The sequence below is a fragment of the Arachis hypogaea genome, chromosome 16 (assembly GCF_003086295.3).
Source record: "Arachis hypogaea cultivar Tifrunner chromosome 16, arahy.Tifrunner.gnm2.J5K5, whole genome shotgun sequence".
Lineage (NCBI taxonomy): Eukaryota > Viridiplantae > Streptophyta > Magnoliopsida > Fabales > Fabaceae > Arachis > Arachis hypogaea.
The window spans coordinates 92,385,156-92,457,244 of NC_092051.1; the positions used below are offsets into that span (position 1 = coordinate 92,385,156).

Genomic DNA, 72,089 nt, shown 5'->3' on the forward strand with positions numbered 1-72,089 from the left:
ACGCCCAAGTCAATAAAATAAAAGATTAAATAAAAGAGGTGGATGAGAGTAAGAGTGATCTTAGTGAGTATGCTAGACTTTTTTTCTCCTTTTCATATGTGTTGCTTAATTCCTCGGCCTGGCTTTATAACGTAGTCTGTTCACTAAGTGGTCCGTTAGCCTCCGTGATTCTTGTTTGTTATAGTCCGAGATTAAGTGGGACGTTTTAATCCGAGATCCGCTGGACGTGATTCGTTTGAATTGAGCTGTCGAGCTGAGGTATCTGTTCGGTTTTATCCGATTTTGTGGAGGTTCAGTACACTTTGAATTTCAAAAATCCTATCTTATCTTATTTTAAATTCAAATTTCAAATTTCAAAATCAAATATTTTCAAAACTTCAGATTTCAAAATTCGAAAATCTTTTCAAATCTTTATCCTATCTTTTTCCTTAAATCTTTCCTATCTTATCTTCCTTTCAAACTTAAAACTTTTAAATTTCAAATCTTTACATTCTTTTAAATTTAAATTTCAAAATCTTTGTTTGACTTTTTCTTTCTTTTATTTTCGAAAATCACTTCACAAATCACATTTAATTTTCAAATCTTTTTAGTTAATTAGTTGTTTTAACTTTTAATTTCTTTGTTATTTTCAAAAATCAATTAAATAAATAAAATAAAACAAAAATAATTTTAATTTTAATTTTCTTTTTCTTCTAAAAATTTGAATTCTCCTACTCCCCTCACATTCGAATTTCATTTCTTCCTCTACCTCCATTCTTCTTATCTTCACCTCATTGGAAGTTCTCTATACTCTGACATAGAGACACCTACCTTCCCATTTCCTTGTTTCTTGACTGTGTAAAGGAACGGGAAGAAATGGGAATGAACAGTTTAGAAGAACTTTGGGGTCTTATGCGGCCCCACTCCTGACTTCTATGGAAGAAGTATCAGTATACCCCCTATTAGAGCAAGAAATTTTGAGCTAAACCCTCAACTAATTACTCTGGTGTAGCAAAACTGTTATTATCACAGATTTCCATAGGAAGAACCCACAAAGTTCATTGCGAATTTCTTGCAAATAGCTGACACAGTACGCACTAAGGGAGTGGACCAGGATGTCTACAGATTGCTACTCTTTCTCTTTGCTATAAACGATCAAGCAAAGAGGTGGTTGGATAACCAACCCAAATCTAGCTTGAAAACATGGAGTCAGCTAGTCTAAAAAAGTTTTTGAATCAATACTTTCCTCCAAAGAAGCTCATCCAACTAAGACAGGACATCCAAGGCTTCCAGACAAGAGGATAATGAATCTCTTCATGATGCTTGGGGAAGGTACTAGAAGGATGCTACGAAAATGTCCCACCGAAATGTTTACAGAATGGGTGCAACTAGACGTCTTTTATTACGGGCTCATAGACGTGGCTCGAATATCTCTAGACCACTCTGCTGGTGATTCTATACACATGAGGAAGATGATTGAGGAAGCTCATGAACTCATTGAGACAGTTACCAGTAACCAGCATCTATACTCATCTGATGAGACTTCAATAAAAGGAGAGGTTAAAGCAGTAGCTACTGAATCTAACCCTCCAAAATCAAATGGCACATTAACTCAGCAGCTACGCTCCCTTGCACAACAGTTGCTGGAATTGCAAGAGGCTTTGCAAGAAACTCGAGCTTCCAATAGGAATATAGAGACACAGCTAAGTCAAGCTAGATAGAAATTATCTACACAAATAAAAGAAGAGTGTCAAGCTATCCAACTTAGGAGTGGAAAGACCCTGAACACTCAGCCCCAGAACAACAAGAGATAAGGGGAAGAGAAGCTGACAGAAGATGAACAGACTGTAGTCCAAGGCACTCTTAAGGGCGTTGAATGCCCAGGGAGGAGTGCCATTGGCGTTCAACGCCCGAAAGGGGGTAATTCTGGTTTTGAACGCCAGGAAGAGGGCAGCAAGGGTGTTGAACGTCCAAGCAGGGGTGATCAGACATGTAAAAGTGCTGAGAAAATCCCTCCTAAGCAAACCAGTAACCCCTCTCTTCAAGCACTGTAAGTACTCAGCATACATTAACTAAAGCTGATGAGTACAAGACCAAGATGCCATTTCCCCAGAAGTTTCGACAAGCAGAAAAGGATAAATAGCTTGCCCGTTTTACAGACTATCTTAAGACACTAGAGATCAAGATCTCCTTTTGCAGAGGCTCTTGAACAGATACCTTTCTATGCTAAGTTTATGAAGGACATATTAAGTCATAAGAAGGATTGGAAAGAGGTAGAAACAGTCTTCCTCACTGAAGAATGCAGTGTAGTAATCCTGAAAAGCTTACTAGAAAAGCTTCAGGATCCTGGGAGCTTTATGATACTGATTCACCGGAAAACTGTCTCTCAATAATTTCTTACCGGCAAGTGCACCGGTTTGTCGTCAAGTATAAACTCACTGTAGAGTAAGGTTGAATCCCACAGGGATTGGTAGATTGATCAATGTTAATTGGAGAATTGTTCTAGTTGAGCAAAATCAAATTTGGTTGAGAATTGCAGAAAGTAAATTTGGCGGAAAACTTAAATTACAAGAAATTAAATGACAGAAAATAAATTGCAGGAAATTAAATGACAGAAGCTTAAATTGCTAGAAATTAAATGGGAATGCGGATTAAGCATGAAATTAAAGAGCAGAAAGTAAATAGAATGGGTAGATCAGAGATGGGGATTCATTGGGTTTCAGGAGATATTGAATTTTCCAGATCAAATCATTTTCATCCCTTCCTCAATCAATGCATTCATTGACATTGCTTGGCAATCTTAGATGATTGGATCCCAATGTCTTGGCTCACCAATCTCTCTAAGCATGAACAATTGCCCAATTTCTTGATTTAATTGCTCATGGGAAGAGTTGAAGTTTGATCACTGACTATACCACACAAATTCATAGATCAAAATATTGGTAGGATTACATGTCACTATATCCATCCAACCCCCAATCTAATCCAATGTGAGAAAGCAATTCTAGCATGAATTTTTAATTCCTCTCTCAAGGATTCGAAGAATTCCAATTATGGATAGCTTCTCTATCAAGACAACTATCCACTTGAATTAAGATCGATAGCTTTCAAACAACAATCAAGAGAAAAGAAAGAAGAAGATGATGAAAACTACTATTGATCCATTGAATTACAATAGAGCTCCCTAACCCAATGAAACGGATTTAGTTGATCATAGCTCTCAAAATGGAAATTGGAATTAAAAGATACATTCTGGAAACAGAAAATGAAAATTGCAATAGAAAGTAAAGTTCCAAAAAAAGGTTCTTCTAACTTAAATTCTAAGCTATTTATACACTCTCTTCCATTAATCTTTAATCTCTGAATTTGGCTTTTGGCCTTGATGGAATTGGGTTAAAATGGCTCCAATTGGTTTCCCTTGCTGTTGAGAAGATATCTATTTGAATTGCAGAGTTCTGGTGCTCAAGTTGGAGTCAACGTTTAATGGCCAACGTTGACTCAAACGCCCTTCCTAAAAACTAGAAGGATTTGCTGTCATTGGCGTTTGACTCAACGTTGGAGGGCCAACGTTCCATAGTCTCACGCGTACGCGTGCCTTGTGCGTTTGCGCTCATGGGGTAAAAATGCTCATCCACACGTGCACATGCTGCACGTGTGTGCGTAGATGCAAAAATCTTCTTTTCCAGTTTTAAAACATGTAGCAGAGCATTGGACTCAGCATTGGACCGGAAACGTTCCCTCCAACGTTGGCATATCTACGCGTGCGCGTACACCACGCTTACACGTGCAATGCCATTTTCCCTATCCACGCGTACGAGTCACTGTCGCGTGCGCGTCGATGCAGTTTTTTCATTTACAAATTCTGGGCTTCTCATCGCAGACGTTGGAGGCAAATGTTTGAGGCAACGTTGCACCTCGAACGTTTGTTACGCGTGACCCACGCGTACGCGTGGATGGTCAATTTTGCTATTCCACGCGTGCGCGTGGCTCACGCTTGCGCGTGGATATAGAAATTTTCCTCTTTCATGCATACGCATCGCTCAAAAATCATTCAACTCTAGAATTGATCATTTTTATCACAACGTTGGGGGTAACATTGGCTTGCCAATGTCCCTTCAAGCCTGAGCACCAGCAAATCATGTAGAGGCTTGCTCTGCCTCCCTTCCAACGTTTGAGGCAACGTTGGTCCAACTTGGCCACCAACGTTGCTTCTTCTTCATCTTTTCATGCTCCTTCTTCAACTTTCTTCCATGCCTTCCTTTACCTGTTATCAACAAATACATGCATCAAAGCGTTGCTAAATTCATGAGAATTCTCATCATTCTTAGCACACAAGTAATTAAATCATAATTCTCATGAAATTGCATCAAATTAACCATGGTTAGATGAATCTAGGTATGCATGAATTTCCACCCAACTTGCTTACTTATAGCTCAAGAAAGTGCATAAAACCTATTAAAAACAAAGAAAAAGGCTAGTGAAACTAGCCTAGGATGCCCTGGCATCACAATACTAAACTTAAATCTTGCTTGTCCCTAAGCAAGTAATGAATTATTTAGAAGAAAGGATGAAACAGAAGGTGATGTTCATATCAGTAAGTAATTATTGTTGATTCATGGGGTTTTATGCAGAAGATGCAGTAACTCACTTCTTATTGATCCTTAGGAATAGAATGTCTTCTTTAAGCATCAACTAACATACTGCTATGACCTCTTATTATTCATTCATCCTTGGTGATTGCTTTTCTTTGTTTTTTTTCCTGTGAGCTAATTTCTCACTTGTAGCTTAGTGTCATGTGTTGTAGCAACTTCTTATCTTATTTTCACTCAATAGATATTCACTACAGACACTTGGCTCACAATTCTTCTTAAGACATTGGTGCCTAGCACCTTTTTGGGTTACTAAATGCCTTGTAACTAAGTTGCTCTTGATAATGGATTTTCAGTTGATATTCCCGGGTTAGTTAACCCAAGTTACCAAGTGTTAAAGCACTCCATAGAACCTAATCATCCAAGCAGATCCTAGTACAAAGACACCACAGGCATATGTCCTAAGGGCCAAGCTATTGGTGTCTAGCCTTATTCTTTGTTTTCTTGTGTTTTTGTTGCCACTTTTGGATTTTCTTTGTCTTTCTTTTTGTTTGTTTCTCTTTCATCCAAGGACTTTTATTAGCTAAGATTCATAGACAGCATGCTAGTTTACACTAAAAGGGAGATAATCTATCCTTTTATTCATTATAAGTGAGCTACTACACAATCAAACATCTATACCACCACTTACTGTTATTTCACTTCTTGCTAAAAAAGAACTATTCCACTTCTTGTTCAACCATTTCTTTTATTCAAATTGAAAGGACTCAGGGGACAAATACAAGCATTTAACTAGTGAAAGTGAAAACACACACATCTAGGCTAGCATGCTTATTGCAAAATTAAACACAACGGAATGCAACATGACTTAAACTACAAATTAACTATTAACATGGGCACATTTAGACTTTCAATTTAGAGCATTTCAGAGCAGATGGAATTAAGTAACAATACAACTTCTTGGTGGTGCCTTTTAGTTGCTTCCTCTCTGCTATCACCATCTGTGGCTGTTATGTCCTTCTTTTTGCTCTCAGCTAATGGTGTGTATTCCTTCCAATAGATTGATTGAATTTCTGTAAGTTATTGAAAGTTTCTTGTTCCCTAAGCACTTGAGAGATTGTCAGTATGCATGTATATTCGTAGGCTTTTGAACTTAGATTGGTGTGTGAAGACCAAACTTAGTTTCTTGCCTTATGCAGAAAATTGAGTCTTATGCAGAAAACATCAAGTACTTTTATTTAAGAAAGTAAACTATGAACCATAAAACAACTATGAACTAGATAACAGACTAAAAACCAGAAAAACAAACAACTTTTGAGTAATTTCTCTGATTGTTTGGAGCTAATAACTAGTTATGCTGAGGGTGCAATGTGTTCTTAATGAAATCCATGGTGGAACACCAAACTTAGATTTACACATTCATTCTTAAATTTCTTTCGTGTACAACACCAAACTTAGCTCCTAGAAAATGCAGAGAAATCTCCTTACTCTCTTATTGATAGGCGATGCACGGAAACTTATCTCTTAACAAATCTCCCTCGGCAAGTATACCGAATTGTCGTCAAGTAAAAACTCACAATAGAGTGAGGTCGAATCCCACAGGGATTGATTGGTCAAGCAACTTTAATTGAAGGAATGTTCTAGTTGAGCTAAGCAGAATTTGGTTTGAGAGTTGCAGGAAATTAAATGGCGGAAAAGTAAATAGCAGAAAATGTAAATGCTGGAAATAAAGAGCTGAAAATAAATGACGGAAAGTAAATTACAGAATCTTAAATGGGGAAAGGGAGTTCAGCATGAAAGTAAATGGCAGAAACTAAAGAGAATGGGTAAGATCAGAAATGGGGAATTCATTGGGTTTAGGAGATGTTGCATTCTCCGGATCAAGTTCATTTTCATCTCTTCCTCAATCAATGAATTCATTGATTTCCTTGGCAATCTTAAGTGATTGAATTCCAATTCCTTGGTAACTCAATCTCTCAAATCTTGATCAATAGCCAATTCCTTGGTCTAATTGCTCACGAGAAGAGATAAAGTGTGGTCACTGATTATACCACATGTATTTCCAAATCAAAGTATTGGGACAATTATATGTCACCATATCTGCCCAAACCCCAATTTGGTCCAACATGAGAAAGCATTTCTAGCATGATCTCTTCATTCCTCTTCCAAGGTTCAGAAGAGATCCAAGTATGAATAGTTTCTTTTCCAAGACAACTATCCAATTGGATGAAGATTGAAAGCTTTCAAGTAAAATCAAGAGAAAAGAAAGAAGAAGAATAATGAAAGCTATTATTGATCCATCAAATTACAACAGAGCTCCCTAACCCAATGAAAGGGGTTTAGTTGTTCATGGCTCTGGGAATGGAAAGCAAAGATGGAGAGTACATTCTGAAGTAAAACTAGAAGTTACAGAGAAAGTAAAATTATACGGAGAGTAGTCCTCTCAATCCAAAAGCTCCTCTCTAGTTCAAAACTACTCATATATATACTACTCTTCTGATCTTCTAGTTGGCTCTTCAAGTCTTGGATATGGGCCTTTGAATCTTGAGTTGAAGCAGTTTTGAATCTTCAGTGGGCTCAACTTTACTTGCAGAGAAAGTGTGAAGTAGGCATGGACTTTGGCTAGGACGTTAGTGGCGTTAACGTTAAGTGAAAATGTGGGTTCGAGAACATTAGTGACAATCACCTTTTGCACTAACGTTCCTAGCCCAAGATGAGTTACGTTAACTTCAACGTTAGTGGCACTAACGTGACCACTAACGTTGCCTCTTGATCCATCGCGAGCATTATTGGCGTTTACCTTTGCCAATAACGTTGCCCTTAGCCCCTTCTTCCCTACGTTAGAGTCCACGTTAGTGTAGCTAACGTGACTCTTAACGTGGGTATGCCTCAACTTTGAGAGTGTTAGTGACACTTACCTTTGTCACTAATGCTCCAAACACCCCTTCTCACGTTAGTGCCCCACGTTAATTATCTTAACATGGCCACTAACGTGGTGGTGATTGCCTTCTCCAACGTTAGTGACAAAGGTGAGTGTCACTAACGTTGGCTCATCAATTCTTTCCTCCACGTTAGCTTCCACGTTAATGTAATTAACGTGGCAACTAACGTGGCTCATAGTGGCTTGTTCCAACGTTAGTGACAAAAGTGAGTGTCACTAACGTTGGCGATTTCTTGCTATTCCCACGTTAGAGTTTACGTTAATGTAGTTAACGTGACTCTTAACGTAGCCAATTGGGCTTAGTCCAACATTAGTGACAAAGGTGAGTGTTACTAACGTTTGCATTGTCTTTCCTCTCCACGTTAGAGTTCACGTTAACTGAGTTAACGTGACTCTTAATATAGCAAATTGCCAATTGGGAGTGTTAGTGGTATTCACTTTTACCACTAACACTGGAGCTTCCTTTTTCTCCACGTTAACTACCACGTTAATATAGTTAACGTGGAAATCGTGGGCCATGATGGTTTCAAAGGCGTTATTGGGGATCATTTTTCTCACTAACGTTGCAAGTGCATGCCCATTCCACGTTAGTGGTCACGTTAATTAGATTAACGTGGCTGCTAACGTGGTTCTTCCTTTCTTCCTTTGTCCTGAAATCAAGCAAATACAATGCATCAAAGCTCTAATCCAACTTATGATATCATGCATCATCTATTTTATCATTAAATTCCTGCATAATTCTCATAAAATAATGTACAAACTCATGATGTTTGCTTGAATCAAGATGTAAGTGATTATCTACCCAAAACTTGCTTAATTCCTAAGAAAATGCATGAAACTACCCTAAAACAATAAAGAAAAGGTCAGTAAAACTGGCCAAAATGCCCTAGCATCACAACACCAAACTTAAAGCTTGCTTGTCCCTAAGCAAGTACTGAAACATGAGAATGATGAATGAATTGTCAAGAGGAATGAATCATTATTGTGGAAGTCATGTCCTTGGTTTTATGGGTTTTCAAGCATAGCAACTTAGGTTCATTCCTTTACTGGCTTTCAGACCTTTATCATGCCCTAGAATACTCACTTGATTGCACCCTTTGAGACTTTTATTTATTGATCCCTTTGTCTTTCCACGGTTTATTGCATCCTTAGGCTAAGTGTTCTGTGAGGGGGCGACTCTTTAAGATAAGCTTTCAGCCAACACTCCCGAACCAGTTGGTTCAAGGTGCTAGGTGTTGAAACACCCCTAAGGACTTACTCCCTCAAGTCTCTCTCCCCCATACATGCACACCACAGGCACATGGTTTGTTATTTTCTTTCCTTGAGGCCTTGGTGTCCAGCACCTCTTTGGGTTACTAAATGTTCTGTAGCAAGGTTGCTCTTGATAGTGGATTTTCAGTTTATAATCCCGGGTTAGTTAACCCAAGTTACCAAGTGATGAAGCACTCCTAAGAACTTATTCATCCAAGCAGATCCTTGGTACAAGAGCACCACAGACATATTCCTCAAGATTCAAGCCCTTGGTGCCTAGCCTTATTTCTTATTACTTTTCTTTCTTTTTCAACTCTTATTGTTCTTTTCCTTTTTCTTATTAGGATCTTGTTATTTAGTTAGTCTCATGGGGTGTGTTTCAAGCATATGATTCAGGATAGATAGTTTCCTTCCTACCTTGTTGGTGAACCAACTTAGCTAAGTGATTACTACACCACAAATTTAAGGACCTACTCTACACCTTGTTGGGCTTTCCATTGGGATCTCTCACCCAGTCCGCTCCTTGTACGCAGATATCTTTCACAATCTGGTCATAATTAGGACTACCATCTATTCGAGATTGATTGCTCTCTTCCTCAAATGGTATGGTTCGTAGCTTTAACACCCTCATAATGCTCAAGGGACTAAAATCTACCGTTACTCCTCTCACAAAGCTTATATAAGATTCCTCTTTCCTATCATACCTCACTGCGTTTGCGTAAAATTCTCTTACGAGCGTTGCATTTATTCTCGCGGTGACTGGATCGGTGAGGAGCTCCCATCTTCTCTTTTCTACCTTCTCTGTGATTTCGGGGCACTCAGTTTTCTTGACTTGAAAGCCTAGCTCATATATGATCTCCTTATCAGCCATCCATCCAAATTGAAGTGCATGGTGAAAGGTTCTAAACTTCTTTTCAACAAAAGGGCGTTGCTCCATAGGCTCCTTCCGCTTTCTTCTTTTAGAGCTTGATGATGCCATGAGTGATTTTTAAGAAGTGAAGGTGTTGAGGTTAGTGATAGACTTTGGCCGGTTAAGATAGGGTGTAGTGAAGGGAGTGAGGGAGAGTGTTTTTGGATGAGGTGAAGCACAAAGAGTGGGAATTGGAATGTGAAGGGGTTACGGAATAAGAACCACTTATATAGAGGAGTGGTGAGTGAATGAAAGGTGTGGATCGATGGAGTGGGTGTGTGATGAACGGATGGGGTTTAGCATGGGATGAGCACAAGGATCATCAACTATATGATGGGGTTGGTTTAGTTTCCAGGTGTGTTCTTCTTCCAATGTTGCATGGCAACAATTCCCAATGCAATCCCCTTGAAGACACGTGTATAGTCCTCTCTTTTTGTGGTGGCCGAACCTTCCTTCAATTGTCCCATCAATTATCCTACAAAATAAAAGAAATATGATTAATAAAATTGTGGAAAGTGGCGGCAAAATTTAAAAAGTGGGATAACTACTTTTTAAAATTTTTTTGTTTCTAATTTCTAAGTGCTATTCATGAGTGCAAACCAACTAACCAACTAAATGTCCATGTATGCAGCATTGGTGACACCAAACTTAGTTTGGGGCTATGTGGTGTAAATGACTTGTTCAAGGCTCTAAGAGTGACATGATATGAGTTACATTTATGTTCTCTTAGTGTGCCTTGAACACCAAACTTGTTCTTCACTATATATTGCATAAAAGGATTCATTCAAGTGCATGTCAAGGTTGATTTGAAATTCATGAACCTTGCTTTATTAACTACTTTAAAAGCATGTAAAACATGGGTTGCCTCCCATGAAGTGCTTCTTTAGCGTCACTAGCTTGACGTTCTACCTTTGTCAGGATGGTTGGTAATGCTTCAGATCTTCCCCTCTTGCAGTAAACCTATATCCATTGGCTTCATCAAGGATCTCCACATGTTCTAGGGAGAGAACTTTGTTGATGGTGAAAACCTTAGGTAACTGAGATGGTATGGTGGGGAGATGAGGTGGGATATCTAGGAAGTAGGCTGAGATCACTTTATCCCCTGGAGAGAAATCCTCTGTAGGGATCTTCTTGTTCCTCCATCTCCTTGGTGCTTTCTTCTTTGTTTCTTTTGCTGTTGCTCTGCTATTTGTGGTCTCTTTTCCTAGGGAGACTTTGTTGCTGGTCTCATATGATTCTGGTGGTTTTGGCTCCACTTGAGTTGCCTTTAGCTGTGATACCTTCTAGCTATTTTGCTTAACAACCAAGGGGATTCCCAGGTGTACATTTTGTGCTTCAGTGAAGGTTTCTCCCACTAGTGCTTTGTTGTGATTTTCCCTTGGTTCCTTGTTTTCCTGATCTGCTTCTTGTGAGGGTTTGAAGACATTGAATGCGAGTTATTTATCATGTATCCTCAGTATTAGCTCTCCTCGCTCCACATCTATGAGCACTCTGGCCGTAGCTAGAAACGGTCTTCCCAATATGATTGGGTGGATGGGACTCTCTTCCATTTCCAATATGACAAAATCTGTGGGAGGAAGTAGTTTCCCACTTTCACCAACATATTTTCAACCACTCCCACTGCTTGTTTCTGAGTTTTGTTAGCCAGCCTGATGACTACGTCTGTGGGCATTAGCTCATTGATCTGCAGCTTCTTCATGAGAGATAGAGGTATTAAGTTGATGCTTGCTCCCAGATTGCAGAGTCCCTTATCAATCAGTGTGTCGCCTATGGCACAGGGGATGTGAAAACTCCCTGGGTCCTTCCTTTTTGTAGGCAACTCGGGATGAATGAGAGTACTGCACTCCTTATTCATCACTATTGTTTGCCCTCCTTTGAGTGAGCTCTTCCTGGTCAGCAGCTCTTTCATATACTTAATGTATGAGGGCATTTGTTGGAGAGTCTTGATGAATGGTATGTTTACATGGAGAGAAGCAAACATATCAAGGAACTTTGAGTATATTCTTTTTTCTACACCACCCTTAAGTCTCTGGGGAAAAGGTGCATAGAGTTTCAGCAGCTCTGGTGCACGAAATTGTGATCATCAATGGCGCCATCAACATGGTACGCTCAATTGTAATCTCAACTTTTTATCACAACTTCGCACAACTAACCAGCAAGTGCACTGGGTCGTCCAAGTAATAAACCTTACGCGAGTAAGGGTCGATCCCACGGAGATTGTTGGTATGAAGCAAGCTATGGTCATCTTGTAAATCTCAATCAGGCGGATATAGAATGGTTATGGAGTTTTCGAATATTAATAATAAAACAGGGATAGAAATACTTATGTAAATCCTTAGTGAGAATTTCAGATAAATGCATGGAGATGCTTTTGTCCCTCTAAACCTCTGCTTTCCTGCTGTCTTCATCCAATCAGTCTTACTCCTTTCTATGGCTGGCTTTATGTAAGGACATCACCGTTGTCAATGACTACTTTTGATCCTCTCTGGAAAATGGTCTGATGTGCTGTCACTGCATGGCTAATCGTCTGGAGGCGTCACCCTTGCCAATGGCTGCATCCTATCCTCTTGTGAAAATGGTACAAATGCTCTGTCACAACACGGCTAATCATCTGAGGTTCTTGATCATGCTGGAATAGGATTCACCCTCCTTTTGCGTCTGTCACTACGCCCAGCACTCGCGAGTTTGAAGTTTGTCACAGTCATTCAATCCCATAGTCCTACTCGGAATACCACAGACAAGGTTTAGACTTTCCGGACTCTCATGAATGCCGCCATCAATCTAGCTTATACCACGAAGATTCTGATTAAGAGATCCAAGAGATACTCATTCAATCTAAGGTAGAACGGAAGTGGTTGTCAGGCACGCCTTCATGGGGAATGATGATTATTGTCACGTTCATCACATTCAGGTTGAAGTGCGAATGAATATCTTAGAAGCGGAATAAGTTGAATTGAATAGAAAACAGTAGTACTTTGCATTAATCCTTGAGGAACAGCAGAGCTCCACACCTTAATCTATGGAGTGCAGAAACTCTACCGTATGAAAATACATAAGTGAAAGGTCTAGGCATGGCCGAATGGCCAGCCCCCATGATCTAAGAACTAGGCGTCCAAAGATGTCTACTACAATAGTTAAAAGTCCTATTTATAATAAACTAGCTACTAGGGTTTACAGAAGTAAGTAATTGATGCATAAATCCACTTCCGGGGCCCACTTGGTGTGTGCTTGGGCTGAGCATGAATGTTACACGTGCAGAGGCTCTTTCTGGAGTTGAACGCCAGGTTGTAACGTATTTCTGGCGTTCAACTCTGGTTTGTGACTTGTTTCTGGCGTTTAACTCCAGACAGCAGCGTAGAACTGGCGTTTAACGCCCTTTTACATCATCTAAACTCGGCCAAAGTATGAACTATTATATATTTCTGAAAAGCCCTGGATGTCTACTTTCCAACACAAGTGAAAGCGCGCCATTTCGAATTCTGTAGCTCCAGAAAATTCACTTTGAGTGCTGGGAGGTCAGAATCCAACAGCATCAGCAGTCCTTCTTCAACTTCTGAATCTGATTGTTGCTCAAGTCCCTCAATTTCAGCCAGAAAATACCTGAAATCACAGAAAAATACACAAACTCATAGTAAAGTCCAAAAATGTGAATTTAACATAAAAACTAATGAAAACATCCCTAAAAGTAACTAGATTCTACTAAAAACATACTAAAAAAATGCCAAAAAGCGTATAAATTATCCGCTCATCACAACACCAAACTTAAATTGTTGCTTGTCCCCAAGCAACTGAAAATCAAATAGGATAAAAAGAAGAGAATATACTATAAATTCCAAACTATCAATGAAACATAGCTCCAATTAAATGAGCGGGACTTGTAGCTTTTTGCCTCTTGAATAGTTTTGGCATCTCACTTTATCCATTGAAGTTCAGAATGATTGGCATCTATAGGAACTCAGAGTTCAGATACTGTTATTGATTCTCCTAGTTCAGTATGATGATTCTTGAACACAGCTATTTTATGAGTCTTGGCCGTGGCCATAAGCACTTTGTTTTCCAGTATTACCACCGGATACATAAATGCCACAGACACATAATTGGGTGAACCTTTTCAGATTGTGACTCAGCTTTGCTAAAGTCCCCAATTAGAGGTGTCCAGGGTTCTTAAGCACACTCTTTTTTTTGCTTTGGACCTTGACCTTAACCGCTCAGTCTCAAGTTTTCACTTGACACCTACACGCCACAAGCACATGGTTAGGGACAGCTTGGTTTAGCCGCTTAGGCCAGGATTTTATTCCTTTAGGCCCTCCTATCCACTGATGCTCAAAGCCTTGGGATCCTTTTTATTTACCCTTGCCTTTTGGTTTTAAGGGTTATTGGCTTTTTGCTCTTACCTCTTGGTTTTAAGAGCTTTTGGCTTTTTCTGCTTGCTTTTTCTTTTTCTATTTTTTTTCGCTATTTTTTTTTCTGCAAGCTTTGTTCTTTGCTGCTTTTTCTTGCTTCAAGAATCATTTTTTATAATTTTTCAGATTATCAAATAATATGTCTCCTTGTCATCATTCTTTCAAGAGCCAACATATTTAACATTCTTAAACAACAACTTCAAAAGATATATGCAATGTTCAAGCATTCATTCAGAAAACAAGAAGCATTGTCACCACATCAATATAATTAGACTAAGTTCAAGGATAAATTCGAAACTCATGTACTTCTTGTTCTTTTGAATTAAAACAGTTTTCATTTAAGAGAGGTGATGGATTCATAGGACATTCATAACTTTAAGACAAAGTTACTAAATACTAATGATCATGTAATGAAGACACAAACATGGATAAGCACTTAACATTGAAAACGAAAAATAGAGAATGTAAGAACAAGGAATGAGTTCACCTTAGTGATGGTGGCGTTTCCTTCTTGAGGAACCAATGATGTCCTTGAGCTCTTCTATGTCTCTTCCTTGTCTTTGTTGCTCCTCCCTCATTGCTTTTTGATCTTCTCTTATTTCATGAAGGATGATGGAGTGCTCTTGATGTTCCACCCTTTGTTGTCCCATGTTGGAACTTAATTCTCCTAGGGAGGTGTTGATTTTCTCCCAATAGTTTTGTGGAGGAAAATGCATTTGAGGAATCTCCGGGATCTCATGGTGATGAGCTTCATGCGCCTCTTGAGCTCCATGAATGGGCTCTCTTGCTTGCTCCATCCTTTTCTTAGTGATGGGCTTCTCTTCCTCAATGGGAATGTCTCCTTCTATGAAAGCTCCAGCTGAGTAACATAGATGGCAAATAAGATGAGGAAAAGCTAGCCTTGCCCCAGGAGAGAGTTTTTCGGCTATTTTGTAGAGTTCAAGGGAGATGACTTCATGAACTTCTACTTCCTCTCCAATCATGATGCTATGGATCATGATGGCCCGATCCATAGTAACTTCGGATCGGTTGCTAGTGGGGATGATGGAGCGTTGTATGAACTCTAACCATCCTCTAGCTACAGGCTTGAGGTCCAGTCTTCTTAGTTGAACCGGCTTGCCTTTGGAGTCAATCTTCCATTGAGCTCTTTCCACACATATGTCCATGAGGACTTGGTCCAACCTTTGATTAAAGTTGACCCTTCTAGTGTAGGGGCGTGCATCTCCTTGCATCATAGGCAAGTTAAACGCCAACCTCACATTTTCCGGGCTAAAATCTAAGTATTTCCCCCGAACCATGGTGAGATAATTCTTTGGGTCCGGGTTCTTACTTTGATCATGGTTCCTAGTGATCCATGCATTGGCATAGAACTCTTGAACCATTAGGATGTCGACTTGTTGGATGGGTTTTGTTAGAACTTCCCAACCTCTTCTTTGGATTTCATGTCAGATCTCCGGATACTCATTCTTCTTGAGCTTGAAAGGGACCTCAGGGATCACCTTCTTCTTGGCCACAACATCATAGAAGTGGTCTTGATGAGCTTTGGAGATGAATTTTTCCATCTCCCATGACTCGGAGGTGGAAGCTTTTGTCTTCCCTTTCCCTTTTCTAGAGGATTCTCCGGTCTTAGGTGCCATCAATGGTAATGGAAAAACAAAAAGCTTATGCTTTTACCACACCAAACATAGAATTTTGCTCGCCCTCGAGCAAGAAAAGAAAGAATAGATGAAGAAGAAGAAGAAATGGAGGAGAGGGAGAGGGAGATGTGTTTCGGCCAAGAAGGGAAAGAGAGGGTTGTGTTGTGTGAAAATGAGGAGGAATAGAGGGCTATATATAGGGAAGTGAGGGGGGGTAAGGTTTCGGCCATATAGGGTGGGTTTGGGTGGGAAATTGATTTTGAATTTTAAAGGTAGGTGGTTTTTATGAGGTAGGTTTATGGGGAAGAGTGGATGGATGTGAGTGGTGTAGTGGTGATAGGGAAGAGAGATTGAGGTGATTGGTGAAGAGTTTTGGGAAAGAGTGTTTATGGGATTGTGTGAAAGAGGGGTGAGAAGAAGTGAGTGGAGGTAGGTGGGGATCCTGTGGGGTCCACAGATCCTGAGGTGTTCAAGGATTTACAACCTTGCACCAAATTAGGCATGCAAAATGCCCTTGCACACAACTCTGGGCGTTCAGCGCCAGATTGGTGCTTGTTCTGGGCGTTGAACGCCCATTTGTTGCCCATTTCTAGCGTTGAACGCCAGAACCAAGCTTGTTCTGGACGTTCAGCGCCAGCTCTTCTCCAGGGTGCAATTCTGGCGTTCAAACGCCCAGATGCTACCTATTTTAGGCGTTCAACGCCAGAACCATGCTCTGTTCTGGCATTGAACGCCAGCCAGATGCTTCTTACTGGCGTTTAAACGCCAGTAAGGTCTTCCTCCAGGGTGTGATTTTTCTTCTGCTGTTTTTGATTCTGTTTTCAATTTTTATGTTTATTTTGTGACTCCACATGATCATGGACCTAATAAAACATGAAAGAACAAGAAAAATAGAATTAGATAAATAAAAATTGGGTTGCCTCCCAACAAGCGCTTCTTTAATGTCAATAGCTTGACAGTGGGCTCTCAAAGAGCCTCACAGATGTTCAGAGCATTGTTGAGACTTCCCAACACCAAACTTAGAGTTTGGATATGGGAGTTTAACACCAAACTTAGAGTTTGGTTGTGGCCTCCCATCACCAAACTTAGAGTTTGACTGTGGGGGCTCTGGTTGACTCTGCAATAAGAGAAGCTTGATGTGCGGAAAACGATCCGACACAAAACTCACCGGCAAGTGCACCGGGTCGCATCAAGTAATAATAACTCACGGGAGTGAGGTTGATCCCACAGGGATTGAAGGATTGAGCAATTTCAGTTTAGTGGTTAATTTAGTCTAGCGAATCAAGTGTTGAGTTGAGTGATTTGTGATTGCAGAAACTAAATTGCTTGAAATGTAAAGGGAGAGGGATAGATTGCAAGAAATTAAAGAGCAAAGAAAGTAAATAAGCTGAATCTTAAAGAACAAGTAATGTAAATTGCAGAGACTTAGATTGCAAGAAATGTAAATGGCTAAATCTTAAAGTGCAAGAAATGTAAATTGCTTGAATTATAAAAGGATCAGGGATGTGGGATTGAAAAAATTAAACAAGAGAGCAGTAAATCTCAACAAACAGAAACGTAGAAGTTGGATCTAATTGAACCGGATCTTAAATGCAAATGAAAATAAACTTGGTGTAGCAATGTAACAAGGAAATTGAAATTGAAAGATGTAGATCTCAGGACTCAAGAGACTAGATAACCAAGTCTAGATCTCACTGTCTTCTTAGATCCAAATTTAGAATTCAATTGCAAGAGATTAAAAATCAAAACAGAGGAAAACTTGGATTCAAATCTCAATTCTCCAATGGTGCAGTGAAAGAAACAAAAAGAGATCTCAAGGTGAGATTGAGACAGAATTTCCTCAATTCTTCAACACCCAAGACTCTAAATCTCCAAATAGCTCAAAAACCACCAGTTCTCTACTGTGAATACTATGAACACTCTTAAAGAAAACTCTAAAACGAAAAAAACTCAAAAAAAACTCTCTAAAACTTCAAATCCTAAGCTATTTATACACTTTCTTCAAATGATCATTAAGCCTTGAATTGGGCCTTTAGTCTTGATGGAATTGGGTTGATAGCAGCCTCCGTTGATTGCTCTTGGTGTTGGGAAGAAATCCATTAGTGAACCGGGCCATGAACCATTCACGTTTGAGCCAACGTTTGAGGCAAACGTTGACTCAAACGTCACTTGTGTCAAATTATGCAGCCAAGTCCATTTGCTGTCCTCCACGTTTGGCTCAACATTTAGGGTCAAACGTGAGCTCAAACGTGGATCACCCCAAGCTCTCTTTTTGGCCAACGTTTGGCCCAACGTTTGAGGCAAACGTTGGTGCAAACGTGGCTCATCTAACTCATCAATCAGGGGTGCTCTTCCATGCTCTTTCTTGCCAAAATGTAGCCAACGTTTGACCTCACGTTTGAGGCAAATGTTGGCTTAAACGTTGCTGCCCAGAAGCTCCAACTCTCCTCTTTTAGGAACCAACGTTTGACCTCACGTTTGAGGCAAACGTTGGCGCAAACGTTGCCCTTCCAGGAGTGCCATTTTTCTTCCTTTTAGGCACCAACGTTTAACCTCACATTTGAGGCAAACATTGGCGCAAACGTTGCCTTCTAAGAGCTTCTTCTCCAGCCAACGTTTTCCTCAACGTTTGAGGTCAAACGTTGGCTCAAACGTTGGCTCTTCTCCAGGGTGTTCTTCATCTGCTTCTCACGTTTGAGTTAACGTTTGAGGCAAACGTTAGCTCAAACGTGAATCCCTCTTTTCAAGCCATTCTTGCAACCTTCTTCCAAGCTTTATTCCACCTATCATCAACCAACATTTGCATCAAAGCTATGCTCTAATCATGAGAGTTATTCTTTTTCTTGTCATATAAGTAATTATGGCATAAAACTCATGAAAATGCATCAATTCATCCATAGTTGATTGAATCTAAGGAAACATGAAATTCCACCCAATTGGCTTACTTGTGGCTTAAGAAAGTGCATAAAACTAAATGAAAACAAAGAAAAAAAACTAGTGAAACTAGGCTAAGATGACTTGTCATCAAAGCTTACTGTGCTTCCTCTCCATGGGTACAGAGAGAGATCCTTGAGTTTTAAACACAAGGTTGTCCACATTTAATTGAAGGATCAATTCTCCTCTGTCCACATCAATCACAGCTCTTGCTGTGGCTAGGAAGGGTCTTCCAAGGATGATGAATTCATCCTCATCCTTCCCAGTATCTAGGACTATGAAATCAGCAGGGATGTAAAGGCCTTCAACCTTTACTAACACGTCCTCTACTTGTCCATAAGCCTATTTTCTTGAATTGTCTGCCATCTCTAATGAGATTTTAGTGGCTTGCACCCCAAAGATTCCCAGTTTCTCTATTACAGAGAGGGGCAAGAGGTTTATCCCTGAACCAAGGTCACACAGAGCCTTTTCAAAGATCATGTTGCCTATGGTACAAGGTATTACGAACTTTCCAGGATCCTGTTTCTTCTAAGGCAATGTCAGTTGATCCAGATCACTTAGTTCATTGGTGAACAAGGTAGGTTCATCTTCCCAAGTTTCAATACCAAATAATTTGGCATTCAGCTTCATGATTGCACCAAGAAACTTGGCAGCTTGCTCTTCAGTAACATCCTCATTCTCTTCAGAAGAGGAATACTCATCAGAGCTCATGAATGGCATAAGGAGGTTTAATGGAATCTCTATGGTCTTTAGATGAGTCTCAGATTCCTTTGGTTCCTCAAAGGGAAGCTCCTTATTGATCACTGGACGTCCCAGGAGGTCTTCCTCCTTGGGATTCACGTCCTTTCCTTCCTTCACAGGTTCGGCCATGGTAATTAATTCAATGGCCTTCCACTCTCCTTTTGGATTTTCTTCTGTATTGCTTGGGAGAGTACTAGGAGGGATTTCAGTGATCCTTTTACTCAGCTGGCCCACTTGTGCCTCCAAATTTCTAATGGATGACCTTGTTTCATTCATGAAACTCACAGTGGCCTTAGATAGATCAGAGACTAAGTTTGCTAAATTAGAGGTATTTTGTTTAGAGTTCTCTGTCTGTTGCTGAGTGGATGATGGAAAAGGTTTACTATTGTTAAACCTATTTCTTCCACCATTATTAAAGCCTTGTTGAGGCTTTTGTTGATCCTTCCATGAGAAATTTGGATGATTTCTCCATGATGAATTATATGTGTTTCCATAAGGTTCACCCATATAATTTACCTCTGCTATTGCAGGGTTTTCAGGATCATAAGCTTCTTCTTCAGAAGATGCCTCTTGAGTACTGTTGGATGCAGCTTGCATTCTATTCAGACTCTGAGAAATCATATTGACTTGCTGAGTCAATATTTTACTCTGAGCCAATATGGCATTCAGAGTATCAATTTCAAGAACTCCTTTCTTCATAGGCGTCCCATTACTCACAGGATTCCTCTCAGAAGTGTACATGAACTGGTTATTAGCAACCATGTCAATGAGTTCTTGAGCTTCTGCAGGCATTTTCTTTAGGTGAATGGATCCACCTGCAGAGGTGTCCAATGACATTTTAGCTAATTCAGAAAGACCATCATATAATATATCCAGGATGGTCCATTCTGAAAGCATGTTAGAAGGACACTTTTTGGTCAGTTCTTTGTATCTCTTCCAAGCTTCATAGAGGGATTCACCTTCTTTCTGTCTGAAGGTCTGAACATCCACTCTAAGCTTACTCAGCTTTTGAGGAGGAAAGAACTTGGCTAAGAAAGCCTTGACCAGCTTATCCCAAGAGTTCAGGCTATCCTTAGGTTGAGAGTCCAACCATACTCTAGCTCTGTCTCTTACAGCAAAAGGAAAAAGCATGAGCCTGTAGACTTCAGGATCTACTCCATTTGTCATAATAGTATCACATATTTGCAAGAATTCAGTTAAGAACTGAAAAGGATCTTCAGATGGAAGTCCATGAAACTTGCAGTTTTGCTGCATCAGAGAAACTAATTGAGGCTTCAGCTCAAAATTGTTTGCTCCAATGGCAGGAATGGAGATGCTTCTACCATGTAAATTGGAATTAGGTGCAGTAAAGTCACCAAGCATCCTCCTTGCATTATTATTATTTTCGGCTGCCATCTTCTCTTCTTGTTCGAAAGTTTCTGAAAGGTTGTCTTTGGACTGTTGTATTTTAGCTTCTCTTAGTTTCCTTTTTAGAGTCCTTTCAGGTTCTGGATCTGCTTCAACAAGAATATTCTTGTCTTTGCTCCTGCTCATATGAAAAAGAGGGACAGAAAAATAATAATAATAATAGGGATCCTTTTTACCACAGTATAGAGGTCCTTGTGTGAGTAGATAAATAAATAAATAGAAGGAGATGAGAGAGAGGGAGAATTTTCGAAAATAATTTTTGAAAAAGAGTTATTGATTTTCGAAAATAGTTTTTGAAAAAGGTTAGTAATTTTCGAAAATTAGAATAAAAAATTAAAATAATTAGTTAATTAAAAAGAAATTTTGAAAAAGAGGGAAGATATTTTCGAAAATTAGAGTGTGAGGGAGTTAGTTAGGTAGTTTTGAAAAAGATAAGAAACAAACAAAAAGTTAGTTAGTTAGTTGAAACAAATTTGAAAATCAATTTTGAAGAGATAAGAGGATAAGAAGTTAGAAAGAATATTTTAAAATCAAATTTTGAAAAAGATAAGATAAGGAGATATTTTTGAAAAGATATGATTGAAATTAGTTTTGAAAAAGATTTGATTTTTAAAATCACAATTAATGACTTGATTCACAAGAAATCACAAGATATGATTCTAGAACTCAAAGTTTGAATCTTTCTTAACAAGTTAGTAACAAACTTGAAATTTTTGAATCAAAACATTAATTGATGATGTTATTTTCGAAAATTATGAGATAAAGATAAGAAAAAGATTTTTGAAAAATATTTTTAAAATTTTCAAAAATAAGAAAAATGAGAAAGATTTGATTTTTGAAAAAGATTTTGAAAAAGATAAGATTTTTAAATTGAAAATTTGATTTGACTCATAAGAAACAACTAAATTTTAAACAGTTTTGAAAAAGTCAAATCTAATTTTCGAAATTTTAAGAGAGAAAGAGGGAAAGATATTTTTTTTTTTGACTTTTTTTTGAATTTTTATGATGAGAGAGAAAAACACTAAAAATGTTCAATGCATGGAAATTTTTAGATCAAAACAATGAATGCATGCAAGAATGCTATGAATGTTAAGATGAACACCAAGAACACTTTGAAGATCATGATGAACATCAAGAATATATTTTTGAAAATTTTATATGCAAAGAAAACATGCAAGACAGCAAACTTAGAAATCTTTCATGTTCAGACACTATGAATGCAAAAATGCACATGAAAAACAAGAAAAGATGCAAAACAAGAAAACATCAAGATCAAACAAGAAGACTTACCAAGAACAACTTGAATATCATGGAGAACACTATGAATGCATGAGTTTTTTTTCGAAAAATGCAAGATGAACATGCAATTGACACCAAACTTTAAAATCTGACTCAAGACTCAAACAAGAAACATGAAATCATTTTTTTATTTTTATGATTTTAAAATTTTTTTGTATTTTCTTTTAATTTTTTCGAAAATCATTTGAAAAAGAAAAATAAGGATTCCAAAATTTTTAATATGAATTCCAAGAATCTTATGCTCTTTAATCTAAAGCTCCAATGAAAGGGTCAGGCATGGCTTAATAGCTAGCCAAGCTTTAGTATGTAACTCAGACATGACACGCCTGACATACCCTATCCAGAAGAATCAGATATGGCTTTACAGCCAGCCAGGCTTCAACATGCTTCATGAAACACTAGAATTCATTCTTAAAAATTCTGAAGAAAAATATATTTTTGAAAACATTTTTATTTTGAAATTTTTTTTCGAAAACAAGGGAGAAAATTTTTGAAAGATTTTTCAAAAATTTTTTGAAAACTTTTTGAAAAGAAAACGAAAAGAAAGTTACCCAATCTGAGCAAAAAGATGAACCGTCAGTTGTCCAAACTCGAACAATCCCCGGCAACGGCGCCAAAAACTTGGTGCACGAAATTGTGATCATCAATGGCGCCATCAATATGATACGCTCAATTGTAATCTCAACTTTTTATCACAACTTCGCACAACTAACCAGCAAGTGCACTGGGTCGTCCAAGTAATAAACCTTACGCGAGTAAGGGTCGATCCCACGGAGATTGTTGGTATGAAGCAAGCTATGGTCATCTTGTGAATCTCAATCAGGCGGATATAGAATGGTTATGGAGTTTTCGAATATTAATAATAAAACAGGGATAGAAATACTTATGTAAATCCTTGGTGAGAATTTCAGATAAATGCATGGAGATGCTTTCGTCCCTCTAAACCTCTGCTTTCCTACTGTCTTCATCCAATCAGTCTTACTCCTTTCTATGGCTGGCTTTATGTAAGGACATCACCGTTGTCAATGGCTACTTTTGATCCTCTCTGGAAAATAGTTCGATGCACTGTCACTGCATGGCTAATCGTCTGGAGGCGTCACCCTTGCCAATGGCTGCATCCTATCCTCTTGTGAAAATGGTCCAAATGCTCTGTCACAGCACGGCTAATCATCTGAGGTTCTCGATCATGCTAGAATAGGATTCACCCTCCTTTTGCGTCTGTCACTACGCCCAGCACTCACGAGTTTGAAGTTCGTCACAGTCAATCAATCCCAGAGTCCTACTCTGAATACCACAAACAAGGTTTAGACTTTTCGGACTCTCATGAATGCCGCCATCAATCTAGCTTATACCACGAAGATTCTGATTAAGAGATCCAAGAGATACTCATTCAATCTAAGGTAGAACGGAAGTGGTTGTCAGGCACGCGTTCATGGGGAATGATGATGATTGTCACGTTCATCACATTCAGGTTGAAGTGCGAATGAATATCTTAGAAGCGGAATAAGTTGAATTGAATAGAAAACAGTAGTACTTTGCATTAATCTTTGAGGAACAGCAGAGCTCCACACCTTAATCTATGGAGTGCAGAAACTCTACCGTATGAAAATACATAAGTGAAAGGTCCAGGCATGGCCAAATGGCCAGCCCCCATGATCTAAGAACTAGGCGTCCAAAGATGTCTAATACAATAGTAAAAAGTCCTATTTATAATAAACTAGCTACTAGGGTTTACAGAAGTAAGTAATTGATGCATAAATCCACTTCTGGGGCCCACTTGGTGTGTGCTTGGGCTGGGCTTGAATGTTACACGTGCAGAGGCTCTTTCTGGAGTTGAACGCCAGGTTGTAACGTATTTCTGGCGTTCAACTCTGGTTTGTGACTTGTTTCTGGCGTTTAACTCCAGACAGCAGCATAGAACTGGCGTTCAACGCCCTTTTACGTTGTCTAAACTCGGCCAAAGTACAGACTATTATATATTGCTGGAACGCCCTGGATGTCTACTTTCCAACGCAATTGGAAGCGCGCCATTTTGAGTTCTGTAGCTCCAGAAAATCTACTTTGAGTGCAGGGAGGTCAGAATCTAACAGCATCAGTAGTCCTTCTTCAACCTCTGAATCTGATTGTTGCTCAAGTCCCTCAATTTCAGCCAGAAAATACCTGAAATCATAGAAAAACACACAAACTCATAGTAAAGTCCATAAATGTGAATTTAACATAAAAACTAATGAAAACATCCCTAAAAGTAACTAGATTCTACTAAAAACATACTAAAAACAATGCCAAAAAGCGTATAAATTATCCGCTCATCAAGCTCCTTCTGTGTAAGTGTGGGTTCTTGGTGATCCTCTTCTTGTGTCTCTACTGAGGTATCTCCAGGTTGTTTTAAATGTTTGTTTAGCTCTTCCTCTGTACCCTTATCACTTATAGTGACCATCTTGCAATTTTCCCATCTAACGTTCTTTGCTTCACCTCTCGGGTTCTTCTCTGTGTCACTTGGGAAGCTATCAGTAGGTTTGGGAATCTTCTCAGAGAGGTATCCTACTTGAAACTCCAGCCTCTTGATGGTGTCTCCCTGGTTCTTGATATTGGCTCGCACCTCCTCCTTGAACACCTTGTTATCTTGGATTTCCTTACATATGCCTTCAAGTAGAGTCTCAATCCTTGATAGTCTTTCTTCCGATGATGGAGAGTTGAGATTGGAGGGATGAGAAAGGCTATTTTGGCTTTGGTATGGATGTTGAGATGTGTTGTTAGGTGAGTGCTGATATGATCTCTGTGTGAGATGTTGGTGAGTTGCATTGTTGTTGGGTTGTGGCATCTTTGATCTTGGCCTTAGTCTTGCTGATTTCCCCACCTAAAGTTTGGGTGGTTCCTCCAGCCAGGATTATACGTTTTGGAGTATGGGTCATGGTTCTGCCTAGGCGAATTTCCAATGTAGTTGGCTTACTCCTGACTACCCTCTGCTTCTTGATTCACTCCTTCTTGAGTTGCTGCTGAAGAGGTGATTGCAGCTACTTGATTCCTCTCCATCTTCTTGGTGAGGTCAGCCAATTGCTTGGTAATCATCTTATTTTGAGCTAGCAGTTCATCCACATTGTTTAGCTCCATCACTCCTCTAGTGTTTCCTCTTTCAGAAGCATAGAAGTAGTCATTCTCAGCTACAGTCTCAATGACATCTATGGCTTATTCAATGGTCTTCTTCTTTTTCAGAGATCCCCCGGATGAATGGTTGATAAACCACTATTTTATGGTTTATATTGTGTTTAATTGTGTGGTTTTATCATGATCTTTACCCACTTATTCATTAAATCAGCATGCATTTAGATTTCCTTCCTGAATTTATTACATATTTGAAAACTGTTTCCTAGAGACTTTAATTATTTATTTTTAATTCTCCTTTATTCCATTTGATGCCGTGATTTGTGTGTTGAGTGTTTCAGACTTTACAGGGCATAAATGAGTTGGAGATTGGAAAGGAAGCTAGCAAAAATAGAAGGAACACAAGAAATTGAGGAGATAACCAGCGAGAAGTGACGCGGTCGCATGGCTCAGTGGTCTACTGCCTTCTTTGATTCATAAGAAAGATCTTCATAGAAAATGTGCAACTGCACCCATTCATTGAACATATCTAGCGGGCACCTTCTTGTCAAGTCTTTAAACCTCTCCCATGCTTCAGATAGAGTCTCACCATCTTGCTGCCTGAATGTTTGAACCTCAGCTCTCAACCTGTTGATTCTTTGAGGAGGATAGAATCTCGCCAAGAATTTGTTTACCACATCTTCCCAGGTTGTTAAGCTCTCCTTCGGGAAGGATTCCAGCCATTTAGATGCATTGTCCTTTTATGAGATGGGGAATAGAAGTAGTCTGTAGGTGTCAGGATGAACACCATTAGACTTCACAGTGTCACATATCCTCAAGAAGGTGGTTAGATGTTGATTGGGATCTTCTTGAACACTTCCTCCGAATGAACAGTTGTTCTGAACAAGGGTGATGAGCTGTGGCTTTAGTTCAAAGTTGTTGGCATGTATGGTTGGCTTTTGGATGATACTTCCACAGTTTCCTGGGTTTGGATTAATGTAGGATCCTAGAACTCTTCTCTCTTGCCCAGCATGATGCACTGGGCCTTCTCTGCCATGGTTGTGAGCCTCTTCTTCATGATGGTTCTCCATATTCTCATCCATGTCTGGTTCAAAATACTCCTCTTCTTCCTCCGTACCAACTACTCTCTTTCCTCTTGCTTCCCTCCTTAATCTAAGGAAGGTCCTCTCAGGTTCAGAATCAAAGGAAGTTGAAGCCCCACTTCTTCTCCCTGTCATACAACCAACAAGGCACAAGTAAGGAAATAGATGCAGAAAGTGTTTCTGTTAGAATTGCTGTTAGTGTGAGTGATGTAATATATCAAACAGTTAGTGGGTTAGTGGACTGAATTGTAAACAACTAAAAAAATAGGGGAAAAGGAAGAAGGGGGTAGATGCAGAGAGTATTCTTGTTAGAAATATTGTTAGTGTGAGTGGTGTAATATATCAAACAGTTAGTGGGTTAGTAAACTGAATTGTAAATAACTAAAAAAAAACGTAGGGGAAAAGGAAGAAAATAGCTAAACTGAAAGTGAATTACTCAAATGAAATCAAACAAAATAAAAAAATGCTCAACCTAGTTATCCACCAATTTAATCATTGTTGATGCAAAATCAATCCCCGACAACGGTGCCATAAAATTGATGCATGGAATTGTCGTCAAGTAAAAACTCACAATAGAGTGAGGTCGAATCCCACAGGGATTGATTGGTTAGGCAACTTTAATTGGAGGAATGTTCTAGTTGAGCTAAGCAGAATTTGGTTTGAGAGTTGCAGGAAATTAAATGGCGGAAAAGTAAATAGCAGAAAATGTAAATGCTGGAAATAAAGAGCTGAAAATAAATGACGGAAAGTAAATTACAGAATCTTAAATGGGGAAAGGGAGTTCAGCATGAAAGTAAATGGCAGAAACTAAAGAGAATGGGTAAGATCAGAAATGGGGAATTCATTAGGTTTAGGAGATGTTGCATTCTCCGGATCAAGTTCATTTTCATCTCTTCCTCAATCAATGCATTCATTGATCTCCTTGGCAATCTTAAGTGATTGAATTCTAATTCCTTGGTAAATCAATCTCTCAGATCTTGATCAATAGCCAATTCCTTGGTCTAATTGCTCACGAGAAGAGATGAAGTGTGGTCACTGATTATACCACATGTATTTCCAAATCAAAGTATTGAGAGAATTATATGTCACCATATCTGCCCAAACCCCAATTTGGTCCAACATGAGAAAGCATTTCTAGCATGATCTCTTCATTCCTCTTCCAAGGTTCAGCAGAGATCCAAGTATGAATAGTTTCTTTTCCAAGACAACTATCCAATTGGATGAAGATTGAAAGCTTTCAAGTAAAATCAAGAGAAAAGAAAGAAGAAGAATAATGAAAGCTATTATTGATCCATCAAATTACAACAGAGCTCCCTAACCCAATGAAAGGGGTTTAGTTGTTCATGGCTCTGGGAATGGAAAGCAAAGATGGAGAGTACATTCTGAAGTAAAACTAGAAGTTGCAGAGAAAGTAAAATTATACGGAGAGTAGTCCTCTCAATCCAAAAGCTCCTCTCTAGTTCAAAACTACTCCTATATATACTACTCTTCTGATCTTCCAGTTGGCTCTTCAAGTCTTGGATATGGGCCTTTGAATCTTGAGTTGAAGCAGTTTTGAATCTTCAGTGGGCTCAGCTTTACTTGCAGAGAAAGTGTGAAGTAGGCATGGACTTTGGCTAGGACGTTAGTGGCGTTAACGTTAAGTGAAAATGTGGGTTCGAGAACATTAGTGACAATCACCTTTTGCACTAACGTTCCTAGCCCAAGATGAGTTACGTTAACTTCAACCTTAGTGGCACTAACGTGACCACTAATGTTGCCTCTTGATCCATCGCGAGCGTTATTTGCGTTTACCTTTGCCAATAACTTTGCCCTTAGCCCCTTCTTCCCTACGTTAGAGTCCACGTTAGTGTAGCTAACGTGACTCTTAACGTGGGTATGCCTCAACTTTGAGAGCGTTAGTGACACTTACCTTTGTCACTAACGCTCCAAACACCCCTTCTCACGTTAGTGCCCTACGTTAATTATCTTAACGTGGTGGTGATTGCCTTCTCCAACGTTAGTGACAAAGGTGAGTGTCAGTAACGTTGGCTCATCAGTTCTTTCCTCCACGTTAACTTCCACGTTAATGTAATTAACGTGGCAACTAACGTGGCTCATAGTGGCTTGTTCCAACGTTAGTGACACAGGTGAGTGTCACTAACGTTGGTGATTCCTTGTTTTTCCCACGTTAGAGTTTACGTTAATGTAGTTAACGTGACTCTTAACGTAGCCAATTGGGCTTAGTCCAACGTTAGTGACAAAGGTGAGTGTTACTAACGTTGGCATTGTCTTTCCTTTCCACGTTAGAGTTTATGTTAACTGAGTTAACGTGACTCTTAACGTAGCAAATTGCCAATTGGGAGCGTTAGTGGTATTCACTTTTACCACTAACGGTGGAGCTTCCTTTTTCTCCACGTTAACTACCACGTTAATATAGTTAACCTGGCAATCGTGGGCCATGATGGTTTCGAAGGCATTATTGGGGATCACTTTTCTCACTAACGTTGCAAGTGTATGCCCATTCCAAGTTAGTGGTCACGTTAATTAGATTAAAGTGGCTGCTAATGTGGTTCTTCCTTGCTTCTTTTGTCCTGAAATCAAGCAAATACAATGCAACAAAGCTCTAATCCAAGTTATGATATCATGCATCATCTATTTTATCATTCAATTCCTGCATAATTCTCATAAAATGATGTACAAATTCATGATGTTTGCTTGAATCAAGATGTAAGTGATTATCTACCCAAAACTTGCTTAATTCCTAAGAAAATGCATGAAACTACCCTAAAACAATAAAGAAAAGGTCAGTGAAACTGGCCAAAATGCCCTAGCATCAATAGGTTATGAAAAGAGAATTACCTTTGGTTGGGTTGCCTCCCAACAAGCACTCTTTTAACGTCTCTAGCTTGACCATTAACTCTTTCAGTTGAGTCTGTATTTTGTCTTAGGCCCTTCTTTCACATCACCCAAGTAGTGCTTGAGCCTTTGTCCATTTACAGTGAAGGTCTCCTGTGATTTTTCTTCCATAATTTCTATATGTACATAAGGAGAAACCTTGGTGATAAGAAAGGCCAGACCATATTGATCTTAATTTCCCAGGGAAAAGTTTCATTTTGGAGTTGTAAACTAGCACTTCCTGTCCTTCCTCAAAGCTTCTTGGTGCCATCATGAGGTTGTGTTTTTCCTTTGCCTTTTCTTTGTACATTTTGGCATTTTCATAGGCTTAGGATCTGAATTCTTCCAATTCTTGCAGTTGCAAGAGCCTCCTTTCACCAGCAGCTTCACTATCAAAATTCAATAACTTGAGAACCCAGAATACTTTGTGTTCAAGCTCTAATGGCAGGTGACAAGTGGTGCGCAGAAATTGTGATTACACTTTAATTATGTAAAATTCATCGCTCTTTCTTTCCCTGGTAATGGCGCCAAAAACATGATGCCAATACCATGGTTCACAACTTCGCACAACTAACCAGCAAGTGCACTGGGTCGTCCAAGTAATACCTTACGTGAGTAAGGGTCGAATCCCACAGAGATTGTTGGCTTGAAGAAAGCTATGGTCATCTTGTAAATCTCAGTCAGGTAGGGTCAAATGTGATTTGATTAGATAATTAAAAGATAAATAATAAAGGATAGAAATACTTATGTAATTCATTAGTGAGAATTTCAGATAAGCGTATGGAGATGCAATCGTTCCTCTGAACCTCTGCTTTCCTGCTGTCTTCATCCAATCAGTCTTACTCCTTTCCATGGCTGGCTTTACGTAACGCATCACCATTGTCAATGGCTACTTTCGGTCTTCTCTCGGGAAAATAATCCAAATGCCCTGTCACGGCACGGCTAATCGTCTGGAGGCATCACCCTTGTCAATGGTTTACATCCTATCCTCTCAGTGAAAATGGTCAACGCACCCTGTCACGGCACGGCTATTCATCTGTCGGTTCTCGATCATGCTGGAATAGGATTTACTATCCTTTTGCGTTCTGTCACTACGCCCAGCAATCGCGAGTTTGAAGCTCGTCACGGTCATTCAATCATTGAATCCTACTCGGAATACCACAAACAAGGTTTAGACTTTCTGGGTTCTCTTGAATGCCGCCATCATTCTAGCTTACACCACGAAGATTCTGATTAAGAGATCTAAGAGATAATCATTCAGTCGAAGGTAGAACGGAAGTGGTTGTCAGGCACGCGTTCATAGGGAATGATGGTGATTGTCACGTTCATCACATTCAGGTTGAAGAGCGAATGAATATCTTAGAAGCGAAATAAGATGAATTGAATAGAAAACAGTAGTACTTTGCATTAATCTTTGAGGAACAGCAGAGCTCCACACCTTAATCTATGGAGTGCAGAAACTCTACCGTTGAAAATACATAAGTGATAGGTCCAGGCATGGCCGAATGGCCAGCCCCTCTGATCTAAGAACCAGGCATCCAAAGATTTCTAATACAATAGTGAAATGTCCTATTTATAATAAACTAGCTACTAGGGTTTATAGAAGTAAGTAATTGATGCATAAATCCACTTCCGGGGCCCACTTGGTGTGTGCTTGGGCTGAGCTTTGAGTGTTGCACGTGTAGAGGTCCTTCTTGGAGTTGAACGCCAGTTTTTGTGCCAGTTTGGGCGTTCAACTCTGGTTTTTTATCCTTTTCTGGCGCTGGACGCCAGAATTGGGCAGAGGGCTGGCGTTGAACGCCAGTTTGCCTCATCTAAACTTGGCCAAATTATGGAGTATTATATATTGCTGGAAAGCCCTGGATGTCTACTTTCCAACGCAATTGGAAGCGCACCATTTTGAGTTCTATAGCTCCAGAAAATCCATTTTGCGTGCAGGGAGGTCAGAATCCAACAGCATCAGCAGTCCTTCTTCAACCTCTGAATCTGATTTTTGCTCAAGTCCCTCAATTTCAGCCAGAAAATACCTGAAATCATAGAAAAACACAAAAACTCATAGTAAAGTCCAGAAATGTGAATTTAACATAAAAACTAATGAAAACATCCCTAAAAGTAACTAGATCCTACTAAAAACATACTAAAAACAATGCCAAAAAGCGTATAAATTATCCGCTCATCACAACACCAAACTTAAATTGTTGCTTGTCCCCAAGCAACTGAAAATCAAATAGGATAAAAAGAAGAGAATATACTATAAATTCCAAACTATCAATGAAACATAGCTCTAATCAAATGAGCGGGACTTATAGCTTTTTGCCTCTTGAATAGTTTTGGCATCTCACTTTATCCATTGAGGTTCAGAATGATTGGCATCTATAGGAACTCAGAGTTCAGATAGTGTTATTGATTCTCCTAGTTCAGTATGATGATTCTTGAACACATCTTCTTTATGAGTCTTGGCCGTGGCCCTAAGCACTTTGTTTTCCAGTATTACCACCGGATACATAAAAGCCACAGACACATAATTGGGTGAACCTTTTCAGATTGTGACTCAGCTTTGCTAAAGTCCCCAATTAGAGGTGTCCAGGGTTCTTAAGCACACTCTTTTTTTTTTTGCTTTGGACCTTGACTTTAACCGCTCAGTCTCAAGTTTTCACTTGACACCTACATGCCACAAGCACATGGTTAGGGACAGCTTGGTTTAGCCGCTTAAACCAGGATTTTATTCCTTTAGGCCCTCCTATCCACTGATGCTCAAAGCCTTGGGATCCTTTTTATTTGCCCTTGCCTTTTGGTTTTAAGGGTTATTGGCTTTTTGCTCTTGCCTCTTGGTTTTAAGAGCTTTTGGCTTTTTCTGCTTGCTTCTTTTTTTTTCTATTTTTTTTCGCCTATTTTTTTTTCTGCAAGCTTTGTTCTTTGCTGCTTTTTCTTGCTTCAAGAATCATTTTTATCATTTTTCAGATTATCAAATAACATGTTTCCTAGTCATCACTCTTTCAAGAGCCAACATATTTAACATTCTTGAACAACAACTTCAAAAGACATATGCACTGTTCAAGCATTCATTCTGAAAACAAGAAGCATTGTCACCACATCAATATAATTAAACTAAGTTCAAGGATAAATTCGAAACTCATGTACTTCTTGTTCTTTTGAAATAAAACAATTTTCATTTAAGAGAGGTGATGGATTCATAGGACATTCATAACTTTTAAGACATGGTTACTAACTACTAATGATCATGTAATGAAGACACAAACATGGATAAGCACTTTAACATAGAAAATGAAAAACAGAAGAAATAAGAACAAGGAATGAATCCACCTTAGTGATGGTGGCGTTTCCTTCTTGAGGAACCAATGATGTCCTTGAGCTCTTCTATGTCTCTTCCTTGTCTTTGTTGCTCCTCCCTCATTGCTCTTTGATCTTCTCTTATTTCATGAAGGATGATGGAGTGCTCTTGATGTTCCACCCTTAGTTGTCCCATATTGGAACTCAATTCTCCTAGGGAGGTGTTGATTTGCTCCCAATAGTTTTGTGGAGGAAAGTGCATTTGAGGCATCTCTGGGATCTCATGGTGATGAGCTTCATACGCCTCTTGAGCTCCATGAATGGGCTCTCTTTCTTGCTCCATCTTCTTCTTAGTGATGGGCTTCTCTTCCTTAATGGGAATGTCTCCTTCTATGAAAGCTCCAGCTGAGTAACTGATGACGAGTCATCTTAGCCTAGTTTCACTAGCCTTTTTCTTTTGTTTTCAATTGAATTATGCACTTTCTTGAGCCATAAGCAAGCCAATTGGGTAGATTTTCATGTTTCCTTTGATTTAATCAACCATGTATGAATTCATGCTATTTCATGAGGTTTTATGCTATAATTGTCACATATTATGAAAGAATGAATATCTCATGATTTTGAGCATAGCTTTGATGTGTTTGGTTGATTAATGATAGGTAAAGAAAGCTTGGAGAAAGGTTGAAGCAAGAAGGAATGGTTAGGAGGAAGAGAGGACAAAAAGTTTGAGCAAAAGTTTGCCTCAAACTTTAGCTCAAACTTTTGGAATAAGTGAAAATGAACCAGGGAGCAAAAAGCTGGACCAAAAGTTTGCCTCAAACTTTTGTGCAAACTTTTGGACAAAAAGCTGGAGCAAAAGTTTGCCTCAAACTTTTGTGCAAACTTTTGGGCAAAAAGCTGGAGCAAAAGTTAGCCTCAAACTTTTTGGCAAACTTTTGGCATCACAAATCAACACCCTAGAGAGCAAAAGTTTGCGCCAACGTTAGCCCCTAACTTTTTGGCAAACGTTGGCGCATGAACAACACACCCTGGAGAGAAAAAGTTTGCGCCAACGTTTGCCTCTAACTTTTTGGCAAACGTTGGCGCCATGAGTGTGCAAGGGGAGGCCAATGTTGGAGCAAAAGTTTGACCCCAAACTTTTGCCCCAACGTTGATATCAGCAAAAGAGGGTGGCTGATGTGAAAAGTTGGAGTAAAAGTTTGCCTCAAACTTTTACTCAAACTTTTACTCAAGCTTTCATGATTCCAAACCCGGTTCAATTCGGTTCTTCTCCAAACTCCAAGAGCAATCAACCAAGGCCTCTATCAACCCAATTCCATCAAGAGCAAAGGCCCAATTGAAGGCTTGAAGACCATTTGATGAAAGTGTATAAATAGCATAGGATTTAAGTTTTTCGGGGAGCTTCCTTTTTAGAATTTTTCAATACTTGCAGCAGAGAGCTCATTTTACATTCTAGCATTGTTATTTTAATTCAAGAGAATTGGGGAGGAAAATTGATCTCTCTTCTTCCTTGTTCTTGCCCAGCACTCTTTAATTTTCTTGCTTCGGATCTTGGGTGGAGAATTGAAGAACTTCTGTTTCAATCTCACCTTGGGATCTTGTTTAATTCTCTGCTTAATTGAATTTCAGTTTCTGTTACTTACTCTCTCATCTACTTTCTCTGCAATTTACATTTCCTTTGCAATTACTCTTGTTGGATCTAGGAAGGCATTGAGATCTAGACTTGGTTATCTAGTCTCTTGAGTCCTGAGATCTGAATTCCAATTTTACATCCTCTGTTTAATGTTTTTCAATCTCATTCACATTTCTGTTTTAAGATCCGGTTCGATTCAAGTCATCCTTTACTTCTCTGTTTGTTGCAATTTACTTTTCCTTGTTTAAATTCTGCAAATCCAATTCCCAATTCCCTTTACAATTCAAGCCATTTACATTTCTTGCACTTTAAGATTCTACAATTTACATTTCTTGCGTTCTAAGTTTCTGCCATTTAATTTCTTGTTCTTTAAGATTCAGCACTTTAAATTTCAGTTCTCTTTAATTTCATGCCAATTACCCATTCCCTTTACTTTCTATGCAATTTAAATTCTGCAAATCACAAATCTCTCAACCAAATCTTGATTCGCTTGACTAAATCAACCACTAAACTAAAATTGCTCAATCCTTCAACCCCTGTGGGATCGACCTCACTCCCGTGAGTTATTATTACTTGATGCGACCCGGTGCACTTGCCGGTTAGATTTGTATGTTTGGAATTCGTTTTCCAAAAATACTCATCAGTAACATAGATGGCAAATAAGGTGAGGAAAAGCTAGCCTTGCCATGGGGGATGACTTTTCGGCTATTTTGTAGAGTTCATTAGAGATGACTTCATGAACTTCTATTTCCTCTCCAATCATGATGCTATAAATCATGATGGCTCGATCCACAGTAACTTCAGATCAGTTGCTAGTGGGGCTGATGGAGCATTGGATGAAATCCAACCATCCTCTAGCCACAGGCTTGAGGTCCAATCTTCTTAGTTGAACCGGCTTGCCTTTGGAGTCAATCTTCCATTGAGCTCCTTCCACACATATGTCCATAAGGACTTGGTCCAACCTTTGATTAAAGTTGACCCTTCTAGTGTAGGGGCGTTCATCTCCTTGCATCATAGGCAAGTTAAACGCCAACCTCACATTTTTCGGACTAAAATCTAAGTATTTCCCCCGAACCATTGTAACATAGTTCTTTGGATCCGGGTTCTTACTTTGATCATGGTTCTTGGTGATCCATGCATTGGCATAGAACTCTTGAACCATTAAGATGCCGACTTGTTGGATGGGATTTGTTAGAACTTCCCAGCCTCTTCTTTGAATTTCATGTCGGATCTCCGGATACTCATTTCTTTTGAGTTTGAAAGGGACCTTGGGGATCACCTTCTTCTTGGCCACAACATCATAGAAGTGATCTTGATGGGCTTTGAAGATGAACCTTTCCATCTCCCATGACTCGGAGGTGGAAGCTTTTGTCTTCCCTTTCCCCTTTCTAGAGGATTCTCCGGTCTTAGGTACTGATGAGCGGATAATTTATACGCTTTTTGACATTGTTTTTAGTATGTTTTTAGTAGGATCTAGTTACTTTTAGGAATGTTTTCATTAGTTTTTATGTTAAATTCACATTTCTGGACTTTACTATGAGTTTGTGTGTTTTTCTGTGATTTCAGGTATTTTCTGGCTGAAATTGAGGGACTTGAGCAGAAATCAGATTCAGAGGTTGAAAAAGGACTGCTGATGCTGTTGGATTCTGACCTCCCTGCACTCAAAGTGGATTTTCTGGAGCTACAGAACTCGAAATGGTGCACTTCCAATTGCGTTGGAAATTAGACATTCAGGGCTTTCCAGAAATATATAATAGTCCATACTTTAGCCAAGAATGGACGACGTAAACTGGCGTTCAACGCCAGCCTTCTGCCCAAATCTGGCGTCCAGCGCCAGAAAAGGATCCAGAACCAGAGTTGAACGCCCAAACTGGCACAGAAACTGGTGTTCAACTCCACAAATTGCCTCTGCACGTGCAACACTTAAGCTCAGCCCAAACACACACCAAGTGGACCCCGGAAGTGGATTTATACATCAAATACTTACTCATGTAAACCCTAGTAGCTAGTTTATTATAAATAGGACCGCTTACTATTGTATTAGGCATCTTTTGATCATCTTAGGATCTTAGGATTATCTTTGAACGCATTGTTCTTAGATCAAAGGGGGCTGGCCATCTCGGCCATGCCTGGACCTTCACTTATGTATTTTTAAACGGTAGAGTTTCTACACTCCATAGATTAAGGTGTGGAGCTCTGCTGTTCCTCAAAGATTAATGCAAGTACTACTGTTTTCTATTCAATTCATCTTATTTCGCTTCTAAGATATCCATTCGCACCCAAGAACGTGATGAAGGTGATGATTATGTGTGACGCTCATCACCATCTCCCCTATGAACACGTGCCTGACAAACACTTCCGTTCTACATGAAATAAGCTAGAATGAATATCTCTTAGATCTCTTAACCGGAATCTTCGTGGCGTAAGCTAGAATGATGGCGGCATTCAAGAGAATCCGGAAAGTCTAAACCTTGTCTGTGGTATTCCGAGTAGGATTCAATGATTGAATGACTGTGACGAGCTTCAAACTCGCGGATGCTGGGCGTTAGTGACAGACGCAAAAGGAGGGTGAATCCTATTCCAGCATGATCGGGAACCGACAGATGAATAGCCGTGCCGTGACAGGGTGCGTGAGCATATTATTCATTGAGAGGAGGGGATGTAGCCACTGACAACGGTGATGCCCTTGCATAAAGCCAGCCATGGAAAGGAGTAAGACTGATTGGATGAAGATAGCAGGAAAGCAGAGGTTCAGAGGAACGAAAAGCATCTCCGTTCGCTTATCTGAAATTCCTACCAATGAATTACATAAGTATCTCTATCCCTATTTTATTATATAATATTCGAAAACACCATTATCACTTTATATCTGCCTGACTGAGATTTACAAGGTGACCATAGCTTGCTTCATACCAACAATCTCCGTGGGATTCGACCCTTACTCACGTAAGGTATTACTTGGATGACCCAGTGCACTTGCTGGTTAGTTGTATCGAAGTTGTGACAATCATGAATTAAGATCAGAGCACCAAGCTTTGGAGCCATTACCAGGATTTGTTCGAACCTGGAGATCACAATTTTGTGCACCAGGTGCCATCAATGGTAATGGAAAAATAAAAAGCTTATGCTTTTACCACACCAAACTTAGAATTTTTCTCGCCCTCGAGCAATAGAAGAAAGAATAGATGAAGAAGAAGAAGAAAATATGGAGGAGAAGAGGGAGAGTGTATTCGGCCATGTAGGGTGGGTTTGGGTAGGAAATTGATTTCGAATTTTGAAGGTAGGTGGAGTTTATGAGGTAGGTTTATAGGAAAGAGTGGATGGATGTGAGTGGTGAAAAGGTGATGGGGAAGAGGGATTTAGGTGATTGGTGAAGGGTTTTGGGGGAGAGTGTTTATGGGATTGTGTGAAAGAGGGGTGAGAAGAAGTGAGTGGAGGTAGGTGGGGATCCTGTGGGGTCCACAGATCCTGAGATGATCATGTGGGGTCAGCAGATCCTGAGATGATCCTGTGGGGTCCATAAATCCTGAGGTGTTCAAGGAATTACAACCTTGCACCAAATTAGGCATGTAAAATGCCCTTGCACACAACTCTGGGCGTTCAGCGCCAGGTTGGTGCCCATTTTGGGCGTTCAACGCCCATTTGTTGGCCATTTCTGGCGCTGAACGCCAGAACCATGCCTGTTCTGGGCGTTCAGGGCCCAAACACTGCCCATTTTGGGCGTTCAGCGCCAGAACCATGCTCTGTTCTGGCGTTGAACGCTAGGCAGGTGCTTCCTCCAGGGTGTGATTTTTCTTCTGCTGTTTTTGATTCCGTTTTCAATTTCTATATTTATTTTGTGACTCCACATGATCATGAACCTATAAAGACATATAACTAAGAAAAATATTATTAGATAGATAAAAATTGGGTTGCCTCCCAACAAGCGCTTCTTTAATGTCAATAGCTTGACAATGGGCTCTCATGGAGCCTCACAGATGTTCAGAGCATTGTTGAAACTCCCCAACACCAAACTTAGAGTTTGGATATGGGAGTTCAACACCAAACTTAGAGTTTGGTTGTGGCCTCCCAACACCAAACTTAGAGTTTGACTGTCGGGGCTTTGTTTGACTCTGCTTTGAGAGAAGCTTTTTCTGCTTCCTCTCCATGGATGCAGAGAGAGATCCTAGAGTTGTAAACACAAGGTTGTCCTCATTTAATTGAAGGATCAATTCTCCTCTGTCCACATGAATCACAGCTCTTGCTGTGGCTAGGAAAGGTCTTCCTAGGATGATGGATTCATCCTCTTCCTTTCCAGTATCCAAGACTATGAAATCAGTAGGGATGTAAGGGCCTTCAACCTTTACTAACACGTCCTCTACTTGTCCATAAGCCTGTTTTCTTGAATTGTCTGCCATCTCTAGTGAGATTTTAGCAGCTTGCACCCCATAGATTCCCAGTTTCTCTATTACAGAGAGGGGCATGAGGTTTATCCCTGAACCAAGGTCACACAGAGCCTTAAAGATCATGGTGCCTATAGTACAAGGTATTATGAACTTTCCAGGATCCTGTCTCTTCTGAGGCAATGTCAGTTGATCCAGATCACTTAGTTCATTGATGAACAAGGGAGGTTCATCTTCCCAAGAATCAATGCCAAATAATTTGGCATTTAGCTTCATGATTGCACCAAGAAACTTGGCAGTTTGCTCTTCAGTAACATCCTCATTCTCTTCAGAAGAGAAGTACTCATCAGAGCTCATGAATGGCATAAGGAGGTTTAATGGGATCTCTATGGTCTCTAGATGAGCCTCAGAGTCCTTTGGTTCCTCAGAGGGAAGCTCCTTATTGATCACTGGACGTCCCAGGAGGTCTTCCTCCTTGGGATTCACGTCCTCTCCTTCCCTTATAGGTTCGGCCATGGTGCTTATGTCAATGGCCTTGCACTCTCCTTTTGGATTCTCTTCTGTATTGCTTGGGAGAGTACTAGGAGGGATTTCAGTGATTCTTTTACTCAGCTGGCCCACTTGTGCTTCCAAATTTCTAATGGAAGACCTTGTTTCATTCATGAAACTCACAGTGGCCTTAGATAGATCAGAGACTAAATTTGCTAAGCTAGATGGATTCTGCTCAGAATTCTCTGTCTGTTGCTGAGTGGATGATGGAAAAGGCTTGCTATTGCTAAACCTGTTTCTTCCACCATTATTAAAGCCTTGTTGAGGCTTTTAATCCTTCCATGAGAAATTTGGATGATTTCTCCATGATGAGTTATAGGTGTTTCCATAAGGTTCACCTAAGTAATTCACCTCTGCTATTGCAGGGTTCTCAGGATCAGAAGCTTCTTCTTCAGAAGATGCCTCTTGAGTACTGTTGGATGCAGCTTGCATTCTATTCAGACTCTAAGAAATCATATTGACTTGCTGAGTCAATATTTTGTTCTGAGCTAATATGGCATTCAGAGTATCAACTTCAAGAACTCCCTTCTTCATAGGCGTCCCATTACTCACAGGATTCCTCTCAGAAGTGTACATAAACTGGTTATTAGCAACCATGTCAATGAGTTCTTGAGCTTCTGTAGGCGTTCTCTTTAGGTGAATGGATCCACCTGCAGAAGTATCCAATGACATCTTTGATAGCTCAGATAAACCATCATAGAATATATCCAGGATGGTCCATTCTGAAAGCATGTCAGAAGGACACTTTTTGGTCAGCTGCTTGTATCTTTCCCAAGCTTCATAGAGGGATTCACCATCTTTCTGTTTGAAGGTTTGAACATCCACTCTAAGCTTGCTCAGCTTTTGAGGAGGAAAGAACTTGGCTAAGAAAGTCGTGACCAGCTTATCCCAAGAGCTCAGGCTGTCTCTGAGTTGAGAGTTCAACCAGATTCTAGCTCTGTCTCTTACAGCAAATGGGAAAAGCATGAGCCTGTAGACTTCAGGATCTACTCCATTAGTCTTAACAGTATCACAGATCTGCAAGAATTTAGTTAAGAACTGAAAAGGATCTTCAGATGGAAGTCCATGAAACTTGCAGTTTTGCTGCATCAGAGAAACTAGCTGAGGTTTCAGCTCAAAGTTTTTTGCTCCAATGGCAGGAATGGAGATGCTTCTTCCATGTAAATTGGAATTAGGTGCAGTAAAGTCACCAAGCATTCTCCTTGCATTATTATTATTTTCGGCTGCCATCTCCTCTTCCTGTTCGAAAATTTCTGAAAGGTTCTCTCTGGATTGTTGTAATTTAGCTTCTCTTAGTTTCCTCTTCAGAGTCCTTTCAGGTTCTAGATCTGCTTCAACAAGAATGTTCTTGTCCTTGCTCCTGCTCATATGAAAAAGAGAGAACAGAAAAATAATAATAATAGGGGTCCTTTTTACCACAGTATAGAGGTCCCAGTGTGAGTAGAAGAAAAGAAGAAGAAGAAATTCGAACACAGATGGAAGAGGGGGTTCAAATTTGGGTGGGATGAAGTGTTAGTAGATGAATAAATAAATAGAAGGAGATGAGAGAGAAGGAGAATTTTCGAAAATAATTTTTGAAAAAGAGTTAGTGATTTTTGAAAATAGTTTTTGAAAAATGTTAGTAATTTTCGAAAATTAAGAATTCAAAATTGAAATAATTAGTTAATTAAAAAGAAATTTTGAAAAAGGGGGAGATATTTTCGAAAATTAGAGAGAGAGAGTTAGTTAGGTAGTTTTGAAAAAGATAAGAAACAAACAAAAAGTTAGTTAGTTAGTTAAAACAAATTTTGAAAAGATAAGAAGTTAGGAAGTTAGAAAAGATATTTTGAAATCAAATTTTTGGAAAAAGTGAGATAAGAAGATATTTTTGAAAAGATATGATAGAAATTAGTTTTTGAAAAAAAGATTTGAATTTTAAAAATACAATTAATGACTTGATTCACAAGAAATCACAAGATATGATTCTAAAACTTAAAGTTTGAATCTTTCTTAACAAGCAAGTAACAAACTTGAAATTTTTGAATCAAAACATTAATTGTTATTGTTATTTTCGAAAATTTGATATAAAAAATAAGAAAAAGATTTTTGAAAATTATTTTTGGAATTTTCGAAAATAACTAAGAAATTTGAAAAAGATTTGATTTTTAAAAAAAAAATTTTGAAAAAGATAAGATTTTCAAATTGAAAATTTGATTTGACTCATAAGAAACAACTTGATTTTAAAAATTTTTTAAAAAGTCAATCCAAATTTTCGAATTTGATGAGAGAAAAAGGGAAAGATATTTTTTTTATTTTTGAATTTTTAATGATGGGAGAGAAAAACATGAAAATTATGCAATGCATGAGAATGTTAGATCAAAACATGTGATGCATGCAAGAATGCTATGAATGTCAAGATGAACACCAAGAACACTATGAAGATCATGATGAACATCAAGAACATATTTTTGAAAAATTTTTAATGCAAAGAAAATATGCAAGACACCAAACTTAGAATTCTTTAATGCTTAGACACTAAGAATTCAAGAATGCATATGAAAAACAAGAAAAGACAAAACATGCAAATGCAAAGATCAAACAAGAAGACTTACCAAGAACAACTTGAAGATCATGAAGAACACTATGAATGCATGAGAGTTTTTGAAAAAAATGCAATATGAGTATGCAGTTGACACCAAACTTATAACATGACTCAAGACTCAAACAAGAACACAAAAATATTTTTTGATTTTTTTTTATGATTTTATGAATTTTTTTGTATTTTCTTAAAAAATTTTTTTTTTCAAAAATCATTTTGAAAAAGAAAAATAAGGATTCCAAAATTTTTAATATGAATTCCAGGAATCTTATGCTCTTTAGTCTAAAGCTCCAATCAAAGGGTCAGGCATGGCTTAATAGCCAGCCAAGCTTTAGCAAGTAACAGGTAGATCATGAACAGTAGTAGGTGGATTAGCACCAACTAGCTTGCTCTTGATAACAAATTGGAAGCCTCAGTCCAAATGAATTTATACATGGCTTTACAGCCAGCCAGGCTTCACATGCTTCATGAAACACTAGAATTCATTCTTAAAAATTTTGAATAAAATTATAAAATTTTTGAAAACATTTTTTTTTTCAAAAACAAAGGAGAAAATTTTGAAATATTTTTGAAAAATTTTTGAAAATAAAACAAAAAGAAAATTACCTAATCTGAGCAACAGAACGAACCATTAGTTGTCCAAACTCGAACAATCCCCGGCAACGGCGCCAAAAACTTGGTGCGCAGAAATTGTAATTACACTTTAATTATGTAAAATTCATCACTCTTTCTTTCTCTGGTAATGGCGCCAAAAACATGATGCCAATACCATGGTTCACAACTTCGCACAACTAACCAGCAAGTGCACTGGGTCATCCAAGTAATACCTTACATGAGTAAGGGTCGAATCCCACGGAGATTGTTGGCTTGAAGCAAGCTATGGTCATCTTGTAAATCTCAGTCAAGTAGGGTCAAATGTGATTTGATTAGATAATTAAAAGATAAATAATAAAGGATAGAAATACTTATGTAATTCATTAGTGAGAATTTCAGATAAGCGTATGGAGATGCAATCGTTCCTCTGAACCTCTGCTTTCCTGCTGTCTTCATCCAATCAGTCTTACTCCTTTCCATGGCTGGCTTTACGTAATGCATCACCATTGTCAATGGCTACTTTCGGTCTTCTCTCGGGAAAATGATCCAAATGCCCTGTCACGGCACGGCTAATCGTCTGGAGGCATCACCCTTGTCAATGGTTTACATCCTATCCTCTCAGTGAAAATGGTCAACGCACCCTGTCACGGCACGGCTATTCATCTATCAGTTCTCGATCATGCTGGAATAGGATTTACTATCCTTTTGCGTTCTGTCACTACGCCCAGCAATCGCGAGTTTGAAGCTCGTCACAGTCATTCAATCATTGAATCCTACTCGGAATACCACAGACAAGGTTTAGACTTTCCGGATTCTCTTGAATGTCGCCATCATTCTAGCTTACACCACGAAGATTCTGATTAAGAGATCTAAGAGATACTCATTCAGTCGAAGGTAGAACGGAAGTGGTTGTCAGGCACGCGTTCATAGGGAATGATGATGATTGTCACGTTCATCACATTCAGGTTGAAGAGCGAATGAATATCTTAGAAGCGAAATAAGATGAATTGAATAGAAAACAGTAGTACTTTGCATTAATCTTTGAGGAACAGCAGAGCTCCACACCTTAATCTATGGAGTGCAGAAACTCTACCGTTGAAAATACATAAGTGATAGGTCCAGGCATGGCCGAATGGCCAGCCCCTCTGATCTAAGAACCAGGCGTCCAAAGATTTCTAATACAATAGTGAAATGTCCTATTTATAATAAACTAGCTACTAGGGTTTACAGAAGTAAGTAATTGATGCATAAATCCACTTCTGCGGCCCACTTGGTGTGTGCTTGGGCTGAGCTTTGAGTGTTGCACTTGTAGAGGTCCTTCTTGGAGTTGAACGCCAGCTTTTGTGCCAGTTTGGGCGTTCAACTCTGGTTTTGGATCCTTTTCTGGCGCTGGACGCCAGAATTGGGCAGAGAGCTGGCGTTGAATGCCAGTTTGCGTCATCTAAACTTGGCCAAAGTATGGACTATTATATATTGCCGGAAAGCCCTGGATGTCTACTTTCCAACGCAATTGAAAGCGCGCCATTTGGAGTTCTGTAGCTCCAGAACATCCATTTTGAGTGCAGTGAGGTCAGAATCCAACAGCATCAGCAGTCCTTCTTCAACCTCTGAATCTGATTTTTGCTCAAGTCCCTCAATTTCAGCCAGAAAATACCTGAAATTACAGAAAAACACACAAACTCATAGTAAAGTCTAGAAATGTGAATTTAACATAAAAACTAATGAAAACATCCCCAAAAGTAACTAGATCCTACTAAAAACAATGCCAAAAAGCGTATAAATTATCCGCTCATCAACAAGCCTTACCATACACCAGTTGACATGGAGACATCCCAATTGGTGTTTTAAAGGCCGTCCTGTATGCCCAAAGAGTATCATCCAGCTTCTTCGACCAGTCTTTTCTTGAGGCTCCCACCGTCTTTTCCAGGATCCTTTTTAGCTCTCGGTTGGATACTTCTGTCTCGCCACTTGTTTGGGGGTGATAGGGTGTGGCAACCTTGTGCTTCACCCCATATCTCAGGAGGAGGGTCTCTAGTGGCCTATTGCAAAAATGGCGTCCTCCATCACCGATGAGTGCTCTAGGAACTCCAAACCTGCTAAAGATTTTCTTTCTGAGGAAGTTCAAGACCACCTTGTTGTCATTTGTAGGGGTTGCAATGGCCTCCACCATTTGGACACATAATCCACTGCCACCAGAATGTAGTTGTTTGAGTATGAAGTTGAGAATTGTCCCATGAAATCAATCCCTCATATGTCAAACAGCTCAAGTTCCAGGATGAATTGCTGTGGCATCTCATTTTTCTTGGGCAGATTTCCAGCCCGCTGACATTCATTACAGTTCTTCACTAGCTCTCGTGCATCTTTGAAGATGGTGGGCCAAAAGAACCCGCACTGCAAGACTTTTGCTACGGTTCTTTCTCCTCCAAAATGGCCTCCATAGCAAGAACCATGACAATTCCATAAAATTTCCCTTCCTTCCTCCTCTGAAATACACCTTCTGAGCAATCCATCCGAGCATTTTTTGAATAAGTATGGCTCATCCCAAATGAAATACTTTGCATCATTGATGAGTTTCCTTTTTTGATGCTTGTTGATCATTGAAGGCACTTCCCCAGTAGCCTTAAAATTAGCAATGTCTGCAAACAAGGGTGCCTTGTGAACCAGCATTAATTGCTCGTCAGGGAAGAATTCATTGACACTTGATTTATGGGTGCTACCTTCTTTACAAGGAATTTTGGACAAATGATCTGCTACTTTATTCTCTACTCCCTTCTTGTCTTTAATCTCAATGTTGAATTCCTGCAATAGCAAAATCCACCTTATCAATCTTGGTTTTGACTCCTGTTTTGCAAGTAAATATTTTAGTGCTGCATGATCAGTAAAAACAATTACTTTGGATCCAATGAGATATGATCTGAACTTATCAAATCCAAACACTCTTTCCAGTAATTCTTTTTCAGTAGTAGTATAATTCCTTTGAGTTTTATTCAAAACCTTGCTGGCATAATATATGACATGCACTAAATTGCCTTTCCTCTGTCCAAGCACTGCCCCAACAGCAAAGTCTAATGTATCACACATCAGTTCAAAAGGCAAGTTCTAATCGGGTGGGGCAATGATAGGTGCTGAGGAAAGCTCTCTTTTCAGTATTTCAAATGCTAGTGTGCATTTTCGATCAAACACAAAAGGTGTATCAGAGACTAATAGGTTTCTCAAAGGCTTTGCAATTTTGGAAAAATCTCTGATAAACCTTCTGTAGAAACCAGCATGGCCTAAAAAACTCCTAATTGCTTTGACATTACTAGGTGGAGGTGATTTCTCAATTAATTCCACCTTAGCTTTGTCTACCTCTATGCCTTTTTCTGAAATTTTATGACCAAGGACAATCCCCTCTGTCACCATAAAGTGGCATTTCTCCCAGTTAAGAACTAGGTTCGTCTCTTGGCACCTTTTTAACACTAAGGCAAGATGATTAAGGTAATTGGGAAAGAAAACTCCAAAAACTGAAAAATCGTCCATGAAGACTTCAATGAGTTTTTCAATCATGTCGGAGAAAATAGACAACATGCATCTTTTGAAAGTTGTAGGGGCATTGCATAATCCAAAAGGCATGTGCCTATAAGCAAACACTCCATATGGACAGGTGAATGATTTTTTTCTTGATCTCTTGGATCAACCACTATTTGATTATAACCCGAATATCCATCAAGGAAACAGTAATATGCATGTCCTGCCAATCTCTCCAGCATCTGGTCCATGAAAGGGAGTGGAAAATGATCTTTTCTAGTTGCCTCATTGAGTTTCCTATAGCCAATGCACATCCTCCAGCCTGTTACTGTTCTTGTGGGGATGAGTTCGTTCTTCTCATTGGGTACAACTGTTATCCCTCCTTTCTTTGGAACCACATGGACAGGGCTCACCCATGGGCTGTCGGAAATGGGATAGATTACTCCTGCCTGTCACAACTTCATAACTTCTTTTTGGACCACTTCTTTCATGATAGGATTCAATCTTCTTTGGGCTTGAATGGAGGGCTTGGCATCATCTTCCAGCAAGATCTTATGCATGCATATGGATGAGCTTATCCCTTTTAAGTTAGCAAGGGTCGATCAAATGGCATCTTGGTACTTTTGCAACAGCTTGATTAATTCCTTTTCCTGTTCTTGACTCAAGGTAGAATTGATGATCACTAGGTAAATTCCATCACTTCCCAAGTATGCATACTTGAGAGTAGGAGACAGTGCTTTTAGCTCCAGTTTGGGTGCTTCTTTTTCCTTTTTTCTCTCCTTCAATGTGCTTGAAATAGACATTTCAGCTGAGTTGATATCAGCGACCTCAACATTTAACATGGACTTACCATCTGTCAATCCTTCAAGTTCTTCTTCAAAGGTTTCTTGCACCATAGTTTCCACTGCATCTAGCCTGATATACTCTCCTAGTGACACTGGTGGATAGCTCATGGCCTTGAATACATTGAATACCATTCTCTCATCATGTAACCAAAAGGTAAGTTCACCCTTTTGGACCTCAATGATGGCTCCAGTAGTAGCTAAAAATGGCTTTCCCAGAATTATTGAAGCCTTAGCTTCTTCCTCCATATCCAATATCACAAAGTCAGCAGGGAAGATGAATTCTCCTACTTTTACTAGCAAATCTTCTACTATTCCATGAGGGAATTTGAATGACTGATCTGCCAATTGGAGGGCCATTCTTGTTGGTTTGGCTTCCTCAATCTTCATTCTTTTCATCATAGTTAAGGACATCAAATTTATACTAGCTCCCAAGTCACATAAGGCTTTTTCAACTGTTATTTCTTCTATGATGCAGGGAATTTGGAAGCTTCCTGGGTCCTTCAATTTTTGCGGCAATTTATGTTAGATGATAGCAGTACATTCCTCAGTTAAGAATACAGTTTCGTCATTCCTCCAGCTTCTCTTCTTGGTCATTAGTTCTTTCAAAAACTTAGCATAAAGTGGCATTTGCTCTAGTGCTTCTGTAAAGGGAATGTTGATCTAAAGTTTCTTGAAAATCTCTAAAAATTTGGAGAATTGGCTGTCTTTTGCATTCTTCATTAGGCATTGAGGGTAAGGAGCCTTTGGGACATATGGCCTTAGAACTTTTTTCTCTTTTGATGGAGTGGGAGGAGGTGTTTGTGCTTCTTCCTTGTCATCTAAACTACCCTCTGCTTTCTCCTCGAGTTTTCTTTGAATTCTCTACCAATTCCCTTCCACTTCTGAGGGTAATAGCTTTGGATTCCTCTCTTGAAGTTGTTTTGGTGGCATTACCTGAACTGTGGCCAGGAGCTTGCTTGGACAAGTATCTAATTTGTGCTTCAAGTTTTTGAGTGGCAGCATCTTGATTTTGTAGATTGGATGTTACTTCATCCTGGAATTTCTTCATGTCTTTAAACTCCTTGCAAAGGTTTGCAAGCATAGCTTCCATTTTTGCCATTTTGTCATCATCATGTGGTGATGGTTCGTTGAAATTGGGGTGTTGAGAGAGGTTATTGTGGCTTTGGTATGGTGGCCGTGAATAGGTATTTTATGTGGTCTGGTATGGTTTTTGGTTGGAGTGTTGATGACTGGAGTTGTTATACTGGTTTGGATTATGGGGTCTGTGGTCTTGGCCTTGGTTTTGTTGGTTCTCCCACCCAAAGTTTAGGTGGTTCCTCCAACCAGAGTTATAGGTTTTAGAATATGGATCATTGGCTTGCCTAGATGAATTTCCAAGGTAATTAGCTTTCTCCCAGTTAACTCCTTCTTCTGTTTCCAACTCTCCTTGAGGTGATGGTTGAGTGTGGATAGCTACAGCCTGATTCTTCTCCATTTGCTTAGTCAATTCGGCCAGTTGCTTGGTAATCATCTTGTTCTGGGCCAGGATTGCATCCATATGGTTTAATTCCAAGACTCCCCTGTTGTTGCTTCTGTCTGAGGCATAAAAATACTCATTGTCATCCACTGTCTCTATAACATCAATGGCTTCTTCAATGGTCTTCTTCTTGTTAAGGGAGCCTCCAGATGAATGGTCTACAGCTTTCCTTGAAACACAATTCAGCCCTTCATAAAAGATGTGAGGTTGCACCCACTCATTAAATATATCAGGGGGGTGATGACATGTCATCATGTCATGTTTTTCTATGCTTTTTCATACAACAAAGTGATTATTAGTGCTTAAATATTGACTATTTTTGTGCTTAAATAGTATATTTCTTTGATCTCTTGATTTTATAAACTTTGTAGGAAATAATAAGAAAAAGAAGTAAAAAAGCACAAAATTAGCTAAAAAGGAGAAAAGAGGAATTCTGGGACACATTTTGGAGCTTGGGCAAAATTTGGAGCCTTAAGCCACGCTTTTGAAAGCGTGGCCCATGATTTAAATAAAGAGAGGGCTCTTGGCGCGAAAATGCTACGACGCGTACACGTGCATGACGCGCACGCGTCAGGGGGCAATTTTCGAAGAACCACGTATATGCGTGCATGACGCTTACTCGTGGAAGTGTTTGGCGCTCATTTCAAAAGAGAACGCTACGTTCACTAAGCCAGCATTTTCGGGCATGTTCGAATTTGGAGGCAAAGTTTTGCAAACGACACGCACGGGTGCTTGACGCGCACGCATCGATGGGTCACTTGGGACAAAGCACGCTCACGTGGCTGGCACTAAAGCCTGAATTGCATATTTTGCTACCCACGCGCACGTGCAGGGGGACGCGCACGTGTGGGCAGTGCTCACTAAGCCAACATAGTGCTCATTAAGAGAACGCTGCAGGGGACGCACACGCATGCATGACGCGCATGCGTCGATGGGCAAAAATGCAAAAACACGCGCAAGCGTGAGGGACGCGTACATGTGGGTGAATGAACGCTTTGCTCAATTTTAAAATGCTATGTTCTCCTGGGAGCAGAATTGTGGTTCAATTAATCTTATTCCAAGCCCATTGAAGCTCCAAAGCAAGCAGAGCCCAGTATCATCACTTAAAGGCACAAGAGAAAGTTAGAATAGGAATTTCATTTGATTTGTGATTTGTTTGCAATTTCATTTTCATTTTGTAAGGCCTATATAAAGGCATCAGTTTCATTTCATTAGAGGGCAAGGACAGTAGGCTGCAGTAGTAGTAGGCAGCAGTAGGAGTCGGAGTAGGATCTGGGAAGGGATGGCTGTGACGAGCTTCAAACTCGCGAGTCCTGGGCGTAGTGACAGACGCAAAAGGATGACTGAATCCTATTCCAGTATGATCGAGAACCGACAGATGAATAGCCATGCAGTGACAGCGCATTTTGGACCATTTTCACTGAGAGGACGGGATGTAGCCATTGACAACGGTGATGCCCTGCATAAGCTTGCCATGGAAGGGAGTAGGAATGATGGGATGAAGACAGTAGGAAAGCAGAGGTTCAGGAAGAACGAAAGTATCCCTATACGCTTATCTGAAATTCTCACCAATGAATTACATAAGTATCTCTATCCTAGTTTATATTTTAATTATGTTTTAATTATCAATTCTCTATAACCATCTGAATCTGCCTGACTGAGATTTACAAGGTGACCATAGCTAGCTTCAAGCCGACAATCTCCGTGGGATCGACCCTTACTCACGTAAGGTTTATTACTTGGACGACCCAGTGCACTTGCTGGTTAGTTGTGCGAAGTTGTGACAAAGTGTGTGAATTACATTCCGAGCACCAAGTTTTTGGCGCCATTGTTAAGGATCACAATTTCGTGCACCAAGTTTTTGGCGCCGTTGCCGGGGATTGTTCGAGTTTGGACAACTGACGGTTCATCTTGTTGCTCAGATTAGGTAATTTTATTTTAATTTTAAGCTTTTTTATTTTTATTATTTTTATTTTTATTTTCAAAAAAATTCCAAAAAAAAATCTTTAAAAAATAAATTATTCTATGTTCTTCAGAATTTTTAAGAAGGAATTCTAGAATCTCATGAGACATGTTGAAGCCTGGCTGGCTGTAAAGCCATGTCTAAATTCTTTTGGACCGAGGCTTCCACTCATCAGCACAGAAGCAAGTTGAATGAAGTATCAGCTGTTATATGTCTGATATGTATGCTAAAGCTTGGCTGGCCATTGGCCATGTCTAGTGTTTTAGACCGGAGCTTTCACTGAAAGCTTGGCTGGCTAGTAATCCATGTTTAATTCCTGGACCGGAGTTTTAGACTAACATTGCAAGATTCCTGGAATTCCTATTAAAAATTTTGAAATCCTTGTTTTTCTTTTTCCAATTAATTTTTGAAAAATACAAAAAAAAAATTTAATAAAATCATAAAACCAAAAATAGTTTTGTGTTTCTTGTTTGAGTCTTGAGTCAAATTTTAAGTTTGGTGTTAATTGCATGTTTTTAAAATTTGTGCATTTTTTGAAAACTCATGCATGTGTTTTACATGATCTTCAAGTTGTTCTTAACAAGTCATCTTGTTTGATCTTCATATTTTCTTGTTTTGTATCTTTTCTTGTTTCACATATGCATTTTCAATTTGTTAGTGTCTCAACATTAAAAATTTTTAAGTTTGGTGTCTTGCATGTTTTTCTTTTCTTAAAAATTTTCAAAAAATAAGTTCTTGGTGTTCATCTTGACATTAAAAGTGTTCTTGATATTCATCTTGACATTCAAAGTGTTCTTGCATGCATTGTGTGTTTTGATTCATAATTTTCATGTTTTGAGTCTTTTTGTTGTTTTTCTCTTTCTTCATTAAAAATTCAAAAAAAAATATCTTTCCCTTATTTCACTCATAAATTTTCGAAAATTTGAATTGACTTTTTCAAAACTTTTTAAAATTTAGTTGTTTCTTATGAGTCAAATCAAATTTTCAATTTAAAAATTCTATCTTTTTCAAAAATCAAATCTTTTTCATTTTTCTTTCACAATTTTCGAAAATTTCAAATTAATTTTCAAAAATCTTTTCCTATTTTGTTTCATAATTTCAAAATCTTTACTAACAATTAATGTGATTGATCCAAAAATTTTAAGTTGTTACTTGCCTAGTAAGAAAGGTTTAATCTTTAAAATTTCTAAATCATATATTTTTGTTTCTTGTTAGTCAAGTAATCTACTTTAATTTTCAAAATCAAATCTTTTTAAATTTCGTTTTCAAATCTTTTTCAAAATAAATGTCAATTACATCTTTTTCAAAATCAATTTCAAAATCTTTTCTAACCTCTTATCTTTTTAAAATTGATTTTCAAATCTTTTTCAAACTAATCCTATCTTTTTGTTTGATTCTTATCTTTTTTTTAAAACTACCTAACTAATTCTCTCTCTAATTTTTGAAAATCACCTTCCTCCTTTTTCAAAATTCCTTTTTAATTAACTAATTGTTTTAAATTTCAATTTAATTTAATTTCATTTTTTTTATTTTCGAATTTTAACTTTAATTTTAGATTAAAAAATAAAAATACTTTTCTTTTCTTTTCCATTATTTTCGAAAATTCTTCTCTCTCACCTCCTCCTAATCATTTATTTGTCTACTAACACTTCTCTTCATCTTAAAAATTCGAACCCTCTCCCTCTTTCTGTGTTCGAATTTCTTTTCTTCTTCTACTCACATAAAGAAATCTCTATACTGTACATAGAGGATTCCATATTTTCTTTTCTGTTCTCTTCTTTTTCATATGAGCAGGAACAAGGATAAGAACATTCTTGTTGAAGCCAGTCCTGAACCTGAAAGGACTCTGAAGAGGAAGCTAAGGGAAGCTAAAGCACAACTCTCTGGAGAAAATATGACTGAAATTTTCGAGAAAGAATGAGACATGGCCGAAAATAATAACAATGCAAGGAAGATGCTTGGTGACTTTACTGCACCAAATTCCAATTTATATGGAAGAAGCATATCAATCCCTGCCATTGGAGCAAACAATTTTAAGCTAAAGCCTCAATTAGTTTCTCTGATGCAACAGAATTGCAAGTTTCATGGACTTCCATCAGAAGATCCTTTTCAGTTCTTAACTAAATTCTTGCAGATCTGTGATACTGTGAAGACCAATGGGGTTGACTCCGAGGTCTACAGACTTATGCTTTTCTCGTTTGCTATAAGAGACAGAGCTAGAATATGGTTGGACTCTCAACCTAAAGATAGCCTGAACTCTTGGGATAAGCTGATCACGGCTTTCTTAGTCAAGTTCTTTCCTCCTCAAAAGCTTAGTAAGCTTAGAGTGGATGTTCAAACCTTCAAACAGAAAGAAGGTGAATCCCTCTATGAAGCTTGGAAGAGATATAAGCAACTAACCAAAAAGTGTCATTCTGACATGCTTTCCGAATGGACCATCCTGGATATATTCTATGATGGTCTGTCTGAATTATCAAAGATGTCATTGGACCATTCTAAAGGTGGATCCATTCACCTAAAGAAAACACCTACAGAAGCTCAGGAACTCATTGACATGGTTGCAAAGGTGGATCCAGTTTATGTACACTTCTGAGAGGAATCCTGTAAGTAATGGGACGCCTCAAAGGAAGAGAGTTCTTGAAATTGATGCTCTGAATGCCATATTGGCTCAGAATAAAATATTGACTCAGCAAGTCAATATGATTTCTCAGAGTCTGAATGGATTGCAAGCTGCATCCAATAGTACTAAAGAGGCATCTTCTGAAGAAAAAGCTTATGATCTTGAGAACCCTGCAATAGCAGAGGTGAATTACATGGGGGAACCCTATGGAAATACCTATAATCCCTTATGGAGAAATCATCTAAATTTCTCATGGAAGGATCAACAAAAGCCTCAACAAGGCTTTAATAATGGTGGAAGAAACAGGTTTAGCAATAGCAAGCCTTTTCCATCATCCACTCAGCAACAGACAGAGAATTCTGAGCAGAATTCATCTAGCTTAGCAAATATAGTCTCTGATCTATCTAAGGCCACTTTAAGTTTCATGAATGAAACAAGGTCCTCCATTAGAAATTTGGAGGGCATAAGTGGGCCAGCTGAGTAAAAGGGTCACTGAAACCCCTCCTAGTACTCTCCCAAGCAATATAGAAGAGAATTCAAAAAGAGAGTGCAAGGCCATTACCTTGCTTGGTGTGGCTGAACCCAAAGGGGAGGAGGAGGAGGACGTGAATCCCAGTGAGGAAGACCTCCTGGGACGTTTAGTGACCAAGAAGGAGTATCCCTTTGAGGAACCGAAGGAATCTTAGGCTCATCTAGAGACCATAGAGATTCCATTAAACCTCTTTCTGCCCTTCATGAGCTCTGATAAATATTCTTCTTCTGAAGAGAATGAAGACGTTACTAAAGAGCAAGTTACTAAGTACCTTGGTGCAATCATGAAGTTAAATGCCAAATTATTTGGTAATAAGACTTGGGAAGATGAACCTCCCTTGCTCACCAATGAACTGAATGCATTGGATAGGCAGAAATTACCTCAAAAGAAATAGGATCCTGGTAAATTCCTAATTCCCTGTAACATAGGCACCATGACCTTTGAGAAGGCTCTATGTGACCTGGGTCAGGAATAAACTTAATGCCACTCTCTGTAATGGAGAAACTTGGGATCTTTGAGGTGCAAGCTGCCAGAATCTCATTAGAGATGGCAGACAACTCAAGAAAAGAAGCTTATGGACTAGTAGAGGACGTGCTAGTAAAGGATGAAGGCCTTTACATCCCTGCTGATTTCATAATCCTAGACACTGGGAAGGATGAGGATGAATCCATCAACCTTAGAAGACCCTTCCTGGCCACAGCAAAAGCAGTGATTGATGTGGATAGAGAAGAGTTGGTCCTTCAACTGAATGAGGACTACCTTGGGTTTAAGACTCAAGGTTCTCCTTCTGTAACCATGGAGAGGAAGCATGAAAAGCTTCTCTCACTACAGAGTCAACCAAAGCCCCCACAGTCAAACTCTAAGTTTGGTGTTGGGAGGCCACAACCAAACTCTAAGTTTGGTGTTGAACCCCCACATTCAAACTCTAAGTTTGGTGTTGGGAGGTTCCGACCTTGCTCTGATTATCTATGAGGCTCCATTAGAGCTCACTGTCAAGCTATTGACATTAAAGAAGTGCTTGTTAGTAGGCAACCCAATGTTATTTAATCATATCTATTTTATTTTCTTTTTGTTATTTCGTGTTTTATTAGGTTGATAATCATGTGGAGTCACCAAAACTACTGAAAAATCAAAAACAGAATGAAAAACAGCATTAAAAATAGCACACCCTGGAGGAGGAGCATTCTGGCGTTTAAACGCCAGAAACAAGCATATGTCTGGTGTTTAACGCCAGAAACAAGCACCAAGCTGGCATTTAACGCCAAAAATAAGCATCTACGTGGCATTAAACGCCAGAAATAGGCTACATTTGGGCGTTTAACGCCAGAAACAAGTAGCAGTCTGGCGTTAAATGCCAGGATTGCACAGCAAGGGCATTTTACACGCCTAATTGGAGCAGGGATGTTAAGTCCTTGGCCCCACTGGATCTCTAGACCCCACAAGATCCCCACCACTTCTTCTCTCCTCTTCACACTTTTCCATAACTCTTTTCCCCAAATACCCTTCACCAATCACCTCAATCACTCTTCCCCATCATCTTTTCACCACTCACATCCATCCACTCTTTCCTATAAACCCCAGCTACCTACAAAATTCAAACTCTTTTCCCTCCCAAACCTAACCCTAATGGCCGAACCCTAAACCTTCCCCACTCCTATATAAACCACTCATTCCTTCTTCATTTTCATACAACACAACCCTTTCTTCTTACCCTTGGCCGAATACACAACTCTCTCCCTCTCATCCATTCTTCTTCTTCTTCTCCTTCTTTCCCTCTTCTTTTGCTCGGGGACGAGCAAACATTTTAAGTTTGGTGTGGTAAAAAGCATTACTTTTATTTTTCCATAACCATTAATGGCACCTAAGACCAGAGAAACCTCAAGAAAGAGGAAAGGGAAGGCAATTGCTTCCACCTCTGAGTCATGGAAGTTGGAGAGATTCATCTCAAAGGTCCATGAAGACCTCTTCTATGAAGTTGTGGCCAAGAAGAAAGTGATCCCTGAGGTTCCTTTTAAGCTCAAAAAGAATGAATATGCGGAGATCCAACTTGAGATCCAAAGAAGAGGTTGGGAAGTTCTCACCAACCCCATTCAACAAGTCGGGATCCTAATAGTTCAAGAGTTCTATGCAAACGCATGGATCACTAGGAACCATGATCAAAGTGTGAACCTGAATCCAAAGCATTGGCTTACCATGGTTCGGGGGAAATACTTAGATTTCAGTCCGGAAAATGTAAGGCTGGCGTTCAACTTGCCAATGATGGAAGAAAACGCACGCCCCTACACTAGAAGGATCAACTTTGATCAAAGGTTGGACCAAGTCCTCATGGACATATGTGTAGAAGGAGCTCAATGGAAGGTTGACTCAAGAGGCAAGCCGGTTCAATTGAGAAGACTGGACCTTAAGCCTGTAGCTAGAGGATGGTTGGAGTTCATTCAACGCTCAATCATTCCTACTAGCAACCGGTCTGAAGTTACTGTAGACCAGACCGTCATGATCCATAGTATCATGATTGGGGAGGAAGTGGAGGTTCATGAGATTATACCTCAAGAACTCTACAAGGTGGCTGACAAGTCCTCCACTTTGGCAAGGTTAGCCTTTCCTCACCTCATTTGCCATCTATGCAATTCGGCTGGGATTGACATAGAGGGAGACATCCTCATTGATGAGGATAAGCCCATCACTAAGAAAAGGATGGAGCAAATAAGAGATCATGGACCTCAACAAGAGCATGAGGAAATTCCTCACCATGAAATCCCTGAGATGCCTTAAGGGATGCACTTTCCTCCACAAAACTATTGGGAGCAAATCAACACTTCCCTAGGAGAATTAAGTTCCAACCTGGGACAAATAAGGATGGAGCACCAAGAGCACTCCATCATCCTCCATGAAATTAGAGAAGATCAAAGAGCTATGAGGGAGGAGCAACAAAGACAAGGAAGAGACATAGAGGAGCTCAAGAGCACCATTGGTTCTTCAAGAATAGGAAGACGCCACCCTCACTAAGGTGGACCCGTTCCTTAATCTCCTTGTTCTTATTTGTCCTGTTTTTCGGTTTTATGCCTCATGTTTATTTATGTTTGTATCTTATTACATGATCACTAGTGTCTAAGTGTCTATGCCTTAAAGTTATGAATGTCCTATGAATCCATCACCTCTCTTAAATGAAAAATGTTCTAAAAACAAAAGTACAAGAAGTACAGGGTTTTGAATTCATCCTTGAAACTAGATTAATTATTTTGATGTGGTGACAATACTTTTTTGTTTTCTGAATGAATGCTTGAACAGTGCATATGTCTTTTGATATTGTGGTTTACGAATGATAAATATGTTGGCTCTTGAAGAATAAGGAAAAAGGATAAATGTTATTTGATGATCTGAAAAATAATAAAAATGATTCTTGAAGCAAGAAAAAGCAGTGAATACAAAAGCTTGCGAAAAAAAAAGAGAGAAAAGAAAAATGGCGAAAAAAAAGAAGGAAAAAGAAAAAGCAAGCAGAAAAAGTCAAAAGCTCTTTAAACCAAAAGGCAAGAGCAAAAAGCCAATAGCCCTTAAAACCAAAAGGCAAGAGTAAAAAGGATCCAAGGCTTTGAGCATCAGTGGATAGGAGGGCTTAAGGAATAAAATCCTGGCCTAAGCGACTAAACCAAGCTGTCCCTAACCATGTGCTTGTGGCATGAATGTGTCAAGTAAAAACTTGAGACTGAGCGGTTAAAGTCGAGGTCCAAAGCAAGAGAAGAGTGTGCTTAAGAACCCTGGACACCTCTAATTGGGGACTTTAGCAAAGCTGAGTCACAATCTGAAAAGGTTCACCCAGTTATGTGTCTGTGGCATTTATGTATCCGGTGGTAATACTGGAAAACAAAGTGATTAGGGCCACGGCCAAGACTCATAAAGTAGCTGTGTTCAAGAATCAACATACTGAACTAGGAGAATCAATAACACTATCTAAATTCTAAGTTCCTATAGATGCCAATCATTCTGAACTTCAATGGATAAAGTGAGGTGCCGAAACTATTCAAGAGGCAAAAAGCTACTAGTCCCGCTCATCTGATTGGAGCTAAGTTTCATTGATATTTTAGAATTTATAGTTTATTCTTTTCTTTTTATCCTATTTGATTTTCAGTTGCTTGGGGACAAGCAACAATTTAAGTTTGGTGTTGTGATGAGCGGATAATTTATACGCTTTTTGGCATTGTTTTTACATAGTTTTTAGTATGATTTAGTTAGTTTTTAATATATTTTTATTATTTTTTAAATAAAATTCACATTTCTGGACTTTACTATGAGTTTGTGTGTTTTTCTGTGATTTCAGGTATTTTCTGGCTGAAATTGAGGGACTTGAGCAAAAATCAGATTCAGAGGTTGAAGAAGGACTGCAGATGTTGTTGGATTCTGACCTCCCTACACTCAAAGTGGATTTTCTAGAGCTAAAGAACTCTAAATGCCACGCTCTCAATTGCGTTGGAAAGTAGAAATCCAGGGCTTTCCAGCAATATATAATAGTCCATACATTGTCCGAGTTTAGACGATGCAAACTTGTTCTTATGTATTTTCAACGGTAGAGTTTCTACACACCATAGACTACGGTGTGGAGCTCTGCTGTTCCTCATGAATTAATGCAAAGTACTATTATTTTTCTATTCAACTCAAGCCTATTTCTTATCTAAGATATACACTTGTTCTTCAACCTGAGCAAGGTGATGATCCGTGACACACATCACCATTCTCACCAATGAACGCGTGCCTGACAACCACCTCCGTTCTACTTGCAATCGCTTAAGTGCATATCTCTTAGCCTTCTGGTTCATGACGTATGGTTGCCTTGCCTGACAACCGAGCCATCCATTCCATGAGATCAGAGTCTTCGTGGTATAGGCTAGAATTATTGGCAGCCATTCTTGAGATTCGGAAAGTCTAAACCTTGTCTGTGGTATTCCGAGTAGGATCCGAGAAGGGATGGCTGTGACGAGCTTCAAACTCGTGAGTGCTGGGTATAGTGATAGACGCAAAAGGATGACTGAATCCTATTCCAGTATGATCGAGAACCGACAGATGAATAGCCGTGTGGTGACAGCGCATTTGGACCATTTTCACTTAGATGACGGGATGTAGCCATTGACAACGGTGATGCCCTGTGGGATCGATCCTTACTCACGTAAGGTTTATTACTTGGACGACCCAGTGCACTTGCTGGTTAGTTGTGGGAAGTTGTGACAAAGTGTGTGAATTACGTTCCGAGCACCAAGTTTTTGGCACCATTGTTAAGGATCACAATTCCGTGCACCACTGCACGCATGCGCGTGGATGCAAAAATCTTATTTTCCAGTTTTAAAACATGTAGAAGAGCGTTGGACTCAGCGTTGGACTGGCAACGTTCCCTCTAACGTTGGCATATCCATACGTGCGCGCACACCACATGTACGTGTGAAGGTTGTGATTTTGCTTATTCACACGTGTGCGTACACCACGCTTACGCGTGCATTGCCATTTTTCCCATCCACGCGTACGCGTCACTGACGCGTGCGCGTCGATGAAGTTTTTTCATTTCAAAATTCTGTGCTTCTCATTGTGGTCGTTGGAGGCAAACTTTTAAGGCAACGTTGGACCTCCAACGTTCGTTTGGTGACACATACGCGTGACCCACGCGTACGCGTGGATGGTCAATTTTGCCATTCCACACGTACGCGTGACTCACGCTTTCGCGTGGATATAAAAATTTTCATCTTTCAGGATAACGCATCGTAGACGCGTACCCGTCGCTCAAAAATCATTCAGTTCTAGAATTGATCATTTTATCACAACATTGGGGGTAACGTTGGCTTGCCAACTTCCCCTCAAAGGTGAGCACCAGCAAATCATGCAGAGGCTTGCTCTGCCTCCCTTCCAACGTTTGAGGCAACGTTGGTGGTTCAACTTGGCCACCAACGTTGCTTCTTCTTTATCTTTTCATGCTCCTTCTTCAACTTTCTTCCATGCCTTCCTTGTCATCAACCAATACATGCATCAAAGCCTTGCTAAAGTCATGAGAATTCTCATCATTCTTAGCACACAAGTAATTAAATCATAATTCTCATGAAATTGCATCAAATTAACCATGGTTAGATGAATCTAGGTATGCATGAATTTCCACCCAATTTGCTTACTTATAGCTCAAGAAAGTGCATAAAACCTATTAAAAAAATAAAAAAGCTAGTGAAACTTGCCTAAGATGCCCTGGCATCAGATACCATGCACCCTAGGGGATGCCTGCACAAGCACAGCCCTGTGTGATCTTAGAGCAAGTATTAACCTGATGCCTGCATCATTAATAAAGAAGCTCTATTTAACTGAAGAAGTCAAGCCAATCCGCATATGCCTTCAGCTTGCTGATGGCTCTATCAAGTTTCTATCAGGCATGGTTGAAGATATGATTGTTAGGGTTGGACTCTTCACTTTCCCCACAGATTTTGTGGTGCTTGAGATGGAAGAGCACAAGAGTGCATCCCTTATTTTAGGGAGACCCTTCCTGGTCACAGGAAAGACCCTCATTGACGTGCAAAAGGGGAAGTAACCCTGAGAGTCAATGATGATGAATTCATGCTAAATGCTGTTAAGGCCATGCAGCATCCAGACACCCTAGAGGAGTGTGATGATCGGATATTTTATACACTTTTTGGCATTATTTTCATATAGTTTTTAGTATGTTTTGTTTAGTTTTTATTATGTTTTTATAGGGTTTAGTGTTAAATTCACATTTTTGGATTCTACTTTGAGTTTTTGTGTTTTTTACAATTTCAGGTAATTTCTGACTGAAATTAAGGAGCTGGAGCAAAAGTTGGATTCAGAGATAGAGAAAGCACTGCAGATGCTGTCTAGATCTGACCTCCTTGCATTCGGAAGAGCTTTTCTGGAGCTACAGAAGTCAAAACAGAGCATTCTCAATGGCTATAGAATGCTAACTTCCAGAGCTTTCCAGAAATGTATAATGACTATACTTTGCTTTAGATTAGAAGGCCCAAAACTGGCATCCAACGCCAGCCTTCTGCCCCCTTCCAGGAGTCCAGCGCCCAAGGAGCAGAGACCAGCGTCCAAATGCCCTAGAGACCAGTGTCCAAATGCCCATAGCTAGCGTTTAATGCCCTAGAGACCTCCTAGTACATGGATCTCATCAAATCTTAGCTCAAACAATCACCAAGTAGGCCCCAAAAGTGGATTTTAGCACTAAAAAGACTGTTTTACCCTTACTAGTCATTTGTCTAGTATTTAAGGGATCATATTTATGTTATTCATAGATTTACAAACCTTTTTTATAGACTTCACACATTTTACCATTGTATTTTCCTTTCAGTATGAGTTTCTAAACCTTCGAGGTTGAGGGGAGGAGCCCTGCTAAGTCCTATGAATTAATGAAAGTATTACTGTTTCTCTTCAATTCGTGTTTGATTTATTTTTAATATGCATACTCGTTCTTCAACATGGTGAATAGGATGATCAGTGACAATCAACTCTGTTCATCATACTAAGACTGCGTGCCTGACAACCACCCGAGTCTACTTGAGTTCGGTGAATACGTAACTGGAAACCGCGAACCGCCAGCTTGATTATGCATCTCTCAGACGGCTAATCCACGACTTCGTTGGGGACTTCTCGAGACACCTGTTCAACCAATTTCTGGGGAGATTAGGGTCTCTTTGGTTGAGGCTAGAACCCAAAAGAGCAGCATTCTCTGATCTGGAAGATTCGACCTTGTCTGTGGCGTTTTGAGTAGGATCGCCAGGAGAATGAACTGCTAGAGCTTCACCCTCCATCAGATTGGATGACAACGGCCAATGGCGTTTGATCTGGAGCAGAGGAGACTGATGACCACGACCCATGGCGTTGATCACATACAGCCTGCCATAGAAGAAATCACTTACAAGCAAAGAGAACAGTATTACCAGAGTTAATTCAGAAAGACAAAGCAACTCCAATCCTTAACTATATTCCTATTACTGGTTGCCCTTGTCTCAATCCAACAAACTTTTGATTCGCCTGACTAAAACCTGCAAGATAACCATAGCTTGCTTCAAACCACAATCCTCGTGGGATCGACCCTGACTCGCTCAGGTATTACTTGGACGATCCAGTGCACTTGCTAGATCTAAAAATTTTAAGTTTTGTGTCTTTTACTTGTTTTTATCTTTCCTCATTAAATTCAAAAATAAAAAAAATATATTTTCTATTTTTATTTTAATTTTATTTTCAAAAATTACATCATAAAAATTAAGATTTTAATTTCAAAATTTCTATCTTATCTTATCTTAGTTTTAAGTTTTCAAAAATCAAATCTTTTCAAAATAAAAAATCTTATCTTTTTCAAATTTCAAAATTCAAACTTTAAAATCAAATCTTTTTCAAAATGAAATTTTAAAATCTTATCTTTTTAAAATCATTTTTAAATCTTTTTTTGTTTCTTATCTTATCTTTTCTAAATCTCAAATTTTAAAATTAAATATTTCTTAAATCTTTTTAATTTCTTTTCTTATCTTTTTAATTTCAAATTTTTAAATTCAAATCTTTTCTTATCTTATCTCTTATCTTATTTTATTTTCAAATCTTTTCTTAATTAATCTTCTCTCTCTTCTTTTTTAAAACTTCATAACTAACTCTTCTCTCTTAATTTTCAAAAATTCCTTATTTTTCTTCTCTCTTCTATTTTCAAAAATTCACTAACTAATTTCAATTCTTTTTAAATTATTAAACTTTATTTTCGAAATCAATAAATAAACAAAATAAAAACAAAAATATTTTAATTATTATTTATCTTTTCTATTTTTAATTCTTCTCTCTTGTACTTCTGTTTATTCGAACTCATCTTCCCCTATTCTCAAAGTATTCTTCTTCCCCTTGTTCTATCTTTATCCTATCCTCTTCTTCTTTCTTCACATATCAGTGGGAGTTCTTTGCCAATTGGCACAAAAAGCTTCCTTCCTTTCTTTCTTTTCTTCTTTTCTTGTTTATGACCAGGAACAGAGATAAAGAATCCTTCTTTGATCTTGATCCTAAACCTGAAAGGACTTTGAAGAAAAGCTTACAACAAGCTAGAGCACAACACTCCAAAAGAAACCTTTCAGAAAACTTTGAACAAGAATTAGGAGACATGGTCGAACCTGAAGGTGATCCCAAAAAGGTTCTTGGTGACTTCACCATGCCTACCTCTGACTTTTATGGCAGAAGTATCTCTATACCTGCTATTGGAGCTAACAATTTTGAGGTTAAGCCTCAGTTGGTCTCTCTTCTACAGCAGAATTGCAAGTTTCATGGACTTCCAAAGGAAGATCCACATCAGTTATTGGCTGAATTCTTGCAGATTGTGATACTGTAAAGACTAATGGAATAAATCCTGAAAGTCTACAAGCTTATGCTCTTTCCTTTTGCTGTAAGAGACAGAGCTAAGATATGGTTGGATTCCCAACAAAAAGAGAGCTTAGACTCTTGGAAAAAGCTGGTTAATACTTTTTTGGCTATAGAGAAGAGCTACTTTAGTGGCCACATTAGTGCCACTAATGTGGCCATTAACGTGGAAGAAGGGATAGCTTGCAACCTTAGTGGTGAAGTTAGCACCACTAACATGTTCGAAGGCCAATTAAGCCCACGTTAGTGCCACTAACGTGGGCACTAATGTGAATAAAGGGGGAGTTTGCAACGTTAGCGGTGAAGTTAGCACCACTAACGTGTTTGAAGCCAAGGTTTGCCCACGTTAATGGCCACGTTAATGCCACTAACGTGGGCCATTAACGTGGAAGAAAGGGTGTTTTAGACATTAATGGTGAAGTTAGGACCATTAACGTGACCAAGGGTTAGGAAAGGCTACGTTAGTGGCCACGTTAGTACCACTAACGGTGGGGTGAACGTGACTCAAAGGGGTTTGGGGATGTTAGTGACCAAGTTAGTGTCACTAACGTCTTCGAACCAGGAATTTACACTTGATGTTAACCACACTAACAGCCTGACTAACGTGAATCATACCCAACTCAAACTCCTCCAACAAGCTGAGCAAAGCCCACTGAGATTGTAACTGCTTCAACTGAGCTCAAAGGCCCACATCCAGAGACTTGCAGACTGAACTGAGAAGTAGTATATATAGGGGTAGTTTTGAACTAGAAAGGAAGATTAGGACCTGGGGATCCAGGATTGTAAACACTCTGTATTTTACTTTTCTCTGTAATTCAGTTTTACTTTCAATTTATTTTACTTTTCCATCTTCCATTCCCAGACCTATGAACAACTAAACCCATCTTCATTGGGCAAGGGAGCTCTGTTGTAATTCAATGAATCAATTATAGTTCTTATTATTCTTCTTCTTTCCATTCTCTTTGATTTGCTTGAAAGCTTTCGCTATTTATCCAATTGAGCAATTGTCTCGGAAGAGAAATTGCTCACACTTGGATTTTCTTTGAACCTTGGAAGAGGAATGAGGAAATCATGCTAGAAATGCTTTCTCATGTTGGACTGGATTGGGTGTTGGATGGATATAGTGACATATAATCCTACCAATACTTTAATCTAGGAAAACATGTGGTATAATCAATGATCGTACTTTATCTCTTCCCATGAGCAATTAGATCAAGGAAATGGGCAATTGTTCAAGTTTAGAGAGATTTAATTGCCAAGGAATTGGGATTCAATCACCTAAGGTTGCCAAGAGATCAATGAGTTGCATGGATTGAGGAAGAGATGAGAATGAACTTGATCTGGAGAATACAATATTTCCTGAACCCAATGAGCCTCCCATTTATAATTTCCCTATTCTCTATATTCTGCTATTTTATATTTATGCTCATCACCCCCATTCCCATTTAAGTTTCTGTAATTTACTTTCTGCATTTTACATTCTGTCATTTACTTTTCCGTTATTTATATTTCCTGCAATTTACATTTCCCGCCATTTTAATTTCTGCAAATTCCAATTTAAATCTGTTTAGTTCAACTAGAACACTCCTCTGATTAAAGTTGCTCAACCAATCAATCCCTGCGGGATTTGACCTCACTTTATTATGAGTTTTTACTTGACGACAATTCGGTATACTTGCCGAAGGAAATTTATAGTGATATAGATTTCCGTGCATCAAGTTTATGGTGCCATTGACAGGGATTGATTTTGCATTGACAATGATTAAATCGGAGGATAACTAGATTGAACATCTTTCTATTCTTTTGTTGTTTAGTTTAAATTCAGTTTGTGTATTTTCATTTTCATCAATTTCAAGTATCTTTTATTATTTTTTAAATTCTAGCACACTAATCCACTAAGTGTTTGATCAATTGTATCACTCACTTTAACCACAGTTCTTAATAAGAGTGAATCCTTCACATGACTTTGCTTGTCTATTTGCTGAGTGTATGACAGGTAGAAGACAAGGAGCTTTGATAAACCATTATTTATGGTTTATATTGTGTTTAATAGTATGGTTTTATCAAATCTCTACCCACTTATTCATATGACTAGCATGTATTTACAATTCCTTTACAAAATTACTCCATGATTGAAAACTTGCTTCCTAGAGACTTTTAATTATGTATTTTAATTCTCCTTAATTCCATTCGATGTCGTGATCCCTGTGTTAAGTGTTTCAGACTTTATAGGGCGTGAATGACATGGAAATTGGAGAGGAGGCTTGCAAAAATGGAAGGAACACAAGAAATTAAGGGGATGACCAGTGAGAAGCGACGCGGACGCATGGCTCATGCGACCGCGCGAAATGGAGAAATTGCAATGACGCGCTCGCATACCTGACGCGAATGCATGGATTGGAAACTGCACGAGTGACGCGAATGCGTGGATGACGCGCACGCGTGGCAAGGCAAAACGCTGGATGACACGAACGCGTGGATGACGCGATCGCGTGACGTGCGCGATGTGCAGAATTTGCCAGAATTAGCTGGGGGCGATTTTGGGCCATGTTTTGACTCAGTTTTCGGCCCAGAGAAGCAGATTAGAGGCAGGGAACATGCAGAGACCAGGAAAGACATTCATTCCGCATAATTTCAGTTTTTAGATCTGAATTTATTCCTCCTCTAGGTTTTCTCTCTACACATTCATAGTTCTTAGGATTTAGTTTTTATTGCTTTTTAGATTGGGATATTGGTGCACGAATTGTGAATCACACTTTTCACAACTCGTACCACTAACCAGCAAGGGCACTGGGTCGTCCAAGTAATACCTTACGTGAGTAAGGGTCGAATCCCACGGAGATTGTTGGTTTGAAGCAATCTATGGTTATCTTGTAAATCTTAGTCAGGAGGTCAATTATATTTATTAGTTTGAATTGCAAAAAGTAAAAGAGCATGGATTAAATACTTGTTCTGCAGTAATGGAGAATATGTTGGAGTTTTAGAGATGCTTTGTCTTCTGAATCTCTGCTTTCTCCCTGTCTTCATCTTCACGCACGCAAGGTTCCTCCTATGGCAAGCTATGTGTTGGTGGATCACCATTGTCAATGGCTACCATCCGTCCTCTCAATGAAAAAGGTCCAGGTGCGCTGTCACCGCACGGCTAATCATCTGTCAGTTCTCAATCATGTCAGAATAGGATCCATTGATCCTTTTGCGTCTGTCACTACGCCCAACACTCGCGAGTTTGAAGCTCGTCACAGTCATTCAATCCCTGAATCCTACTCGGAATACCACAGACAAGGTTTAGACTTTCCGGATTCTCAGGAATGCTGCCGATGGATTCTAGCTTATACCACGAAGATTCTGATTAAGGAATCCAAGAGATGTTCATTTCGAAGGTAGAACGGAAGTGGTTGTCAGGCATGCGTTCATAGGTTGAGGATGATGATGAGTGTCACGGATCATCACATCCATCATATTGAAGTGCGAATAAACATCTTAGATAGAAACAAGCGTGTTTGAATAGAAAACAGAAATAGTTGCATTAATTCATCGAAAAAACAGCAGAGCTCCTCACCCCCAACAATGGAGTTTAGAGACTCATGCCATCAAAGAGTACAGAGTTCAGATCTAAAATGTCATGAGGTTCAAAATAAATCTCTAAAAGTTGTTTAAATACTTAACTAGTAACCTAGGTTTACAGAAAATGAGTAAACTATGATAGATAGTGCAGAAATCCACTTCTGGGACCCACTTGGTGTGTGCTGGGGCTGAGACTTAAGCTTCTCACGTGCCTGGGCTGTTTTGGGCGTTCAACGCCAGGTTGTAACCTGTTTCTGGCATTGAACTCCAACTTGTAACTTGTTTCTGGCGCTGGACGCCAGACTGCAACATGGAACTGGCGTTGAACGCCAGTTTATGTCATCTATCCTTGAGCAAAGTATGAACTATTATATATTTCTGGAAAGTCCTGGATGTCTACTTTCCAACAAAATTGAAAGCGCGCCAATTGGACTTCTGTAGCTCCAGAAAATCCTTTCCGAGTGCTGAGAGGTCAGAATCCAACAGCATCAGCAGTCCTTTTTCAGCCTGAATCAGATTTTTGCTTAGCTCCCTCAATTTCAGCCAGAAAATACCTGAAATTATAGAAAAACACGCAAAATCATAGTAAAGTCCGGAAATATGAATTTTGCCTAAAAACTAATGAAAATATACTAAAAACTAACCAAATCATACTAAAAACTATATGAAATTAACCCCAAAAAGCGTATAAAATATCCGCTCATCACAATACCAAACTTAAACTGTTGCTTGTCCCCAAGCAACTAGACAAATAAAATAGAATACAAATAAGTCATGAAGCAATAATATCTCAGAGTTCTTGAGTGAAGCTCAGATTCTAATTAGATGAGCAGGACTAGTAGCTTTTTGCTTCCGAACAGTTTTGGCATCTCACTTTATCCCTTGAAGCTCAGAATGATTGGCATCTATAGGAACTTAGGATTCAGATAGTGTTATTGATTCTCCTAGTTCAGTATGTTGATTCTTGAACACAACTACTTTATGAGTCTTGGCCGTGGCCCTAAGCACTTTGTTTTCCAGTATTACCACCGGATACATAAATGCCATAGACACATAACTGGGTGAACCTTTTCAGATTGTGACTCAGCTTTGCTAAAGTCCCCAATTAGAGGTGTCCAGGGTTCTTAAGCACACTCTTTTTTTGCTTTGGACCTTGACTTTAACCGCTCAGTCTCAATTTTTCACTTGACACCTTCACGTCACAAGCACATGGTTAGGGACAACTTGGTTTAGCCGCTTAGGCCAGGATTTTATTCCTTTAGGCCCTCCTATCTACTGATGCTCAAAGCCTTGGATCCTTTTTATTACCCTTGCCTTTTGGTTTTAAGGGCTATTGGCTTTTTGCTCTTGCCTTTGTGTTTAAAGAGCTTTTGGCTTTTTCTGCTTGCTTTTTCTTTTTCTTTTTCTCTTTTTTTTTTGCTTTTTTTTTTGCATGCTTTTCTCTATTCAGTGCTTTTTCTTTCTTCCAGAATCAATTTTATGTTTTTTTAGATTATCAAATAACATGTCTCCTTTTTCATCATTCTTCAAGAGCCAACATTTTTAACATTCATAAACAACAATTTCAAAAGACATATGCACTGTTCAAGCATTCATTCAGAAAACAAAATGTATTGTCACCACATCAAAATAATTAAACTAGTTTCAAGGATGAATTCGAAACCATGTACTTCTTGTTCTTTTGTTTTTAGAATAGTTTTCATTTTAAGAGAGGTGATGGATTCATAGGACATAAATAGCTTTAAGACATAGACACTTAAACACTAATGATCATATAGTAAAGACACAAACATAAATAAAACATAAAGCATAGTAAACAAAAAATAGGAAAATAAGAACAAGGAGATTAAGGAATAGGTCTACCTTAGTGAGGGTGACGTCTTCCTCTTCTTGAAGAACCAATGGTGCTCTTGAGCTCCTCTATGTCTCTTCCTTGTCTTTGTTGCTCCTCCCCATAGCTCTTTGATCTTCTCTAATTTCATGGAGGATGATGGAGTGCTCTTGGTGCTCCATCCTTAGTTGTCCCATGTTGGAGCTTAATTCTCCTAGGGAAGTGTTGATTTGCTCCCAATAGTTTTGTGGAGGAAAGTGCATCCCCTGAGACATCTCAGGGATTTCATGTTGAGGAATTTCCTCATGCTCTTGTTGAGGTCCATGATCTCTTGTTTGTTCCAACCTTTTCTTAGTGATGGGCTTGTCCTCTTCAATGAGGATGTCTCCCTCTATGTCAATTCCAGCCGAATTGCATAGGTGGCAAATGAGGTGAGGAAAGGCTAACCTTTTCAGAGTGGATGACTTGTCAGCCACCTTGTAGAGCTCTTGAGGTATAATCTCATGAACCTCTACTTCCTCCCCAATCATGATACCCTGGATCATGATGGCCCGGTCAATAGTAACTTCAGACCGGTTGCTAGTAGGAATGATTGAGCGTTGAATAAACTCCAACTATCCTCTAGCTACAGGCTTAAGGTCCAATCTTCTCAATTGAACCGGCTTGCCTCTTGAGTCAACTTTCCATTGAGCTCCTTCTACACATATGTCCATGAGGACTTGGTCTAACCTTTGATCAAAGTTGACCCTTTTAGTGTAGGGGCGTGCGTTTTCTTCCATCATTGGCAAGTTGAACGCCAGCCTTACATTTTCCGGACTGAAATCTAAGTATTTCCCCCGAACCATGGTAAGCCAATGCTTTGGATTCGGGTTCACACTTTGATCATGGTTCCTAGTGATCCATGTGTTTTGCATAGAACTCTTGAACCATTAAGATCCCGACTTGTTGAATGGGGATGGTGAGAACTTCCCAACCTCTTCTTTGGATCTCAAGTCGGATCTCTGGATACTCATTCTTTTTGAGCTTGAAAGGAATCTCAGGAATCACTTTCTTCTTGGCCACAACTTCATAGAAGTGGTCTTGATGGACCTTTGAGATGAATCTCTCCATCTCCCATGACTCAGAGGTGGAAGCAATTGCCTTCCCTTTCCTCTTTCTTGAGGATTCTTTGGCCTTAGGTGCCATTGATGGTTATGAAAAAACAAAAAGCAATGCTTTTTACCACACCAAACTTAAAATGTTTGCTCGTCCCCGAGCAAAAGAAGAAAGAAAGAAGGAGAAGAAGAAAAAGGAGGAGGAGATGGAGGGAGAAGGTGTATTCGGCCAAGGTGGAGAAGAGAGGGTTGTGTTGTATGAAAATAAAGAAGGAATGAGGGGTTTATATAGGAGTGGGGGAGGGATTAAGGTTCGGCCATTAGGGTTGGGTTTGGGAGGGAAAAGATTTTGAATTTTGTAGGTAGGTGGGGGTTATAGGGAAGAGTGGATGGATGTGAATGGTGAAAAAGTGATGGGGAAGAGTGATTGAGGTGATTGGTGAAGGGTATTTGGGGAAGAGAGATATGAAGAAGGTGTGAAAAGGAGAGAAGAAGGTGATGGGGATCCTGTGGGGTCCACAGATCCTGTGGGGTCCACAGATCCAGTGGGGCTAAAGACTTAACATCCCTGCTCCAATTAGGCGTGTAAAACGCCCTTGATGTGCAATCCTGGTGTTTAACGCCAGACTGCTGCTTGTTTCTGGCGTTAAACGCCCAAATGTAGCCTGTTTCTGGCGTTTAATACCAGGTAGATGCTTGTTTCTGGCGTTAAACGCCAGCTTGGTGCTTGTTTCTGGCGTTAAGTGCCAGACATATGCTTGTTTCTGGCGTTTAAACGCCAGAATGCTCCTCCTCCAGGGAGTGCTATTTTTAATGCTGTTTTTCATTCTGTTTTTTATTTTTGAGTAGTTTTTGTGACTCCACATGATCATCAACCTAATAAAACACGAAATAACAAAAAAAAAAGAAAATAGATATGATTAAATAACATTCGGTTGCCTCCCAACAAGCGCTTCTTTAATGTCAATAGCTTGACAGTGAGCTCTCATGGAGCCTTACAGATAATCAGAGCAAGGTTGGAACCTCCCAACACCAAACTTAGAGTTTGACTGTGGGGGCTTTGGTTGACTCTGCAGCGAGAGAAGCTTTTCATGCTTCCTCTCCATGGTTACAGAAGGAGATCCTTGAGTTTTAAACACAAGGTTGTCCTCATTCAGTTGGAGGACCAACTCTCCTCTGTCCACATCAATCACAGCTCTTGTTGTGGCTAGGAAGGGTCTTCCAAGGATGATGGAATCATCCTCATCCTTCCCAGTGTCTAGGATTATGAAATCAACAGGGATGTAAAGGCCTTCAACCTTTACTAGCACGTCCTCTACAAGTCCATAAGCCTGTTTTCTTGAGTTGTCTGCCATCTCTAATGAGATTCTGGTAGCTTGCACCTCAAAGATTCTAAGTTTTTCCATTACAGAGAGTGGCATTAAGTTTATTCCTGACCCCAGGTCACACATAGCCTTCTCAAAGGTCATGGTGCCTGTTACAGGGAATTAGGAATTTACCAGGATCCTGTTTCTTTTGAGGTAAATTCTGCCTATCCAATGCATTTAGTTCATTGGTGACCAAGGGAGGTTCATCTTCCCAAGTCTCATTGCCAAATAATTTGGCATTCAGCTTCATGATTGCACCAAGGTACTTAGCAACTTGCTCTTCAGTGACATCTTCATTCTCTTCAGAAGAACAATACTCATTAGAGCTCATGAAGGGCAAAAGAAGGTTCAATTGAATCTCTATGGTCTCTAGAGGAGCTTCAGATTCCTTTAGTTCCTCAAAGGGAAACTCCTTATTGGTCACTGAGCGTCCCAGGAGGTCTTCCTCACTAGGATTCACGTTCTCCCCCTCCCTTATAGGTTCGACCATGATGGTCAAATCAATGGCCTTGCACTCTCTCATGGAATTTTCTTCTGTATTGCTTGGGAGAGTACTAGGAGGAGTTTCAGTGACCCTTTTACTCAGCTAGCCCACTTGTGCCTCCAAATTTCTAATGGAAGACCTTGTTTCATTCATGAAACTTAAAGTGGCCTTAGATAGATCAGAGACTATATTTGCTAAGCTAGATGGATTCTGCTCAGAATTCTCTGTCTGTTGCTGAGTGGATGATGGAAAAGGCTTGCTATTGCTAAACCTGTTTCTTCCACCATTATTAAAGCCTTGTTGAGGCTTTTGTTGATCCTTCCATGAGAAATTTGGATGATTTCTCCATGAGGGATTATAGGTGTTTCCATAGGGTTCACCCATGTAATTCACTTCTATAGTACTGTTGGATGATTCATTCAATCCATTTAGATTCTGAGAGATCATATTGACTTGTTGAGTCAATATTTTATTCTGAGCCAATATGGCATTCAGAGTATCAATTTCAAGAACTCCTTCCCTCATAGGCGTCCTATTACTCACAGGATTTCTTTTAGAAGTGTACATGAACTAGTTATTTGCAACCATGTCAATGAGTTCTTGAGCTTCTGCAGGCGTTTTCTTTAGGTGAATGGATCCACCTGCAGAATGGTCCAGTGACATCTTTGATAGCTCAGACAGACCATCATAGAATATATCCAGGATGATCTATTCTGAAAGCATGTCAGAAGGACACTTTTTGGTTAGTTCCTTGTATCTCTCCCAAGCTTCATAGAGGGATTCACCTTCTTTCTATTTGAAGGTTTGAACATCCACTCTAAGCATACTAAGCTTTTGAGGAGGAAAGAACTTGGCTAAGAAAGTCGTGACCAGCTTATCCCAAGAGTTCAAGCTGTCTTTAGGTTGAGAGTCCAACCATATTCTAGCTCTGTCTCTTACAGCAAACGGGAAAAGCATAAGCCTGTAGACCTCGGGATCAACCCCATTGGTCTTAATAGTATCATAGATTTGCAAGAATTCAGTTAAGAACTGAAAAGGATCTTCTGATGAAAGTCTATGAAACTTGCAGTTCTGTTGCATCAGAGAAACTAATTGAGGTTTTAGCTCAAAATTGTTTGCTCCAATGGCAGGGATTGAGATGCTTCTTCCATGTAAATTGGAATTTGGTGCAGTAAAGTCACCAAGCATCTTCCTTGCATTGTTATTTTTTTT

At 39.3% G+C, this 72,089-nt stretch overlaps 4 non-coding genes across 4 annotated transcripts; all 4 read left to right on the forward strand.

The window, feature by feature from the left end:
• Nucleotides 1-20,276: 20,276 nt before the first annotated feature.
• On the forward strand, nt 20,277-20,384 carry LOC112760686 (small nucleolar RNA R71). The gene has a single exon (XR_003181115.1). It is a non-coding gene; the product is annotated as a small nucleolar RNA R71 (small nucleolar RNA).
• A 5,331-nt stretch (nt 20,385-25,715) lies between these two features.
• LOC112761211 (small nucleolar RNA R71) lies at nt 25,716-25,822 on the forward strand. Its single transcript, XR_003181617.1, has one exon. It is a non-coding gene; the product is annotated as a small nucleolar RNA R71 (small nucleolar RNA).
• Nucleotides 25,823-39,733: 13,911 nt separating this feature from the next.
• On the forward strand, nt 39,734-39,841 carry LOC112760641 (small nucleolar RNA R71). Its single transcript, XR_003181072.1, has one exon. It is a non-coding gene; the product is annotated as a small nucleolar RNA R71 (small nucleolar RNA).
• Nucleotides 39,842-71,594: 31,753 nt separating this feature from the next.
• Nucleotides 71,595-71,702, forward strand: LOC112760368 (small nucleolar RNA R71). The gene has a single exon (XR_003180812.1). It is a non-coding gene; the product is annotated as a small nucleolar RNA R71 (small nucleolar RNA).
• The last annotated feature ends 387 nt before the right edge of the window (nt 71,703-72,089 follow it).